Raw genomic sequence first — 72089 nt, forward strand, 5'->3', positions numbered from 1 at the left:
ACTTGAGGTGCTCAAGTTTTCAAAGGTCAAGAAATACAAGTCCTTCTAAAAGGTAAGTTATCTAACTAGTTGTATTGTTTAATTGTTCAATTGTATGCTAGTTAGGGATAATGCTTTGGAAAAAATGAAAATGCATGTATAATTAGAGAAACCATAGATCCAAAGCATTTAGGGTTGCATGTGCACTTAGAAAGTGTCATAGTGCTCAAAACCCAACAGTGGTATCAGACCCTAGGGTTGTTTTCTATTATATTTGATGCTTACTTGTTTTTCAAAGCTGGAAAAGTCGAATTTTTTGCATCTGACCGCTGGACTCGCCGAGTTCACTGGCTGACTCTCCGAGTCCACTCAGAAACAGCCCAACTCGGCGAGTCCAGTTCATGTACTCGACGAGTTGGTGCCCCTGTGTGCAGAATTTCGAGTTTTTGGCCTGTTTTGGATTAGGAACATTACCACAAACTGTTTTGGTTCATAAAAAAATGTTTTTAATGATATGGTAATGTTAATCCCCATCCAATAACATCATATTTGTCAAATTCTAAGATAACTACTTGTTTTATGCAATACTAGTTATTTGTATAATTTGAAGTTATCATAAGATATGAATCAAGTTAGGTCAAATTGGTAAATGATCATCCTATCATAATTGGATTAGTTAATTTGATTTATGATTGTTTCTTGAATAAGTTCCATAACTTGTCCTCAAGTTATGGAATGTGAAAAGTCACACCATTCATGGAACATTAGTTTTCATAAGTTATAAAATACCAAGAGTCATGAAAAGTTCATAACTTGTCCTCAAGTTATGGAACTGGAAGGGTCTCATTTATGCAACTTTAAATTCATAGGTTATGAATGTGAAGAGTTTTGACAAGTTTTAAAACTATCCCTCAAATTTTAGAATTTGCAAAGTATCATTAAATGAAACTTTAATTTCAATCCCTAGAGTTTTAAAAGTTAAAATTGAACCCTTATACTTTATAATATTATAAGTTTAATATATATATATATATATATATATATATATATATATATATGTATAAGATAAAGTCGGTCTTACCGTTAGTAGGCCTCATTCACGAAGCCGGTCTATAAGGGGGGTATAAGGTTATTGCCTATAAAATGGTAGTTTAATGGTTGTCCACTCTCACCCACCGCTTCCTTGACTGGTGGAGGTTCGTTAGCCGAACGGGTAGGATAGGACATTAATTCTCCCTCATTAAAAGTATAATAATAAAAATATAAAGTAACTAAACTTTTATTAAAATTGCCAATCTTAGTTACTTTAGGAAAATGTTAAATGGTGCTAATCCATGAAATTACACTTTGCACCTTGTTAAGTCATTAGTAGAGCGTGTTTGGTTAACCGGAACACTAATTTGGGACTGACAATGTGTGGCAAAGGGTAACTTGGTGTTAATCATAGATCAATGGAGTGTGTGTGGTTAACCGGCACATTGATTAGGTGATTTGTAACATTGGGTGTACCAAGCTAATTTGCATGGTTTTTCACTCCTAGTTTGTGATCCTCGGCATCCCAGTCACAAACATGAAGGGCATAATCAAGATTTAAACATGTCATTGAAAAGTTCAATGAATCTCAAAGATCTAGTAATTTCAATCCAGTTAAAACTTAATAATCTATTTCGTTTTTCATGGTGGAAATTGGTAAATCATCATTTACCTACCTTCAAATATTTTACAATTGGATTACGGCATCCCTCTTCGCAATTGTAAAATATTGTTTTGGGTCCTAGCCTTAATATTTCGTTTTGGGTGTTATATTAAGGACTTAAATCAACTAACTTGAATTTCTCCCTTGTAGATGTCTAGTTCAGACAACTACGGTCTTCCCGAATCCTTTGGAAAAAGCTTTCCACATGAAGATGATATTCCACAATATCATACTTCACTTCCTCCACCTCCTCTAATTATTCTCCCTGGCCCACAAGTTAGAAGACTTGAAAAGTTCAAGGTCACTCAAGCCCTACTTGAAATGAAACATCAAGATGGAAGGTCTATATGTGCTCATGTCTTGGACATGAAGCTGCATATTGACAGGCTGGGAATGTTGGGTGTCATGTTTCCAAGGAAGTTGGCTATTGACTTGGTTCTTCAGTCACTTCCCAAGTCATATAGTGAGTTCATTAAAGATTACTACATGACAGATCGCGACATGACCCTCAATGATCTTACCTATTTGCTAATTGTTGCTGAATCAGCAATGATTTAGCGCAATGGTAAAGCAAATTTGATTGGAAGATCTACCACCCAAGCTGACATGGGTAATTACATTGACATCCCGGAAATGATTCCTTCTCCTATAGGAAAGGAATTGGCCATGGTTAAAAGTCTTGATCATAAGAGAAAGGCCAGTTCTGGGATTATCTCATGTGTCAATGCAAAATAAGCCATTTGTTTCTACTGCCATTTGAAGGGACATTGGAAGCGAAGCTGCCCCGAATACCTGAAAGATCTAAGAGAAGGTAAAGTAAAAAATGTTTGACTCTACTTCAGGTAAGTCCACTATCTAACTCTATTAAGTTCCTATATGTAGATTCTTAATACATGATGTGATAAGATTACATTTTGACGTTTTGTAGGATCGAAGAAAAGAAAGGAAGCTTAAAAGTAAGAGCATGCTGAATCTGATTGCGAAGAGATGGATTTCGATCGCATGGTTCGATGATCGGATTTTTGAGCTACTGCTTAAGAGTTATAATAGATTGCTTAGAAATATGTAGTAACATAGTTTTCATTTGTAATTGCATTGTAATGAAAGGTTTTTCCGCACCTTTTATAAATAAATAAAATTTTGAAATTTTTATCTTATTTTATATTTCCTTGCAATGGCATATGTGAAAATTGATGTTTGTATTTTTAGCAATATGGATTTGATTCTTTCATTTGTGGTAGTGTCAAAATTTACCAAATAAGGAAAGATTCTCATCACCAAGTTTCAAATGGACAGAAACTTGGAATCATGCAACTTGTATTGTATGATGAATGAGAATTTTCATCTATGAGAAATTAAGACTAATTGCTTGTTCACATGTATATGTGAGTCAAGAGAAGGACAAGGGGATCAGCTACACTTGGTTGTACACTGGTCCAGGTCCACCACAAAGAACGATAAGACTATTCGTCATGATTTGATAAAGTTTAGCAAATATGGTTATGCTTACAAGATTAAGTGTAATTCTGAATCATTGAAAAAGTCTCAATATATAGCAGAACGAATAAGAAGAATCAAAATCGGCAGAAAAATAAAAGCTTCTCCGGTCTGAAAGATGGGAGAGTACTTGAGTATCGTGTTTTATGATCCTCTTAATGATTATGAAAGCCATAACAAAATTTGATCCTCTAAGGACATCTTAGTGCATTTGTTTGGCTAATAAGAGGAATCGGGAATTGTTGAAAATGGTTAAATCAATTAAGATGAATCATACTTCGTTCCAAAATCAAATCTTAGAGTCATACTCCAAATTGTATATTGAGTGACATATCAGCAAATGTAGAGTAAAATGTTTTCTACTCTTGTACATTTGAAATTGGTAAGTTTTAATGTTTTGGATAAAACAAAGATCAACTAAGACCAATTGTCAATAGTGCTTGTCTTGATAAGAAACCGCACTAACTCTTGAATATTTGTTTGTCAATTAATGTTTCTTGACAAAGAGAATCTTATATGTCAAGAGATTAGTGGGAGTCTTAAAGGTGTTAAAAAGTTTCAAGAACTAATCAAGAGTAAACTTATTGTTAATCGCTAGCACACGACTTGAGGTTTGTAACCTATCGTGTTGACATATTCTAGTTTCTGTGGCCATTCCAGTTAAAGTTGACTATGCATGTGAGTTCTATGAGTTCTCAATTGTTTGGATTTGTCACCAACCCTATCTTGTGATTATGGTTTTGATAAATTCAAATGGATAGGAACACATACACCATAAAATCTAAGTGTCATAAGGTTTCTTTCCGCTTCATGAAAATGATTGTGAGGAAACGCTTTCACTAAGTAGATTTTAAGGAGATAGCATTTGTGATATTTGCATTCTCAAATTCGATTATGACTACGGCATCCCTCTTCATAGTTCAAATTGTGAAAAATGGCAAAAAGTCTGAACATTTGAGACTTATTGCTATAAGTTCTAAAATTGCTTGGACACACATATGAGTTATCTAAGGAAAGGTGTATGAGTTTGAGAAACCTAGATAAAAGTCTTATCGAAGCATCTTGTATCAGAAATTTGAACTTTGGTAAGAAAGTCAATAAGTATTGATTTCTAGAAGTTCAGCTGATTTTGGATACATGTCAAAGCTAGTGGGAGCATAAGTGTTATGCCAGTAAGATAATAATTATTATGCTAGTGGGAGCATAATTTTTATGGTAAGTGTTGCAAGTTAGCAATGTTAATTAAAGAAAACAAAGTTTTCAATTCGCAAAGTTGCAGGGTTTGAAAAAAAATTGTTTTGCTATAATTAAGGGAGAGGAACTTATACTTCATTTTTCAATTCTAAAAGCTTAGATTGAGATTTTTAATCAAATTTAGTCAAAGACATATATGAATGTTATGTTTAAAAGATTCGACATAAGGAAATTCTATATGGAAATGCCAATTGCATTCTCAAAATTCGATTATGATTACGTCATCCCTCTTCATAGTTCAAATTGTGAGAACATGGCGAATAGAAATATTATAGCAAAAGACTAATCAAGTATCATGTCTTTATGCAAGACATTATGAATCGTGTCCTATATGCTTCGGATATAGGGTTGATTGCATATGCTATGATATTCATGTGTTCTAATTTTCCAAATGCCTAGGCCATTAAGAGAGAAAAGGGACTAGAACTAAATCAGACTAAAGTGGTTAAATAACTGTCAAGGACAATCTAAGGTTCGCTAAAGATTGGTTGCTTATGGATAGTTGGAAGTATAGTAATGGATGGACCATATTGACATTATTATGAATAAACAGGATTCTATTAACAATGAGTTGTCATATGGAAAATATGGAAATGGTTCCATAATGGGAGTTGGATATCAAGAATCTATGAGAAAGTTAGAAACTTTTATGTAAGAAGGATGTTCAAAAGAATGTGCTTTGAATATGAGACTTCGGATCTATGGAATTGTCTTGCAACAATCTCAAATGGAAAGTTTTGTAATTGACAAAGTCTCTGTGACTTGTGTACATAGTCATTACAAAATAATCATTGCATATAAGTTTAGAATCTAACAAATTACAGTAAGTGGCAAGAACTTGGTATTCTTACTCTTGCGATAAAGATTTGGAATTGTGAAATAAGTATCATTGGAAATGTTTACAATTGATCTATTTCACAAAGTAAGGAACATAGTTAAACATAGTGTGCATGCTTGGAGCATGGGATAACTATTGTTTTAATTCAAGTATTAGTTGATAAATCAAAACATTATACAATAAATAATGAGTAATCAATATGGTGATTAAATAAAAGGTGTTTTATTTACACTCACAAGTTTTGGGGCCATATAGGATTAGTATTATCATTGTGTTTCACTTTGCATGTTTTGACTTCCCGAATAATAAGATTATTCAAACTATCCACAGTCGATCATACTTTAGAAGTAGGTAGACTGTCATGAGTTGGCTTGTAGATTTGTCTAAGGAGTTAGGCATAGAAATAGGTTTGCTACACCATTGATGAGTACTTCTGAATAAGATTAGAGTATTGGATCAACCCGCGCTCACTTGAATCACTTCATGGAATTTATCACGAGTGATTGTGAGATGATAATATCATATAAGTCTTCAAACCTAGATATATGAGTTGTTGACTATGAATTAGTTGTGCATTGATGATACGAAAACGCATCAGTAACCTGATGTTATAAAATGTATTGTTGTGCATGATTTAATGAGTATTTAGTACAAGCATATAATGTCAAAGTTTATCTGTTCCCTTTTATCCTAAGAGGATTAAAAGCTATATCTTGGACCCCTCGATGATTCTGTTTTGACTAATGTGTCGGGCCTGGTCAGAACTAAATTGATGTGTTCAGTTATGTTCTATGTCATACGAATCGGAAATCGGGAAACAAACTGCTGGACAATAAGTATGACATTGTTCCATGTATTTTTCCAGTTGATATCTTGAGAACAGAGGATTATATGATCTCTTATCTGAAAGACGCGTCACTGACTAGGTCAGAGTTCGACAACGACTTTTGAAAGCTTACGATTGCTAAGTCAGATCCTGAATTACATTAGCAGTAATAGTTATTAGACTTATCCAAGTAGGAGACTGTTGGATTTGGTGTCTAAGCCCATAACTATAACTGGTATGTACTTGACCCGATTGTAGCATGGTCCTTTTGGGTTGCCTTCACCAGTGCAATTTGATAGGATGAATTTTGAGAATAAGGTTATTTATGGTTGTTAATATATTACAAGTTTAATATATTAATACGAAATTATTTAATTAGTATTGATCAATAATTAATTTATTAATTTTGTGATCAAAAGAGACTAATTAAATATATGGTGATTGATTATGTAAATCAATCATTCTTGTAGTGTGGGCTAATGATCCATTATTATGGGCTAAACTAATTCATGGATAGTCCATGGAGGTTAAACCCATGGAACATGAGAATGTGGAAATTCATGGGTTATTAGGGTTTACCAAGTGCAACCCTAACATGTCCAACACTATAAATAGGGCCCTTCATAGACCAAAATCGGTTGCCTCTTCTCTTTGAGATAAATAGATTATTCTCTTAAATCATCGTCTTGCATATTGGTGTTTGTGAACCATTAGAGGCATCACACTTGAGGTGCTCAAGCTTTTAAAGGTCAAGAACTACAAGTCCTTCTAAAAGATAAGTTATGTAACTAGTTGTATTGTTCAATTGTTCAGTTGTATGCTAGTTAGGGATAATGCCTTGGAAAAAATGAAAATTCATGTATAATTAGAGAAAACATAGATCCAAAGCATTTAGGGTTGCATGTGTACTTAGAAAGTGTCATAGTGCCCAAAACCCAACACAAAGTCTTAAAGTTCGAGACTTTATGGTTATGGGGTTCGTTTAGTGAATGGATATGGAGTTTGGGCTTAAGTGCTTAAGCCATTAAGCACTTATTAGAGTTTTGGTAAAAGTCGCATATGCCCCGCATAAGTTTTATACGCCCAGCATACTGAGTCAACCACCCTGATGGTGGTCAACGCAAGGCGGAGTATGCCCAGCGTACCAGAGGAGTACGCCCAACGTACGCCCTCTATTGGGCTTTTGCGATTTGGGTTTTGGATTGGGCCACCTTTGGGTCTTTATGGTTTGGGCCTTTGCTGGACTTTCTGAATAAATGTATTTGGGCCTATTATGGAAATGGACCTTAGGGTGAGACCTAATTATAGAGTTAGGCCCAATTGGGAAAATTGGGCCCATGATGGGCCTTGTATATGTGGACTTTTGGATCATGAATTTGGTATTGGGACTTGGCCCAAATTAGAGAAATGGCAAAATGGACTATTACCCAATGTGAGACCCTTGGTCAATATTGATATACCAATTGTTGACTTAGCATTCGTTATTTTGGATAGTTCAGGATTTTCGGTGAGACAACGGTTGGAGACTTTCAGTCCAATTCATCACTACTTGTGAGGTGAGTTCTTCTCACTATATCAACAGGGTCTAAGGCACCAATGCCGACCCTTTATGATTTGTATCCTGGTTATAGGATGATGATATGTTAGTGATCTGTTAGATTGTATCCTGGTTATAGGATGATGCTATGTTTAGTGATTTGTTAGATCGGTATCCTGGTATATAGGATGGTGCTATGATTAGTGATATGTTAGATCTATATGATTACCTGTACATGCTAGCTAGCGTATGATATTTATGTGTTGATTGTGTGATTGGGGGTGGGTTGAGGTGGTTCTGCTTTGTGCTCTAGGCCAACATACCTAGGGCGGCTCGGATAGACTGCAGACCCGGTAGGGCATACAAGTCAGGCCGAAGGCCCGGAGAACGGTCCAGACATGCTGAAGGCCCCGAAGGGCAGACCAGACATGCTGAAGGTTCTGAGAGTGGGCCAGATATATTGAAGGCCCGGTGAGGGCGGTCCAGTCATACTAAAGACTCTGAGAGTGGACCAGGTAGATTGAAGGCCCGGTGAGGACGGACCAGTTGTACTGTAGACTCTATATATGCATACTATTTGTATGATATTGTTATGGTTTGTATGGCGTTGGTATTTCGGGGGAACTCACTAAGCTTCGGGCTTACAGTTGTTGATTTTGTTTCAGGTACTTCAGATGATCACGAGAAGGCGAAGGTGTGATCGTGCACCTCCTCGTATTTTATGATTTTGATTTCTAGGATACTCTGACATGAAACTATTTTGAAAACACTTTTTAATAATTAATGTATTTTGAATGGTTGAAAAAGTTTTAAAGTGGCTTGATCTTTATGGATGTTACATCAATGATAAGATAGACATTCAAAGAGATGTATGTACCATAAGGCCTTTATCATACAAGAATGGGAAAATAAGATGAATCAAGAATTCTAAGGCTATCTAGTCCAAATTACATACAACTTTAAAGCATTCACTCAACATTTTTTTAATATTAGCATAACCTTAACAAGCACATAACATGAATATGAAGGCATCTCTCCTGATCAGGCATTCTATCATGCAATCCTGAGTAGATCCTTAGTCTAACTTAGAGAATTCATATCATATTATAGCATAACCAACATATCAAACAAGTATAGATATTATGGGAATTAGTTACTTAATCTTCGTCTGATTTCACATATCGTATCCCTTTTCTTTTTTATATAAACTTTTTAGAAAACATTTTTCCAAAAATCTCCAAGTCCTCATGTTGAGTTTAGATGCACCCAATGTTAGTCTTAATCTCTCAAACCAAGGCTATGATACCAACTTGTAACGTCCTCGATTCCAAACCATATTTTATTTTTAATTCAAAGATAGTCATTCAAATTTCATTCTCGAGATAGAAAAACAATCACTTGTTCAAGTTTGACAAACCATAATAAAAACCATAGTCGTGAAATAATAAAATCAAATATACGGAAGCCTCTAAAAAATATAGCAATTGATGCAATGCAATTGAGTCGCGCCCTTTTCTTTGTCGCCAGAACAACATGAAACATTTTAAACTTAAACCAATAAGCACACAGCTAAGCGAGTTTCCAAAAATACCACATACCCATGTGAATGTTATGATACCATCATAGTCTTACACACACTTCCGTTGCTATAGTACCACTGCAATCTTTCCTACCATGACCCCATAATAGTCTTTCATGCAATTGCTATGGTTCCACCATAATATTTCATACAAGTGCTATGGTACCACCATAGTCTTTTATATAAGTGTTATGGTACCATCATAGTCTTTCATATAAGTGTTATGATACCACCATAGTCTTTCATGTAAAAGTCACAAAGACAATCTAGCATACTATGAAACCTAGTGTCCTATATAGTATATATAGTGAGAAGATTCATCCTGACAAAAAATCCGGATAATCACAACCACACATGAATATTTGCAAGGTCTGTCTCATGAACCAACTAGACACCAAATAAGGTTCAAACCGCAGTCTCTAACCCTAAACCCTAAAGTTTGACACAAGTTCAAACTTAGTCTAAGTCAAAAAGTCAACATGCTGGTCAAAAGGCACCCAACGCCCCCTTCTGTGTGCCCCATGTCCACTAAAGACAAAATAGTCGACTTGCCAGATAAATCCAACGTGAATCAGAAAAACTCGGAGGCACACCACCCCCTCCAGAAGGCGCGTCACACCCTAACAGATCTCATGTTTATTTTCGACTAAAACCATCAAGTCAAAGGCTCTAACTCTCAGATCTAATTCCTATTAGTGTCTTAATGGATAAAGTTTTCAACTTTACCATCTGAGACACTCTAAACAACTAAGATCTAAAACCCTAAATTATAAAATGTCCAAAAACTCACTATTCTCAATGTATGGAGTAAATAGAGTTCTTGTATGCACTCTTTACTCCACCAAATGATTAGGTCTAAGCTTAAACAATGAATCAAAGCTCATGGAGTTCTTTAAGCTCCATGGAACAAGCCACAAGGGACTAAAACCCATCGAAATGGACCAATAATACCACTAACTCCTAGAACCATGGATGAAATACAATAAAGCTTGGATCGTTATGACTTACTAAGGTCCAAAAATGATAAGAAGGTTGATCACTTCAAATGCAAAGCTTCCTTGAACAATCTTTCTTGATTCCTTCACTTGATCACCAAAGGATTACCAAAAGAGTATTAAATTGGATTTAGGAGAGAGGATGAGCTCTAAACACTTCAATGAATGCTAGGGTTTCATTAGAGGTGTTCTTGGGGAGGTGAGGCTGAAAATGGCAAAACCCTAGGGGTTCATGCTCTTAAATAGGCCCAAATCACAAGAAAATGACACCAGCCCATGGGCATGGGCGCCCCACATCCATATACGACAAAATGGTTGTGCCTAAATAAACAGAGGCGCCCCGCGTCTCCAGGCTAAATCCTGAAAAATTTGCGATTATTTCATCCGTGCCACCTACTTTGTTCATTGCTTCTACTTTTCCTTAGACTTTAAAACCACCAATCAAATAATGGAAAAACACAATCAGAGCCCTGGTGTCATAGATTAGAAAGTAGGTTGAGGGAGTGTTTTGACACAATTGTGGTTTGCTTGCCATTAACAGCCGATTAAAAGGTAGGTAGTAGGGATCGAGTTGTTTGAGGTAGGTGGCTCTGATACCATAAAAAGGTGAATAAAACAATAATTTTAATTTGTCATGTGTGTTTTTACATAGAGATACATGAGGCTCAAATAACTAAGAACTATATAAGGTAAGGAGAAATACTAAGAGCTACATAAGGAATTATCTTAAGAAGTTACAACAACCTTTAACTAACAATAATATTCTAAAAAACTAATTTAATTAAATATTGTTTTGGGTTTGGTCGTTATAGTTCCACCATCGGGATATGGTCTACATCCATGGGGAGAAACAAACGACTTGTATTATTAATTAAGCATTCAAAAAAGGAAAAAATGTAGGTTATAAATCACTTACAAGTGACCAAAATTGAGTAACATAAGCTTTGTCTTCAAATAAATAGCTATACCAAGTGGACATTTCAGTGAAAATTTGCAACTTCAAGTCGCAAATTTGGTTTGATTCACAAAACTCAAATAATAGATACATAAAGTAGCCGAAAAATGTCTAGCATTTGGTGATTTTAAGCTGTCCAGAAGATTTTCCAAATATTCGAACGGTTATGTGCTTAGGTTGGATGTATTTTTACCATGTTTTATACATATTAGCATCACATTATGTATATATTCACTACATGTTCATGCATTTCACAACATCTTGGAATTTTGCTCAAAATTGTGGTGTGGGTTATTATTCAAAAGTGGGAGTGTCACGCTGTCACGCTATCAATAATATATATATATATATATATATATATATATATATATATATATATATATATATTATAACAGCAAGAATTTATTAAAAAACAGCAAGAAGGTGGAATTACAAGCTACAATAGATAGGGTTATCAACCCATGAGTCCCAAGACAAAGATCTCCCCCACTTAGCTCTATTTTTAAGCCACAAAAACCCTAAAGCTTTGACATCAAAAACAAGAAGAGAAGGATTTTTCACTTTGCTATTAAAGATCAAACCGTTCCTGTACGTCCAAATAACCCATAAGAAGGCCTTAGAGATCGCGTCCATGGTATCTTTCTTTCTGTTGCCTTTTTTGTGGATTGAGTTTACACCAATGAGGTTGTCCAAAGAGTCATTTTCTTGGCTCTTAGATGAGGGTCTTGATGAAGTGGTTAAAGATTCCTGGTTTGCCCCGTCTACCGGTTTGATGGTTTTCTCAAAAATTGAAAGATTATCGAGGAAGTTGAGAGCTCTTAAAAATAATATAAAATCTTGGCGGCTTTTCATCAACAATAAGAAGAATGAAGAACTTCAGACTCTTCAAACTAAAGTTGTGGCTTTAAATGTGATTGCTGAAGCCATTGGTTTAGACGACATATCCCTCAAAGAAAGATCAGATACCTTGTTAAAAATTCAAGAGTTACAAACGCATAAGATGCTTGACATTAGACAGAAGGCTAGGTGCAAGTGGGTTTTAGAGGGGGACGAGAACTCAAGGTTTTTCCATGGTATCGTCAACATGAACATGAAGAGAGCTCGAATAAATGGCTTAAACATCAACGGGGTGTGGACTACCAATCCGAAAAGCATAAAAAATGAGGTTTTTAATTTCTTCAAGAACAAGTTCAAAGAAAATCTTCCCTGTAGACCGACCTTCATAAGTTCCAAATTCAGAATCCTTACAGACCTAGATCGGAACTACCTGGAATCGACGTTCACGACTGATGAAATTAAAGATGCCGTGTGGAATTGTGGTAATGATAAATGCCCAGGTCCAGATGGTTTCAACTTTAAGTTCATAAAGAATTATTGGGATATTATTGGGGGTGATGTGGTGGAGGCGGTGAAACATTTTGAACTTATAAGGTCTTAAACCCACGTAGTAATGTGTCATTCATTTCTCTGGTTCCCAAAACAAATGACCCTGTCAACCTTATGGAGTATAGGTCGATTAATCTTATTGGGTGCATCACGAAAATTATCTCAAAAACTTTGGCTTGTCGCCTTAAAAAGGTTATCGGGTCTATTGTTAGTATCGCGCAATCATCCTATGTTAGCGGAAGGAATATCATGGACGGACCGTTAGTGGTGAATGAGATTATATCGTGGGCAAAGAGGAAAAAGAAAAAAGTTCTTTTGTTTAAAGTTGATTTCGACAAAGCTTTTGACTCTTTAAGTTGGAATTATTTGGAGGATGTCATGAGGCAAATGGGGTTTGGAAACACATGGCGAAGCTGGGTCCGGGCTATTCTTTCATCCTCGAAGGTCTCGGTTCTGGTCAATGGATCCCCTACCAAAGAATTCTTTTTAGAAAAAGGGGTGAGACAGGGAGATCCACTCTCCCCTTTTCTATACATTATTGCAGCAGAGGGTCTCAAAGTCGTTTTGGAAGAGGCTATACAAAAAAGGATCTTTGAAGGAATTGAGATGACTAATGAAGGGCCAAATATCTCCCTTTTTCAATATGCCGATGACGCCATTTTCTTGGGGAAATGGTCTAAGGACAATGCTAGAAATCTTCAAAGAATCTTTACTTGCTTTCACCTTGCGTCTGGTCTAAAGGTGAACCTTCGGAAGAGCAAGATTTTAGGTATTGGAGTTTCTAGAGGAGAGGTATCATCTATGGCTCGATTGTTGAAGTGTCATGAAGGCGAACTTCCATTCTATTATCTTGGTATGCCGGTGGGTGGAAAGTCTTCTAATGTGTCTACTTGGGTTCCTCTTATTGACAAGTTCCAAAAAAAACTTTCAATGTGGAAAGCAGGAACTCTTTCCATAGGAGGGAGACTAACGTTGATAAGGTCCGTTCTTGATAGCCTTGGAACATTTCTCTTTTTGCTTTATAAGGTCCCTAAAAAGGTAATTTCAAAGCTCGAAAGTATCCGTAACGGATTCTTATGGGGTGCGTCCTTGAATCAAAAAAAGATCACCTGGATTACGTGACAGAAAACCATGAACTCCAAAGCTTTATCAATAATATTATTGATTTAACATTTCCGGACAAATGCAATGTAATTCAATTTGTATATAATATAGTAAAGTGTAGTATGTCTCATTCTTTATTGTTGTTAATTTTCAATGCAGGTAAATTCATTGTTTCTTTATTGTTGTTAATTTTCAATGGGAGTAAATGTATGTTTGTTATGTAAAATCTCTTATCACTTTTATGCTTTAATATGCTGTAGCTAAAAGTGTATAATCTTATCTTAAGTCTTAGAATAACCTTTTGGATGGATATAGAAGTTTAATTATTTTAGTGAAATACTGAAATCACAAATTACGAAGTTAATAGTTGATGATTTGAGACAAATATGTACTAGATAAGATAAATTTTTTATAAAAATACAATTACTAAAAGATTAAATACTTAACCCATAAAATAATATAAATTTATTGTAGTTCTTTATAATTTTTTTCCTTCAATTTCTACACACAAATTTAACGAATACAAGGGTATTTTGATTTTTTTTAAGGAGTATCTAATGTAAAATGGATAAAGTTGTTGCACCCAGAAAACAATTATTGGTGCCGTTGTTCAAAACAAATACGAGGGTATTTTAGTCTTTTAGAATACGCCTCGATTATTTCCAATCACAATAATTAAAAATGGAAAATGAATTGAAAATCAAGAATAGGGGGAAAGGGGGCAGAACCTCCAAATTAGGGTTCATATCACGACCGATAGGAAAAAAGCAAACGTAAACCCTAACCCCAGAAGACCAGAGATTCAACACGCGAAATCCATCTCGATTTGCGTTTCACAGACGCAGACAAGAAATCGACAAGAACATAAGGGGGAATCTAGAGATTAGAGGCTCAATCAACTGTTTGTTGGTAATCTTCATCCATCGTCAACCCCTTTTGTTTGTTTTTTTTCATTTCCAAGAATTTGATCGGTCATGCGAGGCGGCAAAGGAGGAGCTGCGGCGTCTAAGGCGGCACTTCCGGTGACCGTCGGATCGGGATCGGGAACAGAAATTAGGTTTAGAGGGGTGAGAAAGAGACCATGGGGTCGATTCGTTGCAGAAATTAGAGATCCATTGAAGAAGGCCAGGGTTTGGCTTGGTACCTTCGATTCGGCGGAGGATGCTGCTCGTGCTTACGACGCCGCAGCTCGGACCCTCCGTGGAGTTAAAGCGAAGACGAATTTCCCCTTAACGATTCCGTCAACGGCTCAACATCAACAAAACCTTAACGATCGCCATCCTTTCTTTGACTCTCCGGAGCACGAAATTATCGTACCTCAGAGGCCGACGTGTAGCGGTATGAGTAGCACCGTGGAGTCTTTCAGTGGCCCAAGACCGCTGACGACGGCGGATGTTGTATTACCTCGTGTACATCACCCTCAGAAGCAACCAGCGGCCACCGATAGTTGTTGCGATTACTGCGATTCTTCTTCATCTGTGGTGGTTGATGAAGAAGATGCCGGGGATATTGCTTCTTCTTCGTTTCAGAAAACCATGCTGCCCTTCGATTTAAACATGCCACCTCCGGTTGATGACGTCCCCTTTGATTCTCCCATAGGCGATGACCTTCACTGCACAGAGCTTCGTCTTTGAGGATGAACATCTATTTGATGTCTCAATTTTTTTATATTTTTCTGCAGAAAAATGTCTTCTCTTACATTTGACATGGTTAAGCCTTCATTAAGATATATAAGTGAGCCTTATCTGATGAATGAATATGATGTTGTGAGCAAGCTGTTCTTGATTTCATAAGTAAGCTTATAAAATCTGATAACTCTCTTGATGTCAAATGTTTCTTCTTGTCATTCTGCTTAATCTAAAAATGGAGGATTGATTTCTCAAAGTAACTATGGATTTGTTTCCTTTGACTTTGCTCTATACTTATATACTTGATTTAATCTATGTTCTTGGTTAGAAACTGTAGTTATCTCCATGCTATATGCTCTATCTATTGGGTTTACATTCTATATATTTGTTCATTCTTCTTGTTTGCCTTGGTGGTGAGCTAGTTGGTGATATATGAAATATTTTGTTGATGAAGCAATGTTATATATATAAGATTTGTTATCATTTTATTTTCATGATACTTGCTTGATGCACAATGTTATAAGGTCTACACTCTTGTGTCTTCTTGGTGTATTATTCTATGATATACGGTTTTTGGAGATTTTTCTATGAGTATTCCAAAATGATTCTTTTTTTTGTGAATTTGGAAGTTTTTACTAGGGCTTTTATTTCCTTTTCCGAGTTAATTTTGTTTGTATTTGTTTGGGAGTATCGACCATACTTTGGTTATCTTTCCACCCTCAATTTGGTGCGAAAGACATGGGTGCAATGCCAGAAAGTGGAAGACCTTGTGGAGTTGTGTGACAATGAGAATTAGAGATCCAAATCGAGCATCTTTTGGGCAACAAGGAAGAAGTCTTTCCTTTTGCAAGGAAACAAAAGAGAAAGGAATTAAGTTGGAAAAGAGAAAACGACAATTTTTTATTTTTTTTTTTCAATTTTGCTTGGTTTCTTTTTGGTGAAAAGTGAATAGTAGGATGGTAGTGTTGTTTGTTTTCCCACTTGATCGGCTTGAAATTGGGTGGATGGTTTTGAAGAAGAGAAATTTGAAATGGCAAACCTTTCGTTTTCATTATTTAAAAGACTCAAGAACAAGGTGTTTGAGGGATCTTGTGGAACGTAGACTAAGTCTGAATCGAGTGTTTGGGATGAGGATTCATGTTTATGAAACTTAAATGCATCTTGTTTGTGACATCAATGTTGTTTATGACACCCATGGGAGGAGAAGACCGAGGTGATTACCATATATGACATCAATGGGGATTACAAAGACTCGAGGATGAGTCTTTTTGTATAGGAGGTGGTTATGTCCGAAACTGCCATCAAGCAAGACAAGCAAAGTGTAATGAAATGTCCTAAATGTGTTGTCACCCCTCACCTCTTTTGCGAATATAGGAGGTATATTAGGGCTATTATTTCCTTTTTAAGCCATTTTTTTCTTATTTTTGAAGAAGTTTATGGTATTCATTAAATATATTTAGAGTTGATTATCAACTTTGACTGTTAATTTTGAAGATGGAACTTTATTTTGGGTTGATTTTGGTTGTGTATTTTCCATGATTGTAAAGTTGATCTAATGTAGCTAGAACTTAGAATTTATTCTATGACAATATTTGTTCTACTTTAAAATTTATCATTTATTAATATCCAATATAATTTTGTTTAATAGAGGAAACTCCACTTAAAAACTAAAATAATATATGTGAATTGTGTTAAATAAAGCATGTTTGATAAAAGTTTTAATCATAACCCCGTTAAGGCATTGACCATATAAAAAAATCTCAGATCACATAATAACTATATTTTTTAAAAATAATAAAATATGATCATGAATTTTGAAAAAAAATGAAAATGTTTTATAATTTTTGAAGGTGCTATCTTGGATGTTAATGTTGAAACTGGAATTTTCCAAAATACATTATTATTTTCAAAATGGTACCTTCTATTTAAGGTGATGTTTTCATTCTCAAACACGACTTCAACAATTTCCTTCGACAATCCTATGGATAAGTTTAATCACATGTTGATTTTCTTTAGCAAAAACAAAAGTATGTTTTCTCTGTTTTTTATAGTATGAAAACTTTTTTTTTTGAAAATCATGAACATATTAATCTTAGAAGTTAGTTGAAAAACTTTGAAACATAAAATCATGCTATATTTTCATGTTTGATGTTGATGAACTTTTTGGAAAATGATGAACATGTTCGAAATAGAAACATGTTTAAATTGTTTTACAGTCAAGCATTCACATTCACATAAGACTATTTGTTTTGAAAAAAAGAATGTGACAAATATGACTTATTAGCATGTTACTTCCAAGACCCAATTAGATAGTCCCAACAAATGTCTTAGCCATCAACGTTGTTACGACCATTCATTTAAGTATGAAGTGTTTTTAAAATTTAATATTTTGGGTTTTGGCGGTTACCCGATGGGTAACGACTCCTAAAAAAGGGAAATCGGAACAGAAACCGGTCCTTGGTGGTTCCTACTTTTAGGAACTAGACCTGGAACCAGTGACTTCGATTCTGATTTCGGAACCAACAGTTCCAATGCGATTCCTGTTCCAAAAGCGGGTACCCGCTATCCGTGGTCACCCCTAGTCTTCGTATTGTAACACCCGTTTTTCTTAGAATATATTTTGAATGGTTTAAAGTTTTGAATTTATCAGATTCCGGTATTTGGAGCTGGAGGTGTGACAGGTTCGTTTAGATCGTGGTGCGCCTGCCATGTGTCTAGGTGCGGGGTGTCATAAGTAAGGCGTGACGCGCCTGGCCTGTTGGGCCATAAACCTAAGCCTCGAGATTTGGGCCTATTTAATGACATTAATCCCTAAGGTTTTGTCATTCCTTTAGCCTCCAACTCCAGAGAGCCTCCATTGAAACCCTAATCTGTAACGTCCTAAACTCCCAGGTTAAAATTTTCATTTATAAAATAATAAAAACATCCATTATTCAGAAATCAGAGTTAAAGGAGACAATGTGGAAGAATCATAAATCTGCTGATGTGTGTACAGTCCCGCCTTCGCAATCCGATAAGTACCTGCAAAATATTTAATCCACAACTATAAGAACAAAGCTTAGAGAGTTCCCCAAAAATATCTCATGCATCACAACATAACAATCAACTATGGGTTATCAGCAATCCTAGGGACTATCAGCAGTCCCAGTGGGCTAACAGCACGCCATGTAGATTAACAGCACACCACCCGGGTTATCAGGAACCCTGGGGACTATCAGCAGTCCCATGGACTTTCATCAGTCCAGGAGTTATCAGCAACTCAATTCACATATAGCAAAAATCAATAGATAAGACCCAGCTGGTTAACATGTACATACTACCACACATGGAAGTATATTGAGAGGACTCACCTCGCAAGAAGCAGCTAAACACCACAACTCTCACCCAACAAGGACTGATCCTACATGGCACCTAACAGCAATAAAGAGTACCCGCTCAGCCTACACTCCAAAACCCTTGGTTTAACCAAAAGTCAATGGTCAAAGTCAAAGTCAACAACCAACAATGTCAACCATCGAGCCTCACATCGTGAACAACCCTTGGTCATGTCATGAGGGCACATTCGACCCGATTCCAACTCGACTGGCTCCAACTCAGCCAACTCGGTTACAGACAACCCATTGGAAAAACCTCACGACGTAAACATTCCTCTGTCACGTTATGAGTACAAAAGACACAACAAATGCGGGTTCTTTCATGGTCACGTCGTGACACCCTTAGTGTCACGTTATGACTATAGTCTGAATCAACGTTTTAATGATTTGAGTCCTTAGTACATTAAGTCATCAACTCCAACTTTCCAAAAGGCTTTACCCATTCCAAAGCACCATAAAAATCATTGTTTTTTTAGACATGTATGTCCAATGCACGTCTTAAATACAAGCTAGGTCAAAATGACCATAATAAGATCCTAACTTCAAGCATGGTGCCCACAAGATCATGAAATATCAAATCCATGGACCGAAAATACTCTTGTGACAAAGTAGAATGATAAAATTGCAAACATTATCACATCCCACAATGCAATCTTCATTAAATGGACCAAAAACAAGCTTAGAATCCAGATCTAGCAACTTATAAGCGTAAAGGTGGAAACTTGAATCATACCCAAGGTCCATAAGATAGTTGTAAGCTGAGATCTTCTTAAGTAAGGCTCCAAAACTCCATCTTAAAAGATCTTTTTTCCAAAATCCACCAAGAACTCCAAAAATGGATGAAAGAGGAGAGGGGAGGCTCAAAGTGGTAAAAAGGATGCTAAGGTTTCTCTCAAGGGGTTCTAGATATGATGGAGGGTAAAAAAATACCCCTAAACATGAATCCTTACCTTTAAATACATTGAAAACCCTAAAAATTTTATGGGCTTAGGCTTCACAGTTTTCACCTCATGACATCCTGCTTGTCAGCTCTTGAGGGCTCTCACGTCGTGACAACATTCCTCTCACCTCGTGAGAACGGTTATTCCCCAAATACCACTCCAACTTCAAATAATCATAACTTCTTCGTTTGAACTCCGTTTTGACGGTCTTTATATGCACGTAAAGGTATTAACGAACCCCACAACCATATATAATCACTTTTGGCTTAATACATGTCGAACTAAAACCATAATTCATGCAAGAAGCCTAATATATAACTTTTCCCATTTTACCTCAAAGCACAATTCGATGGCTTTAATCACTTAACCCAACATTATCAACATCCAGTAGGGTCTAAGCTCTATTACCTTGAATCCTAAGACCTTTAATCAATCCATTTATGGGCTACTATCCCGATAATAGAAACATCTAAAAACTAGGTGTTACATAATTTCTCTCTCTTTTTCTCTCTTGTGTTCTTGAACCTTTTCCTCTTTGTTTGGTGAAGCTTGAGGATGAGGTAGATCATTGTGGTGTTTTGGTGTTTGGTTTAGAAGAAGATCCAACACCCACTTATGCTTTTAGACATTTTTTAAGTCAGAAAGTCTCTTCCTTTATGCATTTTTCCTATAGATCTAGGATGTGGGAGCTTGTATGGTCATTTTTTTGTCCCTTTTAACATTGTTATTGGAGTTTTGGGGAACTCCAAGACCTCTAATTGTTATTTAGAAGTTTTGGACCTTTAAAAGTGTTAAAGATCCAACCTTTTTCATGATCCATCCATGGATCTATGAGTTTGATAGATTTTGGTCACTTTTATGTAGTTTTAATTGGTCCCTTTGATGTCACTTTTTAGAGTTTGAAGAGCTCTAGAGCTTAGGACTAATGTTTAGGATCAGATCTAGACATTTAGTGGAGTAAAGAATGCATGCATGAGCTCTCTTTGATCCATGCATGAAGAAATGACCATTTTGTTCACTTTTACAACTTAGGGTTTGAGATCTCGATTGTTTAAGCCATAAATATGGATAAAGTTGAAAATTTTGTCCATTAAGACATTGAGAAGTTCCATATATGAGAATTATGTAACACCGTAAATTTCCAAACAAAATTTTCATTTAAAAATCACATTAATTTCATTATCACAATCACAAAAAATCCAAACTATTTAGTTATCAAAACACATGCTCATAAATTGTTCAAAACACAATCCAGGATCCTCCAAATCATATCTCCACTCGTGTGTGTACAATCAAGCTGGTGCCTTCCCGTGATCCTGAGAAGTACCTGAAACACATAACACATAACACGGTAAGCACAAAGCTTAGTGAGTTCCCTAAAATATCACACACATCTCATTAGCCTCTCGTGGCTATACTCAATAATACCCTCCGGTCAATGTATCTCAGTGGAACCCTTCGGTCCCACAACTCGGGTGGACCCTCCGGTCCTAACTCAGTAAGCTTAGAATAACACACAACATAAATCACAAAGACATAATGCAAGATATCACAATACTCAATATAAGCACATAAGGCCCTCCGGTCACACAAAGGTTACCACTCTAAGTAAGTATAGTGAGAAGACTCGCCTCGTAAGCAAGCAAGGAAACCGAATACCCCTCGAACAGTCTAACCCCCACCTACATGTAGTAAGCATCTCCAATTAACACTTAAAGATCACAACTCTAAATAAACTCATGATAGTCCCTCTTTAACTCTTGGGATGGGTAAAAGACCATTTTACCCCTCCATGACCTCTATCTCTCAAGTATGACCAAACCCTAAAGTCAACAGAAGTCAACACTCTAGTCAACAATCCGTGTTGACCCAACTCGTCGAGTGCATCTATGCGACTCGTCGAGTCCCTTCGGTTCCTTAGAACCCTCATGAAAGTCCAACTCAACTCACCGAGTTGACCCGTCAACTCGTCGAGTTACCGCATGTTCAGTCTCATCAGGAAAACCCTAGCCGACTCGTCGAGTCAGCTCATTGACTCGGCGAGTCCATTCAGTCTGTATTCTCATTCAGACGTTTTAAGGTAGATCTACCACTCCAAACCCTAGATCTAGCCTCCCAAGGCTCAAATGTCACGTAAAGCTTCGATATTTACGTTCATGCATGACATATTTGCTCCATAATGCCAATACAAGCTCCCACAAGGGTTTGGTGCTCAAAGGCTTGCCTCTAGCCCCATAAAGCTTGGGTCTTTTGACTCACAAGACCTCCTACAATTCAGATCTGAGGTTTCAACCTCAAGATATGCTCAAGGGACTCAATAACACAAGATGGATGGGGAAAAGCCCTAGAACTCCCCAAACTAAGATCTCATAAGAAAAATGATCAAGATAACATATTTTTACCTCAAACAGAAGCTATCCTCTAAGATCCTCTAGATCCAAACGTCCCTCCTTGCTCCAAGCCTTGATACTTTCCTCTTCTTCTCTCAAGGTGCACCAAAATGCTCAAGATAGCCTCTCCTTCTCACACAACAAGCTAAAACTCGTTTAGGGTTCTTCACAGTGCTCAAGGGTGATGAGGGAGGCGGAAATGATGGCGTAAGGCCCTTTAAATAGGACACAAACCTGAAGATTTAGGGTTTCCTCGCACAGCGCCAACTCGGCGAGTCGGCTCTCTGACTCGTCGAGTTGGTCATCAAACCCACGTGACCAATCCGATTCTACTCGACGAGTCGGGCATACAACTCGTCGAGTCACTCATTCAATCCCAAAAATAAATATATAAATATTATACATGAGATTTGGGTGCTCAATGCGCCTTTTTAAGGCATTTCCCAAGTAATTTTTTGTTTTTTTGGGTGTGGCGTGCCTGTTTGACTTTCTAGATGTTGACTTTGACTTTTGACGTTGGCCAGTGACTTTTTGACAAGTTTGACTTTTGGTCAAACTTTGAGCTTAAGACTGAGGTTTGACATGACTGTAATCAAGTGGTTCGTGTTGCTGATCCCTTCGAGTTATGAGTGTGTGTTGGTTCATTTTTTATTCAGGTGAATTTACTCATTATACTTTGTGTGACATTGTATGTCCAGTGTGGTAGATTGGTTTAGCACTGTTAGAGTATGGTTAAGTGTTATGTTGGTTAGTCTATTTATCTGGTATGCTTTGATTATAGGGGATGATGGTTATGTGCCTACAAGCCCACCAGAATGGAAGTTGTAAGTTCAACGGGTCTTTGGGATAATGACTATGTGCCTATAGGTCCACTGAGGTGTTGACTATGAGCTGATTATGGCTGGAAGTTCTACAAGTCTTTGGGATGATTGTTTTATGCGTATAGGCCCTCTGAGGTGTAGACTATGAGCCTTGTTTGTATGCATTGTGTATGTAATGTTGATTTGTAATATTTTGGGGAACACACTAAACGGATTGAATATTTTTCAAGTCGTTATATTGTCGGAATGAAGGACCCTGTTTGACTGTACCGCACGCGCATCACTACGATTTTGTTACATACTTTCGATGATTTTACGTTACTACCCTATTTTGGAAACTACGACTTTACAATGTTGAACAAATAAGTTTTTATGTTACTTTTGGAATGAAGTTTGATTTTATACTTTATTCTGAAAATAAAAAAAATTTGGTTTGAAATTTTTGACGTCATACATACAGTCGCACACCAACTCATTTTAAGATGTGTTGACAATGAGTTATTTCCAGAGTTATGTCATGCTAATGGAGCCATTGTTTGCATCAATGGAATACTTTCTACACTGCTCGACCAGAAGGGTTTGGTGCCGGCATTGTTCTACACCCGGTAACAAAATACTTTGGTATTTGGTGGTCACAATGATATTTCAGGTCCTTTGTTGGTTGGATTAACGAGTACTCTACTAAAACAATTTCTCGAGTTTGTAATTTGCTTCATGTTTTAGGTAGTGCCTTCAGTGTTGCAAGTGCCTTATGGTTATCATACTGTTGTTTCAACATGCTTTGAATAGGTTTTATATTTGAAATATGGTTATACAATATCTTTGACTTGTTGGATTTATGACTGTCTTAATGATGTAATATTAGTTTTGACGTTATAATATTACATCATCACATGTTTAATCATTCATAGTATAAAAACTCTACGTATTTCGTTGGAAATAACATCTTTAAACCCTTTGTGCATTCAGAAAACTCAAACAAATGTGATGGGTTTTTAACGGAAAAAAAACTTGTGTGTATCATCGGAAGTTTACCTACAAGCCGGATAAATAAGCCAAATAAAAAAAAAAGTTGGAATAATTTTTTTTTTCTGAAAAATAAATAAATTTAAATAACATTAAACTTATGGATCCTTTGCATAATTAACCTTATGCTAAAAGCCGAATAACAAAAATCACCAAATTAGTGAATTACCACTCCATCATGTTAATACCTATTAAGTTGGAAGATCAATATCGTAACTACGGGGGACTAATATGTGTGGTCCTCCCTATGATGTTTGACTGTTTGTGAACACATATATCGTATATGTTCAATATAGTAAGCCGCAGATTGAGGTGATATTTAGTTTATAGTTAAAAGTCATTATGAATATGAATAATGATTGTCATAATATAATGGAACAAAAATATATCTGATTATCTGAAAATTATAGTAATGTTTATGCAATATGCTTCGATGCATAGTGTTTGAATATTATTCCCAAAATTGCTGTTTAGTTTGCTGTTATTTGATATGAGAATGCAATCTACTTTTTATATAAAGTTTAAAAAAACACTATTTTCATCATACTTAATTTCAATAAACATTACTGTTTATCTTTGTCTAATTTTAGCAAGATTGGGTGTATCATGTATGAATACTTCTCATTTTTCTTTATTATTTACTCAAACCAAACACCCTGCCTAATTTTCGGCCCAATTTTCTGGTTCTATTACTATGGTGGAAGTTTTTTTAGAGAAGTTGATTTTGTATTCTAAATATATGCATAATAAAGCCACGTAGATGAAAATATCAATTTATTAACTTAAGAATAAAATTATGTGAGTTACACTATAACCAGTCAAATAGATAGAATAAAAAATACCTATGTTTATTGAATAAATTAAAGTGACTCAACCCAAAGCATATATATTAAAAAGGTTAAAAAGCTGAATCACATAAATTAAATAATGATAGCAAATATATAAATGTATAATATAGATTAATAAGCTACTATTATGAGTTGAACAGCTGGTGCATCATAAAAAATGTTCGACAATTGACGCTGTTTTTGTACACGTCTCGTTTTATGTATGGGTTTGTGAGGAGTTAGCAACGGACTATGGACTTGTTTGTCCATTTTTTTATAAGTTTGAAATAAATTAATTTTAAAACATATCGATCGAGTCATAGTAGACAAAATTTTATAAAATCTTGAAATAGGTTGGGTACATTTCTTCATTCGTTATTGCAAGTTTCGTATAAAATGATGTAGTAATTATGATTATAAAATGATTTATAAAAATAATAATCAAAATTTAAGAGCTATATGCATATTTATGTAATCACTTTTTACCAATTTACATATATTTTTTTCTTCCAACTTATGCAATTAAGATTCAAAGTTATTACTAAAATTTACCAATTTATTGGTAAGCTTTTAATAATAACTTGAAACTTAATTGGTAGTAAAAAATTTAACCAATAATGTATACATTACTAAGAAGACTAATTCAACGGTTTTTTATTTTCGTTTCGAAAGATTATATAATTTGCAAGGTTTAAGTAATTAAACAAATTACTTTGAATTTTTTTTGTTATTTGTTTCTAATAAAAGTTTAATTTTTTAATATTGCATTCAAACCTTTTTCTACAATCGTATTAAGTTATACACACTCCTCACAGTTATAATTCAACTTGCTATGTCTCATGAGTTATAAAGTAAACCATCATTGTCACCTGTTATTATGGATTTTTCAAATGGGATAATGTCATAAAAAGCCTTAAGTTTGACATAAAATGTCGGTTTTACCCTTCGACAGATTTTTGGTTTGTTTATGCCGCAAACTTGTCATTTTTTTTTATCGGTTTTACCCTTTTTACCTGTAATAGTAGGTTTCTAGGTTACCATGAATTATTTTTTTCAAAAAAACCCTTCAGTTTACAAATATTTTGCAAAAAAACCCTTAAGATTATAAACATATAAAATATAAATATATATTCAAAATTTGCTAAAACTAAATAGTTTTTAAAATATAAATGTCAAAAGTTTATATCAAACTAATAAAAGTTTTATTGTATTTTTATTATGAAACCAAAACTGAAACATATTTTTAGCTATATGTACGGTAAATTTTATATTGTTTCGATATAAACTATTTATATTTAAATTTTAAAAAAGTTACCTAGTTTTATAAAAAAATAAATATATTCCTTAATTAATACTTAAACTTTCAAAGCAAAATTAAAAAATGTTTATTAGTTAATAATTAATTATGCTAGAATAGTTAAACATATGAATAATATGACATTAATTACATTCAATTAATTTTTTTAAAAGGAAAATAAAAATATTTTATATGTTTAAAAGATTTGTATTTCAAAAATAATAGTGTATCATATTTTTTATAAAAATAAATATATTTATATAATAAATTAGACAAATATATTTATATTTTATATGTTTAAAATGTTTATGTTATTTTTGATGTTTAAAATGTTTATGATATTTAAATTATGATAATATTATTATTTTATTAAACATATAAAAAATATGATACATTATTATTTCTAAAATATTACACAAATGGTTAAAAACACAATGTGTAACATATACATCCTAAATACAATTTACGTCCATGTTCAAAAAAAGGGCAAAAAAGGGAAGAAATGACATTATTTAAAAAAAAAGAATGTTTATACTAATTGTTTAATTATTTTTAAATTTTGGTATACAGATAGAATAGTTAATGTCAATATTTTTAACAACTTAAAGTTGGATTGCTAAACGATTTCATGGGACACCATAGACAATCATAAGGGTCGTTATTGATATCTAACAATATTATAACATGGTACTTGCATTTAGTGTTACGTAATTAGGAGACGTTACACAACTTCAAGAAAATCAAAGACCGAAGCAATTCTACTTGAGCGGGAAAACAAATGAGCAGGTTAACAAAAAAAGGACACGTGGCAAAGATGACTTTTAAAAAAATGACAAGTGACAATTTTATGAGTCTTTTATTAGAAGAGAAGATTATATCGAATCAATATAAAATTTACCATACGTAAAGCCAAAAATATATTTCAGTAAAACTTATATTAGTTTGATATAAACTTTTGATATTTTATTTTTAAAAAACTATTTAATTTTCTCAAATTTTGAATATGTATTTATATTTTATATGTTTATAATCTTAAAGGTTTTTTTGCAAAATATTTGTAAATTTAAGGGCTTTTTCGCAAAAAATAATTAATGGTAACCTGAAAACCTGCTATTACAGGTAAAAATGGCAAAATCGACAAAAAAATGACAAGTTTGCGGTATAAACGAACCAAAAATCTGTCGAAGGGTAAAACCGACATTTTCTGCAAAACTTAAGGCTTTTTATGACATTATCCCTTTTCAAATAGATGTACTTTATATTGAAATTAAGGTGTGTTTGTTTATCGCCTTAGCTTTTAGATATCACTGTTATTATGGAAGACTCTAGCTTTAAATCTACTTATTTATCTAATATTGGAATATATATGATGCTTGCAATTTATTTGAATTGTTTTTTATGAAGCTGTGAAGTTGAAAACGTTTCAGCCTATGGTTCCTGAATTCATGTTCAACTAATGAAAAAAATGAAGAGTCAAGATATGACTCTATGGGCGTATTCGACACGGAGCGTTTAGGAACGTTTGAGAGCTTCTAGCTTCTAGCGTTTGACAAAACGCTTCGTTTCAAACAGAAAGTCTCGTTTGGCACAACAGGCTTCTAGCGTTTACTTTAAGCAAAACGCTCCAAATTCAAATGTTACTTTACGTAGCGTTTAACAAAACGCTACCAGCAAGAAGCTACCCGCTACTAGCTATTTTTGCTGAACACGCCTTATTTGTTTGGAGTGGCTGATACACTTAAAAAAAATACGAAAATACCAAATTAAAAGATAACAGTCAAACGGGAAAAAAGGCAAAAATATAGTGATTTTTATGTAGTCAGTCTAATTTTAAAATTGCAAAACATGCATCCTAAATAAGAATTATAAAATGAAAAATAAAATATTTATATAAAGCATAAACAAAAATGAAATATTTATATATAGAATAAATGTTACTATCCTGCATTGCCTCGATGATCAGACATATAAATGGCAAAAAAAACTAATATGACACAACTCGATATGAAATAAAGGAGTTTATGTATGGATTTTCAAGCTGTGTAACGAAGAGGATTGGCATGACACGACATGAGAATTAAACGAGTAATGTTAGGGTGTATAGAAAAACTGTCTCTCCCCAAATGGTTGTGGATTCAAGCTTCGTGGTGGACAAAAGATGTGGATTAGGAATAGGATTAGTGTGTATGTGTTTTCCGTTCTAAGAAAACTAGAAAATGACAAATTCATTTATATGTATTTTTTAAAAACTCTTTAGATAAATTGAACCGGTCCAAATTCAAGACAAAATATAAAAGAAATTTGCTTTGCACTGTGGAAACAACTTAACCACACATTATATTACAACATATACCAATGAACCTTTTTTCTTCACTCCCTCATTGTGAAAATTGATTATAAATAAAAAGTTAGCAAAATGCTAACAAAAGAGATTACAGAGGAATAGTCAAAGTTGGGTTTAGAAACCACGACATCTTATTTATGCTTATTTTTATATTCATATACACTAACCAATTATAAGAATATTTAACCAAACTATTGATTAACATATTTCGTCTGGAACTTTGAACACCAAAAATGATATAATTTTCGAAAGTGCCAAATGAGCCACCACGTAGTCGTAGCAATCGATTTAGCGTCACTCATTCATTTTGAACATACAAACTAAATCTAACCAGCGAATCACATCTTCCACTACATTGAAATTCAAGATATGGATATCACACCACCTCCCACGAGCTTCCAAAGTTCCACCGCCATTTCACAAGAAATCAAAACATGACCAATATCTTCAATATCTGAGTTTCAAATACAATATATCACTATGTTGATATCATGTAACACCCGTTTTTCATAGTGGATCAATTAATTAAAGTGATCAAATATAAGGTTTTTGGGGAAAATCTTATGTCACGATGTGGTGTGTTGATGACCACGACATGACATGACACTTAAATGTAAGGCGTGTCCGGATGGACACCACGACGTGGCAAGACGGAGGCCACAACGTGGTGGTTGCTGCAACCCAAACCCAAGATTTTTAGGGTTTCTTCCATATTTAAGGACCTTAACTCTTGGATTAGGTCATCTCCTTCAGCCTCCATCTCCCCATTTCGAAAACCTAGACTCCCTTCCATGGTTGTGAGCTTATCTCCTTGATATTGTGAAGCTTGTAGAGGAAGGAACTTCTTCTTGGTGCAAGGAAGCAAAGAGCGGGCCTAGATCTATCATTTTCTTCAAGTTTCTGGGTCATTTGAGATATAAAGCTTTCACCTTGACCTTGTTCCTTTGAGATCCATTTTTATGCTCCTTTTTTCGTTGGTTTTGGTCCCATTCATGGATGCTCTTGGAGTTTGAGGAATTTTAGAGCTTATTGTGACACTCTTGAGGTCATGGACTTTTGTTAAGTGAGAAAAAGGTCATTGTTTGTGTGTTCTTGATCCTATGCATAAGATTTAGCCTTGAAAGAGCTTATTTGGACTTAGGGTTTAAGATCTTGCTTCATGATGAGGTCTTAATGGATAAAGTTGGAAACTTTATCCATTAAGTCAATAGGAAGAACCAAATCTGAAGTTTTGAGCCTTGATCTGTAAAGATTAAGCTCTTAATGAGAAAATGGCTTTTTAGCAGCAACCACGATGTGGCCAAGGAGGGCCCACGACTTTGTGGTATTCTGTATGTCGACTGTTTTGTCTTGATATGCCCATGACGTGGCCAAGACATCTCTACATCGTGGTGACCTTTGATTTGGTTGATCGTTGACATTTGACCAGTTTGATCTTGGTTTAAACTTTAAGTATTTGAGTTGTTGTTTGAGGATTTATCCTTTTTGGTGTTAGTCTGTTCGCATGATTAATCAATGTAAGGAGTGAGAGTGTTGATGTGCTTCTCTGGTTCTGCGATTCAGGTGAGTCTTCTCGTTATGCCACATATAACATCGTATATCTGTTGTATGTTAGGCTAGTGGTACCGTTAGAGTACAAGTATGCTAGTTGACTAGGATAACTCTTTGTTATGTATGTGCAGTATAGGACACTTGGTGTCATGGTATGCTAGACTGGTAGGGTCTTGCCTGTTGATTATATAATATTGTTAGGTGTCATGATTAGTTAGGGTAATGTTAGTATTGGTTGTATGTGGTTAAGTTAGATAACATGAGAACTCTTCGTCTGAAGCCTTATTGCATGGTTCTTATTTGATTTATTGCTTTCGGATGGACCAACTGTTCAACTGTCTATCTGATCTTTGACTACATATGACTATATGTATTGTATAAAAGACCAGGATTTGGCCCTTGGAACCTGTATGTAAGACCATGATTTAGCCCTTGGAATTGTAGGGGAAGACCATGGCAGTAACCATGACAACCGTATAAAAGACCATGGCGGGAACCATGACAACCATATGAAAAACCATGGCGGGAACTATGGAAACCGTATGAAAGAACATGGTGGGACACATGACAAGAAATATTGCGATGGAGGGGCATAGCAATGATAATGATTATAAGACTGTGGTAGGACCACAACATTTACCTGATATGTATTAACATGTATGGTTATTATGTATGTTGATAGGAAATATAGCGGCACGATGCTAGATCTGAGGATTTTGCTTGTATCCATTGTCTGTATGGTGGAATATGTGGTATACTTGGGAAATTAGTAAGCGTTATGCTTACAGTTATGGATAAAATATTTTACAAGTCGTTCGTGAGAAGAGCTCGATGGGACTGTACACACGCATCAAAGATATAGTTCCCACTATTTTTTTTTTAAATTCAACTATGTCAACATAATGGTTTTTAACAAATGAATGCAAGTTAATGTATTTAAGTTAAAGGTTTAAATAGGTTAATATATTTTAAAAACAAAACAAATCTCTTTGTAATTTTCGGGACGCTACATATCAATTCCTTTCGCCTCCAAATTCAAACGAATTAGAAGCCTATTTAGATGACATCGCCGATAAAACATGTTAACTTTCATTGAAAGAAACTTGTTCCATCTAGTAACCAGCCCACCACTAGGAAGACAACTATCATCAATTATTTTTTGAGTCATGGACACCATGAACTTATCCCAACCCCATATATCTATATACATTAAGGGATAAAAGCAATTGAGCACCTCTAACAACTGAGTAAGGAACAAAAAAACCATCTCTTTTGAAACATATCTATCTATATATATATATATATATATATATATATATATATATATATATTTATTTTGTCAACACCTTTCCAAATACTTATTGACAACACCTAGCATTCAAAAACACCGACATGTAATAAATGTACATGGCTCCTAACACAAACTTCAACAATTACACACGGCCACTAATCAAAAGCATTCTAATCTTCCAATACAAAAGTTTCTTTTGAAACATCTCTATACATACTTATTTTGTCGATGTTTGGTTGGGAATATTAATGAGATTGATATGTTTCATAAATTCTATTAATTGATTTATTTGATTTTTGATGTGTGTTAATTATGCACTAAAAGCTTTAAATTTATAATCCTATCTAGTTTTACCTGCTAAAACACAATTAGGCAGTGTACCTAGGTGCGTAGTAGTACAGTAAAGTAAGTAAGGAATCGAACATAGGAATCGAAATTTTTAAACAGAAAATAATTGGTGTTAATTAAACTAAAATAAATAACTTTAAGTAAGGGATTTTTTTTACTGATTTTGCAAGACAAGTAACTTAAATCAAGCAATTAGCAATTAAACTACTAAAACTTAAGACCTTAAGCAAACAAATAGAAAATGAATTTAATTCAAGATTAAAGAGTAACTTTGTTTAGTTCTCAATTCCCTGTTTTTCCTATGATTGATTTATAATGGATTAAATATGTTGGTTACCAAATTATTGACTTACTAGTTATTATGTTCCAATTCCTAGTAATTACCAATTAATGAACTACTATGCAATGATATAGCACAAGTGGACACTTAATTGATTTTAAATATTATTTGGACTATGAATGATAAATATGATGATTACCCATTTAAGATCAAGACAAGAAAATCAAACACATATTATGAATTAACAATGATCTTTAACACAAGAAAAGAAACTAACTTTTACTACCTAACTCTCGGATTTATCAATCATTGGATCTAGCAATTTAATGGTCATGAATAACTAGATATCATGTTTATGCAATAAAAATTATCATCTAACTACACCAAACTTGCAGGAAAAGCAATAAAGATTAGAACTTTAACATGCTAGGATTATCGATCTATAAAACACAAGTTAAACCAACATAATTAAATCCATAAATAAGGAAATCAACTCATGGTGTTAGGGTTCATCATCACCAAACGAAAGTAAAGGGTTATTAGCCCATATTCATAGCAGAAACACACATAATCAAAGAGTAAACTGAGTTAAAAATGGTGAAAACTAAGAAAATCGAAGGATTAATGATGTTCTTCACGTAGATCTCTCTATCCCTTGTTCTCCAATCAAAATATGATCTTCTTAGGGTTTCTAGGAAGTATTTAGTCGCTTTAGGGTTTATTACAGACATGACCTTGTATAAGAGAAAGTAGAGATGAAGTATTAGAGTAGTGAAATAGTAAAGAAGTAGTAAAAACTAGATTCATTTGGTGTGCACTTACCATTAAGTCCACCGTCATACTTTGTTCTTTTCTTATTGATAACTTATACTGTTTGGATGTATGTTTTTTTTTGTCTAGTATATGCTCTTTATTCTATCTATGCAATATTTACATGACTTGTCTTTTCATCCAACTTTATTTCATCCATTTTCACATTTAGATACATACTATTATGTATTTTTTATCTTATTCTCTATATTTTGCTAACATTTTCATATTGCATAACATTTTTGAGGTGTAGACATGTGAATAAGTCAAATTTATTTTTTAATCTTACTCTTTTCATGTATGTATTCTCTTTCTTGGGTTAATGTTTCAAATTGCAAGAGATTATTCGATATGGACGCTCGAACATGACAAACTCTTTTTTTTTCTTTTTATGCCGGAGGTAATCGTTGAAAGTTGTCACCCTACCAACAGTCGGGGCTGCCTTTTTCTTACCTTCTATCTTCCTTATTTTTATGGGATTAGGGTATTGTTTGAAAAAACTTATGCTTTGTAAACTTATTTTCATTCAATACGTCAAGACGTCATTCACATGCATATGTCTTGGGTATTCCGAGGAGTGGATGTAGTAAGGGGAGTTGATGTCGATGACTCCTCCTTCTCCATCTTTTGATGACTTTGGTTTATCTCTTGCCATCCCCGGTTACTGCAGGTTCACGACCAGCTCTGATACCATGAAAAAACTGATACTTTGTAAACTTATTTTCATTCAATACGTCAAGTTCTTAAATACAAGAAGAATCTCAATAAACTAGGAAACCAAAAACAGAAAATATGATAAACACCAAACTATTCTGATAACGTATCTAATAAGATAAGGACTATCTACTAAAAACGTGATTTCCTTTACTCCCCCTCAAGCGGGAGCATGTAATTTTCGAATGCCCAGCTTGACAAGTAAGACTGAAGTCGTTGTGCACCCAAAGCTTTGGTGAATAAATCAGCCATTTGATGCGATGTATGAATGAAAAGCAGTAATAGTTCTTTAGATACTACCCATTCACGAACGAAATAACAGTCCATTTCGACATGTTTTGTACGTTCGTGAAACACTGGATTATTTGAAATATGCCGAGCAACTTGATTATCACAGAACAATGGCGTGGGTCCTTTGGGATGTGCATCAAGCTCCTTGAGAAGCCATCGCATCCCTAAGATCTCACTAACTGTCGTTGCCATAACCCGATATTCTGCCTCAGCCGAGGATCGTGAAACAACATATTGTTTATTGGCCTTCCAAGAAATGGGAGCACCACCAAGAAGTAAAAGATACGCGGTTCGTGAGCGCCTAGTAAATGAGCACCCAAGCCAGTCAGCATCACAATATGTGAAAAGACCCATTCCACCTGTCTTCGGAAGGAGAATACCTTGTCCAAGTGTACTTTTTAAATAACATAATATGTAAGTACCGACATCCATGTGCTTTTGTCGAGGAACAGACACAAATTGACTGAGTATGTTTACCGAATAAGCTATATATGTCCTGGTGGCTTGAAGATAAATAAGTTGTCCTATAAGCCGCTGATATTGACCAGAAGTCCAGAATCAATGCATGGACTATCTTTACCTTCATCAATCTTCAAATTCTGCTCCATGGGGAATGTACTAGGTCGACAACCTTGCATGCCACTATCATCTAAAATATCCAGAAGGAAGGCATTGTCAACATCGAATTGATGAATAATCCAGTTTTTCTTTACTGCAACAGCAAGAAAACTACGCACAGTGACAAGTTTTGCTACTGGAGCAAAGGTGTCATGGAAATCGATCCCTTCCAGTTATGTAAACCCCTTCGCGACTAACTGTGCCTTGTATCTCTCTATTTCTCCATTGGGTTTGTACTTGATCTTGTAAACCTATTTTGAATCTATTGCACGTTTACCAGTGGGCAATTCTTCAAGTGTCCAAGTTCCATTTGCTTCAAGTGCTCTAACCTCCCTTTGCATGGCTTCTCTCTACTTAACATCCTACATGGTCTGCTTAAAATGATTGGGCTCTTAATTGGAGCTAATAGCTGCTAAGAAGGCTTTGTGTAAATTAGTAAATTTTTCATAAGAACGAAGTTATGAAGAGTGTGTACCATCGAGGATCGTTGATCGGGCGTTGGTGATGCATTGTCTACCGATGGAGGCAAATTTACTACAAAATCACTTAGATATTTGGGATGAGTTCTATTTCTCTTCTCTCTCGGTCCTTCAGTGGGTTGTGAGTCAGGAATAAAAGATTCCCCATTGTCTTATATTGGTTCACCTTCTGAACCTATGTTTTCATTTGGTGTTGTTTCGTCACAGGCTCCAGTAATGTTTGGTACGAAATCTTCCAAACTTGTAAATGTTTATATTTCTCTATCGTCATTTTTCTTTTGCACTAAGTCATCACTCTCTATGCAGTTCCTGTTTAGGAAATCAATGTTACTAGGTTGTGACTCCTTCTCCAAGGCGTTGGATATGAAAGGAAACACATTCTCAACAAATTTCACATCTCGAGATACAATAAATTTCTTGTCATCGATATCAAAGATGTGATACCCATTCTTTCCTTGTGGATATCCAACAAAGATACCAGGTCCCCCCCATCCTCACTTCAAACTTACCTCCCTTAGTTTCGGTGTTTCTTGCATAAACCAAACATCCAAATACTCTCATATGATCGTAGTCAGGTTTCTTCCTAAAACAATTTTGTAGGGTGTTTTTTGTTCTATAGCTTTCGAAGGAAGTCTGTTGATGATGTATGTGGCAATCAGGACACACTCACCCTAAAACTTGACGGTATATTAGCCTCAAACTTTAGTGCACGTGCTATCTCAAGAATATGTCTATGTTTGCGCTCTACCATACCGTTTTGTTGAGGGGTATGTGAGCAAGTAGTTTCTAAAATTATTCCTTCTTTTGCATAGTAACTTTGCATTGTTGATGAGATGAACTCTCCACCGTTATCAATCCTTATCCTTTTGATCCTTTTGTTAAATTGAGTTTTTACCATGTTATAAAAATCAACTAGGTATGTACCTGCTTCATTTTTGTGTTTGAGCAAATAAATCCACACAACCCTACTGAAATCATCCACTATACTTAGAAAATAGCTAGCACCTGTAAAAGCAGGTGTTCAATATTTCCCCCAAACATTACAATGTAATAAGTCAAAACAATCATTTGTCTTTATTGAACTTTTTGGAAACGAAAGTCTAGTGTGTTTTGCTTTTACACAAGAATCATAAATTTTATTCTTTAATTTGCTAGAAAATTTTCCTAAAAAATCAACTTGGTTAGGCTTAGACTCAAAAGCATGTCCCAACCTCTTATGCCAAAGATCCACATCTTCAGTAGTCATCAAAACTCTTCTTTTCCCTGTCACCATGCCTATTCGGTACAGACCTTGCTTGCATTCACCCGCGCCAATCAGGTTCCTCGAGAGTAAGTCTTGCATATAACATAGATCAGGAAGAAAAGTTATGACACACTGCAAGCCTTTAGTTAATCGACTTACTGATAACAAGTTACAACTAAAACTTGGAATATGCAAGACTTTATCAATTTTGATCCCATCTTGCAAGATAAAACTACCCTTTCCTTCAACATGTATTTGATCACCATTGGGTATAGTGACAAGTGTTTCAAGAGTATTTCTTGTAATGTTTTCAAGCAACTCTTGATTGCAAGTTATGTGCTCGGGGGCACCAGAATCAACCACCTGATCACTATTATTATCAACCTTACCAACCATGTTGACCATTGGTGTAGTGTTAGTTTCCTCATCTTTCGAGAAATGCTTGAGAAGCTTCTGGTACTGAATTGTTGTTAATCCAGGTATTGGAATCGTATCTGAGTTTGCATAAGCAGCTCTAGCCTTGCCTTTCTTTTGCGTTCCTTTGCCTGGCCACCAATCGGGTACCCAATTTTCTTGAAACAACCATCCTTGTTATGCCCTTTTCTTCCACATAAGTTGCATTGATCGGTTTTCTCGTTTCCTCCTCGCTTTCCATCCTTTTGCATTGGTTTCTTGTTAGGCGGTTTATCGTTAATAGTCGTACGATTTTGGACGGAGATCTGGAATGTTGTAGCTTCAACAGTTGGCCTTTTAACAGCCGAGATGGCTCTCTGTTGTTCATCTTCAGCAACAAGATGACAAGCAACTCCCAAATTGGGTGTTGGTTTCATGGCAAGAATTTGGGTTTTGATGGTTGAGTATTCACTATCCAAACCCATCAGAAAACTCATATAGCCTCTCTTTGTCCTTCGCCTCGTTCAATCTTCTCCCAATGTCACACTTGCAATTGGTACAAGTGCAACGAGGTGTAGATGATGCCGATTGGATTTCATCCTAAATAACACGTAGTTTGGTGTAGTAACTCGATACGGATGCCCCATCTTGACGAGTTGTTGTGAGCGATTGTTTCAACTCATAGGCGGGCGTGCAGTGCACTTTCCTTTCCGAACCTCTCCTCAAGATCATTCCAGATGTTCATAGTTGTGTTGGCATACTTAACGCTGGATCTAATATCCTCCTCCATTGCGGTTGTTAGCCAACCCTTTATCATAGCGTCACAACGCATCCACATCATGTGGTTTGGTGATTTCACTTCAGTTTTTTCCATGGTTCCATCGATGAAGCCGATCTTATTCTTTGCGAACAGGAAATTCTTCATCTCCCATGCCCAATCATTGTAATTTTCATCAATTAAGACGTCATTCACATGCATCTTTCTTGGGTATTCCGAGGAATGGATGTAGTAAGGGGAGTTGGTGCCGATGACTCCTCATTCTCCATCTTTTGATGACATTGGTTTATCTCCTGCCATCTTCGGTTACTAAAGGTTCACGACCAGCTCTGATACCATGAAAAAACTGATGCTTTGTAAACTTATTTTCATTCAACACATAAAGTTCTTAAATACAAGAAGAATCCCAATAAACTAGGAAACCAAAAACAGAAAAGATGATAAACACCAAACTAATCTAATAACGTATCCAATAAGATAAAGACTATCTGCTAAAAACAAAAACGTGATTTCCTTTATTGTTACTGTAATTTTTAGTTAGTTGTAAAAAGTATCCATTTATCTGATTGGACACCACATACAATGTTGTAGATCAACCAGGGGTGGATCTTAGTGGGAGACCGGGGTAGACTGTTCTATCCCCCAAATTTTTAATCACAGTAGAAATTATTTAATAAAATTTTCCGCGTAGTGTAATATTCTTGATGTACTTCCTCAAAAATTTACCTGTGTTACCTCTGATATTTTGCTGTGTTTCCCCAAAAATTTACGCGTGTTACCCCTGATATTTTGCTCTGGATTCTTGAATCGCGATGAGATCAACCTGTTTGTTTTTTTTGGGGGGCGATTAAGTCGATTTTACCATCTATCAACAACTTGTATACCTATTTCAATGAACCAAATGAGTTTCTCTTATTTCTAAAGACAAGGTGACCAAATCACAGTAAATCCTATATCAAATCCAAATATTTTCATGCATAATATGTTGGATCCAACTGATTAGAACACAATATGCATGATGAATCCTTGATCCAGATCAACATGAATTCGACAATTCCAACTCCACAAACCTAGTTTTGAGCCATGGATACGAGTTTTTGTTAATCTTACAATTTTAACCATGTTTGGTTCCTATTTTGGTTTACTTTACGGATATGAGGCCCAATCATTCGGGTGTTTTGTCAAAACCCCCAAAGACTTGTTCATTTGGATTTCTGCATCATTGAAGACTCTTGTTAGATGAAGATTTATATTTGATTTTTATTTTTTTCCTAATGAAACCCAAAGTTTTATTGGATTAACTTAATCTTCTTTGAGAAATCAATAATTGACTCGAGTATATAATATCATTTGGATCTTGACAAATGACAAGTAACTTTAAACTTATTAAATAATAAATCAATGATTGTCGTTTTTCTCAAAACAAAAACAATGAAACATATACAATAACCGTTGACAAATACTTTTGTTTTGAAAAAGAATATATAAATAAAAAATACACCGCAGCTTAAGTTGGCAAGTGGCAACTTAACCCAGACAGCTGTATATATGTTTCATCACAAATTGCGAGCTACGACCTCAGAGGAACCTAATCCATACAAAATGGAAACTTTGCTCCTTCCCTTCCACGAGATTCAAGCATTATATCACATGTCGCCCCTTTGCCACAACTCCCTATCTTACATGTGTCCTCGCACTTTATATTTTTTTCCTTTCCTGAAAACACTTGCTTTAAATCAACCTAGTAGGTATTTTCCCCATAAATTAATATAAAGTAAAAACAAAATTATAGATTGCTTCCTTCAATCTACAAAATATCCCAACAACTATTACAAATGTTATATGGCTGGTCCGTATGGTTTTAAAATTTAATATGATTGGTTAAATCATAGTGAAATGACTAATTTATCCCTTTTTATTTTTTTGTCTTATGTCTAACACTATTAGATTTCCTGCAATCAACAATGTTTTAGGTTTCCTTTGGAAATTTAGAAAATTATCTTTTCTATTTGAGTTTTCTACCAGAAAAAAGATGGTAGCCGAGAAAAATGAGATGGCTGCCGGAAACAATATTGGTGAAGATGATGAAGTTTAAAGAATAATAAAATAAAATAAACATTATAGTGAAACCCTTCGAAAGTGTAATTAAGACGGTCATTGAGACATATTGTATTTTGCATATTTGACTAAACTGCAAATTTGGTCCCTGTGGTTATCAAAAAAATATGGATAGAGTCCAAAATCTTTTCAACTTGCACCATCGGTCCAAAATCGGATATTTTTTGTGGATATGGTCCTGTCAAACTTAAAATGAAGATTATACCCTTTTATTTTGTTTTTTTTTATGTTTTCCTAATATCAGAATAATTAAAAATAATAAACATCTCCCTCTCTCTCTCTCTCTCTCTCTCCCTCTCTCTCTCTCTCTCTCTCTCTCTCTCTCTCTCTCCATGGATGAACCTTCCACCACTCCCTTTACAGCTTCATCCCTTCTTCAAATCCAAACTCAAAAACCACCCATCACTACCACATTCCAAATAAGCCACCAGTCACCACCGGAGACACCCAAGAACACGACCATTGACCTTCGCCTCTTTCACCCATCTTCAACCTTAACTATAATCCCACCATTACATCCTAAACTTAACTACAACAACCCACCCTTACGCCTCCTTTTTATCGCCAATATAACGTACCTCTGTTAACCACCAGAAATCAATTTGATCGAACCAAGGAGGGAAAAAGAAAAAATCTGGTGATTAATCGATCTAGAGAAGAAGGAAGGTTGTTAATCAATTTTTGAGTAGGGAAAAGGAACGCCAGGAGAGGTTGCATTTGTTTTTGTGTAATCGATTTTTAGACAAAAAGGAACGAACCTAGTGCAAAACAGCGATCAATTTTGAGGAAGAAAAAGGGGGTTGCGTTTCTTGGAGGGGTACTGATTGAGTGTGAACCGATTTTCAGAAGAAATGAACGAGAGCAAGAAGGTCGATTTCTGTTGCTGGACGAGAGACATGTGTTATGTCCAGGCGTGAACTCGGTCGTCACCCTCTTCTCCGGCCACTATTGCCTCCTTCAGTGGCATCCTCGTTGCCTTCGTTCCTCTGCATCTCCGGCAGCAACAGCATAGCTGCTGCCTTCCATCATTTTCCCTCGCTTGATCTCTATCTCTTGCCTCATTCAATCGTTTGTCACTCTTTTCTTTCAATCTTCGATCCATCAGCAAAAAGGAGGGGAGAAAGAAGGGTTTGGAGGTGGGTCACGATGCATGAGAGATTGAGAGTTGAGGGAAGGAAAGATGTACCTAGGTTTAGTGTGCATTATAGGGGACGTTTCCAACAGGAGGGAAAACAGGGGGTGTGGGTTTGGAGAAGACGATGAATAGGAGTTGTGTGTGTATGTGTGTGTGTGTGTGTGAGAGAGAGAGAGAGAGAGGTGTGGGAGAGAGGGGACGCGGGTTCGGTGAAATAGGGGTAGGATAGGTTTTTCTTATTTTTTTTAATTATCAAAATATTAAAATAAAGGCCGAAACATAAAAAAAAAGTGTAAAAAACAAATTAAAAGGGTATTATCGTCATTTTAAGTTTGACAGGACCAGATCCACAAAAAATATCCGATTTTGGACCGATGGTGCAAGTTGAAAAGATTTTGGACTCTATCCACATTTTTTTTATAACCACAGGGACCAAATTTGCAGTTTAGTCTTTGCATATTTGGTCCAAAAATTATATTGGTGATTTAAAATTGAAAAAAAAAACACTGCTCAAAGTTTATATTTAAAGACTAAACGTTTTGTATAGTTATCCTTAACATGATAAATTTTGCAAACGACAATGATCAATAGTGTAGTTTTATCAATTTTAAATTATTTTTTATTAGGTGTGAGACTCGTGTACTACACGGGTTGATTAAAAAAACTATATAATAAAAATACAATTTTTTTTAAGAAAAAATTAAATATCAAGGTGAAATATAAAGAAAATTTCTTCTATAGAAAAGAAATATCTACTATATTTTCAATTAAAATAACACAATTATAATTTGAGGAAATTGTCAAATATTTGATTAGTATACCTACTTTTATTATGTGCAATTTTAAAGAATATTGGTAGCTCTAATTTAAAAGAAAAAAAATCGTCTAAACCCGACACCCTCTAAGCTTGGCCCAAGACCGTTATTTTCATTAGCTTCTATCTACAACCTTAAAACATTGATAATGAAATTCAGATTGAGAAAAAGAATTAAAAAAAACATACCTTCTAACTCTCTTATTATTAAACGCCTAGAACTTTTAATGTAGAAAACACATTTTGGTGGTGTTGCGGTGCGTCCGATAAGGTTGGGTTCAAGTTATCCGCTCTGCAAAATTTTCATCAAAGATATGCGTGATTTGCATGCATATATATCAAAATGAATATGCGAAATTTGATGAGTATAGAAGGAAATAGATGAAATACATGAATAGTCAAACTGGAATTTTTGAATATAAAAATAATTGTAAATGTTAATTGGAGCTTTGTTTTAACCGCACGCACTATTAGCAACATTTCACATAGAAATAGATTAAAAATCTTGTTTCCATTGATTGGATAATTGAATTGCTATACAAAATTAATAATTCTCGAAGTAAATTAAAAAAATTCATAAATTCAATGAAAATGAAAACGAATTGAGCAACTAATATCAATTGGGCTTCCTACTAACTGAAATATATAAGATCAATCAATAACATATCCAAAATTGAATATGAATTAAAAATTGAATAAATCTTTAACACAGAAAAATTGGAAATCGAGTTTGAATTCCAAAGATCCTAAAATAGAAAATGTATTATAAAATGAATGTGATTGTAAAATCGAGTTTGAATTCTTAGAAATTAATTAACTAATTTTAAATTATATACATGAAAACATATTAAAATTTAAAAACATAAGGAAACAAATTAATAAGACATTAATTACTTTCTATAACATGTAAATTAGAATAGTTAATTAAGAAGATAAAAAATTACCACAAAATAATAAGTGAAAATTGATTTTTAGGAATTAACTAGAAAACATGTTTCAAAATGCATGAGAATATGACAAATAACAAAAATGATTTTTATTTATTAGAATAGATGTGTCTGTAAAGAAATTCAATTTATAATTACTTATATAATGTATATAATAAAATCATTAAGGTACTTAACAATTTTAAACTGATTACTATAATTTTATAAATGAAAATTAAATGATTTTAATATTTTTTCATTATTATTATATACGTAATCTCAAATTGTCGATGTTTTTTTATTTATGCCCATATTGAAATAAAAAACTAAAGAGAAATAATAATTTGTCATATGAAACATTTAAAATTCTATGAAATAAAATTAGAGATACCAATGTTTTGACCTGTCGCTAAAAGTGGATAAATACAAATAATGATAATCAAGTGTCATTTTGTTATTCTTTCTAAAAAGCCGTCATTTAATTTGTTTTTGCTGATTAAGTGGTAGAAAGCTCTTTAATTTTTAAAAAGAATATGATCCATCTTAATTGTAGAATATAATCTATTTTTTTATAAAGAATAAAGTAACTTGGGCCATAATACCATATTATTCTAAAATAATAATTTGATAAATATCTGGTGATTTATATTAATTTTCATGTTTTAGTGATTAGATTAAATTTATAATAAATTTCGCTGCCATACAAAACTTGATTTTCAAGTTTCAGGGGGGCTAAATGCAATTAAAAAATTATTAAAGCATAAACTGAGAACATTTAAAAATTAAGGGTTATCTCGTTAAAATGTTTCCCGTCACCTGTATAAAATTATAGATATCAATTCAATCATCCACAGTCCCACGCGACTGTCTCCGACATCTTCGTTTCTTCGATCACGATGGCCATGGATGACGGAAGGGTAGCTCTTCTCGCAGCAAAAAGGAGAGGATTCACTCGCAGCGCCTCGCACGCTTCCGATGAACTCCAGAGTTTCCGATCATGGCTCCGGTGGATGTGTGTCGATCAGTCTAATGGTTGGACTGCTTCGCTCTCGTGGTTCGTCTTCATCATCTTCACCTTCGTCGTCCCTAGCTTTTCTCATTTCTACCTCGCGTGCAGCGATTGTGATAATCGGCATGCCAGGCCCTATGATAGCCTTGTTCAATTGTCTCTGAGTGGTATCGCTACGCTGTCGTTTATTTCTCTCTCGCAATTCGTGAGGATCTATGGACTTCGTAGGTTTCTGTTCTTTGATAAGCTTTGTGATGAAAGCGAGATCGTTCGAAAGGGGTATACAGAACATCTCCATGTAAGCACTCTGTTTCTCATTGGTTTTATGTCGTTTTGTTCGATTAAGTTTTGGATCTCTGTTTATGACTTGATTTGAATGTATATCTACATTAACTTGAATTAATCTATGAAATGCGAATGAAAATGATTAGTGATGAGTTATTGATTGTTGTTTTATTATTTTTCTTCTTCAGCGTCATCGCGTTTTAGGATCATTCTGGTGCGATTAGTTAAATTTTGCATATCTGGTTAGGGCTTGATTAGAACAGATTTCAGCTTTTACTTGAATTACCGAATGAATTAAACGAAAAGGATGATCGGCGTTCAGAAATTCATTGCCATTTTATTATTTTCAAGTTCATTGTCATGGCATAAGTTTTATGATTCATTGATTTCATTCCACTGTACAAATCATACTAGTCTCCTAGCGGATTATGATTTATGAAGATCTTAATCCTTGTTTATTGGGAGCTCCTGATACAAAATGGAAGTTGGATCCTGTTACATTTGTTAATTCTTCCATGATTGATTAAATTTGGATCTTTGGCTATGACTTGATTCAAATCAAATTCTGCTTTAAAGTGAAACGGTGAATGAATGAAACAATTGGTATTGAGAAACCGCTTGCCATTTTGTCATTCCTATTCACAATCATCACGAATTAGGATCATTCTACTGCCATTCATTTCATTCTGATTTACATATAGTTATGAAGATCAAATCCTATATCTAACAAGCATCCTTTACATCTAAATGCAGAGATCTCTCAAAATCCTCTCCAGCTTCGTTGTCCCATGTTTTGCAGCCGAGAGTGCATACAAGATCTGGTGGTATACTTCAGGTGCAACAGCCATTCCCTTTTTGGGGAATGTTATAGTGAGCGACTCTGTAGCATGCATCATGGAACTCTGCTCATGGCTCTACAGAACAGTGGTGTTTTTCCTAGTCTGTGTTCTCTTTCGCCTCATCTGTTGTCTTCAAATCCTTCGTCTACAAGACTTTGCACAAGTCTTCCAAGTTGATTCAGATGTCGAATCTGTATTAAGAGAACATTTGAGGATCAGAAGGCACTTGAAAATCATAAGCCATCGTTATCGTGCTTTCATAACGTTTGCCCTCATCATCGTCACAGTCAGTCAGTTTGCTGCACTTCTTGATACCACCCGCAAGAAGGCTGACCTCAGCATTTTCAAATCCGGTGAACTTGGGGTAATAATCTTTTTTTTTTTTTTTTTTTTTTTTAAATCTGAATACTTGATCTTTAAACTTTAAATCATGTCTTTTTATGGTTTTTGTTTGTTATATTATTGTAGTTGGTGTCTGTAAGCTTGCTTGCGGGGTTAATGATATTGCTAAGGAGTGCAGCAAGGATCACCCACAAGGCACAAGGGGTGACGTGTCTAGCTGCAAAATGGCACGTGTGTGCAACAATTGACATCTTTGAGTCACCGGAGGCGGATACAGAAACCCCAACTGCGGGTGGTGTTTTTGGGAACAATGGTAATGGGCTCCCTTTTGAACCACCGTCTTCCGACTTTGATGATGTTGGTAGTGAAGAAGATGAGTTGGACAACACAAAAATCATACCTGCCTATGCTTATAGCACAATCTCTTTCCAAAAAAGGCAAGCCTTAGGTAGGCTTCTAAAACCATATATCTCCATACATAATCATGTCACATCATCAATATATTAAACCATTGATAAGTTGAAAGTTTGTGAATGGGTAAAATGAAGAGATTTATTTATTAATATTTTTTTGGCATATATGCAGTGACGTATTTTGAGAACAACACAGCAGGGATAACCGTTTTTGGGTTTATGCTGGATAGGAGTTCGCTACATACCATAGCCATGATAGAAATGTCCCTCGTCTTGTGGTTGCTTGGAAAAACCATTAATGAAATTTCTTGAAAATTAAAGCATATCATATATATATCCGCCACAAAAAGAATAACAAATGCTTTCGGAAAACTTGTTATCTTCTAGTTTTGCCAAACAGACTGAACCAGTCTGGTTCAGCCTCAGTTTCATCCAATCTTGTCATGTGCACCAAACGCTACTTGAATGTGTAGAAGGGGTAGAGAAACTCCAAAAAAAAGGGAAGGTGTATGGAGAGCCATTTATATGCATTGTTAATTATTTGTGTTGTTTCTTCTTTCTTTCATTCTTTTGTTATTTATTTCATTGCTGCGTTTGGTCACAGAGTAAACTAGTATGTAACATAAATGCAGTTGGTGATATACATGTCATATCCAATTGCTCAGCTCTATGTATGGCTTTGTTGAAATCGGACAAAATATATCATGATATATTTATTACGGATTTCTGTTTATTTCTTCTTGCTGAGTATATAACTTAGTCGTAGGCATGCAAATGTTTCATGTCTGAATTCTGATCCCATTTCTCAAATTCCTTGTCATCATTGGCACCAAATACTTTTGATTTCGTCCTTATTAAAGAAGTATACTAAAGTCTAAAACTGAAGAGAGAAGAATAAATATTACTTACCTTTTATAACTCTATATTAAAATAACCAAGTAATTGACCTATTTATAAGAAAACTAACAGGGTAGAAATCTGTATGAGTTTTAATCAATTTTAATGTTACAAATTTGTTATGAATTCTAACATCAAACCTTGCTTTGTGTGAGTTTTAATGCTAGAAATTTGTATTGAGTCGCCGATAAGTCACCATTTCACAATCGAAGTTGGTTGATTCCATCTGATGGAATTGAGGATTTGGGACCTTATATTGTCGACAAGAGAGTAGAACTTGTACACGGTTCTTGTTTTGAGATTTTGAAAGTAATTATATAATGGGAGATATTGTACACAACAATTTTTCTCCATATACAACAATTGGTGTTTTAAAATGTTGTACTGTACAACTCTATAATGCATAAATTGTTATGTATGACAAAAAATCGTTGTGTACGAATCACTTCCACTTTCCAAGGTTAAAAAGAGATTAATGTTGTTTTTATGATTTGCTTGTTATATGATCTCTATGGGTCTTATGGAAATATGAGCTTTAAATGATTATTCCAATGGAACCCATCATTAGAATGGAATGAAAGGATTTCCAAATTAAGTTATGTCTCAAATGTGTTTTATTCAATAAAATGATTCATGAAAATGAAACTATAAGTGTTTGGAAAATATGGAAATGGATGAAACAACAATTAAGCTTACAATCACCATACAATTGGATCTAGGCATCTTGATACCATTATTGAGATTTGATCATGTAAGGAGGAATGGAATTATGTTAATGTGAGTTGGAATTAAAATTTATTACATGTTTAAAAATAATGTAAGAGAATCATGGATGATCACTTATCTATAAGAAAGCAAGCTAGAGATAACCATAGTCATTGAAGACTTAGTCTTAATGTGAATTGAGTAATGTCTTGGTGAGTTCACTCTTGAACTCGTGAAACCATTAAGTCAAGTAATGGTTAAAACTTGAATGAAATGTGATTTAATAATTATAAAATAAGTTTTTAAAACTTAATACATCCCTTAGAGTCTTTTGGAAAAGTTATAGGAGGTTTCAGGTGCATTAGGACAATGTAGAATGCTTAAGTTAGATCTTAAGGACGATTTTGTCTCACTAGGCAACACACATGCCCTGTGTCCACCAAGGCAAAATCCACAAGGTGAGTAAATCCGAGTACATGTCCATATCAAATATTTTGATGAAAATTTTGGTATTATTTATGCAATATAAATATATTGTTTGCTATATGGCCTCTATGACATGCTTTTGCATTGAATGAAAATCTTATTGTAGCACCCGATTTCTGGTACACATTTAATTCAAGCATTTTTATGTTTTTCTCTAGGACTCGACGAGTCGGAGGACCCACTCGTCGAGTAGAGTCGAGATCCGCAGACATCTTAAGTGACCTACTCGACGAGTCGGAAGACGGACTCGGCGAGTAGGCGCTGTGCGAGTAAAACCCTAAACCTGAGGGTTTGCACCCTATATAAACACCTTAACTCAGCCTCCCTTGTCCCTAACACTCCCTTAGAGCTGGATATCGAAACCCTAGCCGTTTGTGTGTGTGTTAAGGCCATTTTGGTGTTCTTGGTTGGTTTGTGAAGCTTGGAAGGAAAGAGGAAGCTTGGGATTTCGAGTTGGGACTGGTAGATTCAGAGACCTTACTTCATCTTCAGCTCAAGCAAGGTAAATGCCCCCTGTTTTGGTCTTCCTTTTTGATTGTTCACCTTTAGGGCTTAGATTCATGGTGCAATTAGGGCTTCTTAAGCCATTTTCGGATTTGTAAGGTGATTCATGGGGTTCTACTTCCAGATCTGAGTCATTGGAGGGGTCTCATGGCATAAAGGTGCCAACTCTATGGCCATGAGAGCCCCATGCACATTGTAGAGCACCTTCTATGGACTTTTGAGCTAAAAACCCCATGCATGTGCATCAAGTTTGGAACTTTACGTATAAAATGGACATTAGGAGGCCAGATCTATGGTTTTGGTGTGTTAAATCCCATTTAGATCGACTGTATAGAAATGGTCAAGGTTGGACTCGGCGAGTCGTTCTTGGGACTCGGCGAGTCGGTGCGCTTTCAGCCATCTTAAACCCTTATGCGATGGTCAGTTGTTAGAAGAGGGAGTCCCATAGTTGTTTAGACGTGTTGGGAGACCTGGAGTTCATAGGACTCGACGAGTGCTAGAACAAACTCGGCGAGTCCAAGGCAATCTCCTTATAGTTGAAGATGAACTCGACGAGTTGTTCATACAACTCGGCGAGTCGAGGACAGGGCTTGTTCATAGGATGAAGATGAACTCGACGGGTTGTTCATACAACTCGGCGAGTCGGATGAAGGTTCATTCGACGTTCGTATAGAAGGAGAACTCGTCGAGTCATTCCTAAACTCGACGAGTAGAGTCGTAGATGAAGCCAGTTAAAAGGATTGAGACTCGACGAGTTGGCGGCCCAACTCGGCGAGTCAGGTCAACTGGAAGTTGACTTTGACTTGGACTTGGTCAGGGGTAAAACAGTCATTTTACCCTAAAAGTAGATATCAGATTCTGACTGAGTGTTTTGTGGGGATTATAGTCGGAGGATTTCCGGAGCAGCCGCAGACGGAGATTTCCCAAGCAAGTTATCAGCAGCTACTCGTACGAGGTGAGTTACCTTCCAGTAGCGGTGGGTCTACGGCCACAATGCCGGCCCACCAGTAGGAGTAGTTGTAGATGATTGTCTTTGTGATAATTGTCTATGTTTGCTATGTTTGCTACTACCTGATATGTTACGTGCTAGTATGATATGATGTTAGCAGTAGGGGAGATAGTCCCCAAGATTTTCGGTCAATAGGGCCGAAGGAGGGTAGTCATACCCAGTCATGCTAGATAGAATATGATTATGTGTTACATGTTATGTGGTAGTAGTAGTGGGGTGAAATAGTCCCCAGTATCCGGTCGAGAGGACCGAAGGGGAGGCCAGCACCCATATATGCTAGGCAGTATCCGGTCGAGAGGACCGAAGGGGAGGCCAGCACCCAGATATGCTAGGCAGTATCCGGTCGAGAGGACCGAAGAGGAGGCTAGCACCCAGATATGTTAGGCAGTATCCGGTCGAGAGGACCGAAGGGGTAGGTCGGGCACCCAGATATGCCTGACAGTATATGTATGTTATGTGATTGTATGGTATGCGGAACGATGGGGGAACTCACTAAGCTTCGTGCTTACAGTTTATAGTTTTGGTTTCAGGTACCTCTTCAGCGAAGGGGAAGGAGTTGGCGCGGTAGCAGCACATCATATACACTCGCATTGATTTTCCGCACTTGTGATATTCTGGGATTGTACTCTGACATGATACTATTTTATGACTTGGGTTTTCAGACATGATATATTGATTACGGAATGAAATCTTTTATGTGGTTTTCTTATGAATGCTTTTATAATCAATTAATTAAAATGAAATTTTTGGACTCGAAATTTTGGGATGTTACAAGTTGGTATCAGAGCCCTGGTTTGAGGGATTCGGACACACCCTCGGGGGTGTCTGGACTCAAATCGAGGGATTAAAAGTTTTTTTTTACAAGAAAATGGTTTTCTAAAAGATAAGTTAAAGGAGTTGTGAGAAAGAACGAAGTGTGTGATGTGCGCGACCAGCCGAGCTCAAGTAAGTTTTTCCCCAAAGTACCCATACAAGTTTATATTATGATTATCAGTTCAGTTTCAGTAGAACAACATGCTAGAATAGGACTAAGGATCTAGGAGGATGCCTTATGTGCCTGCTATATGTGTTTCAGCTTTATTAGAATTGCATGCTAGTATTGAGTAGACAGTAGTAGGATAGCCTGTTTAGGTTATGCCTGATAGTATGAGCTTAGCATTGTATGCTAGTACAGTTTCTTGTTATGAGGATAGATATGCTTGAGTAGTTTCCTGTGTTTGAATGCTGCTTGCTTTGTGCTTTGTGGGACTCTGAGTGATGGGAGTTAGCCATTAGGTGAATACGTCACATCACATGTGATCAGGATTGAATAATCTCAGAGTGCTGGATTTGGCCCTATTGCACAGCTCTCGTTTAAGTCTAACCGTTGTGGGGATGAGTCTTTTACTCGAAGGATTATCCGAGCCTCGTCACATGTGATGGTATCCAGGTAATGGCTAATTGGCATTACAAGGAGGCCTTCAGCAGTTGAGGACTGGATTGGGTGGAGTCAGGGATTTCCCTAGGGTAAGCCTAGGATGAGAGTAGCAGAGATCAATAGCAGTAGAAGTGACTTGGTGGAGTCGAGACAGTACTCGAGGAAGGTACGGATAGATGTGGAAGGTAGTATGGGCCCGTACTACTGAAAGCAGAGGATCCGTACTTGAGTCGAGGAAGGCTGAGGCAAGACCGGGGAACTTGTGATGAGTGTGATCCCTCTAGAGGTATTAGTATCACTGACGGTTGTCATTATATATTGCAGAATGGTGGTACTACGTCCGAGGCCAGCAGTTGGCAGTTCAGGAGAGGGATCGGGTTCGGGCACAGGTTCCGAACCAGTGGATGAGAGGCTGCGCGAGTTTATCGCGTCCGAGATCACTAGAGGCATCCTTGATGCGACCCCGATCATCTTTGGGTCGATCAAGGAAGGGATTGTCGAGCTGATGGAGGATCGCCTCCGGGCATTCAGGAGCGACATGGCGATCAACCAGTCGGGATCACGCACACTGTCCTTTAAGGACTTCAGGGGTAGTGGTGCACCGGATTTCCATGGGGAAAAGGACCCCATTATGGCCAGACGGCGGATTGCAGACATTGAGTATGCACAGTTGACCAGCTTCTGCCCTGAGGGGTCGAAGGTGAGATATGCAGCAGGATGCTTGAGAGATAGGGCCATGGATTGGTGGGAGTCGGTTGGTGACTCTCTGGGAGCCTCAGCTGTTGAGGCTATGACATGGCCGGACTTTGTGACCCGGTTCAAGAGTGAGTTCGCGCCAGCTGTGGAGCTTCAGCAACTGGCCAGGGAGTTTTTGGATATGAGACAGACTACGGAGACCGTGGCGGAGATCACCGCCAAGTTCCGGGTGAGGGCGTTGTTGGTGCCCCAGTATGCGGGAGATGAGGATATGAGGAGGACCCGCTACCATGACATGCTACGAGCTGACATTCAGGAGCATGTTAATTTTTCAGCTTGCCCTACCCTGGATTCCATGATTGCAAGGGCAAGGGAGAGGGAGATTGATCTGGAGCATATCCGGAAGAGGAAGGTAGAGGAGGGACAGACTACTGGGGCTTCGGGGAAGAAGCCCAAGGGATCAGACGCTGGGCCAAAAGGCCAGCAGGGCCGAGGCCGCTGCAGGAAATGCGGAAAATCACATGAGGGAGCATGCAGGTTGGGATCGTCGGGCTGCTACAAGTGCGGCAAGACGGGGCACTTCAGCAGGGATTGTACCGCCCCTGCACCCACTATTCATACATCTGAGTTGATGTGTTTCCACTGCAACCAGATGGGCCACAAAAAGGCCAATTGCCCCCAGTTGACAGCAGCAGCGCCAGTGAAGGCGCCAGCTCTAGCGACCCTGCGGATTACTGATGGCCGGCAGGGCAAGGCAGAGGCTCCAGTGGTGAGGAGCCGAGCGTTCCAGTTGACTACCGAGGAGGCACACGCCGCACCCGATGTGGTGACGGGTAGGATTCTTTGCCTCTGATTTATCTATATGATGTTTTATGATATTGATATGCGCTCTGTTTAGGATCGTTCAATGTGAACGGTATCCCAGTTCAGGTATTGTTTGATTCGGGTGCTACCCGATCGTTTGTTTCTCTTGCGCTCAGCAAGAGGTTTCCCGAGTCTTCGGGCATGTTGGATTGCCCTTTAGAGGTAGAGATTGCCGATGATCGATCGGTGCGAGCATCAGCAGTATTCCGAGATTGTGTGCTGAGATTTTTTGAGGAGCGCTACCTGGTAGATTTGGTTCCTATACCTTTGCGGGGGAACAAGGTTATTATCGGCATGGATTGGCTGAGCCCCAATGGGGCGATGATCTACTGCGCGCATCAGTTGGTGCGGATCAAGACCCAAAGTGGGGGAGAGCTGGTGATTCAGGGCGAGAGACCGCAGCGAGGACTAGCTTCATGTTCGGCAGTGAGGGCTAGGCGTTACCTACAGCAGGGTTGCGCAGGATATGTCACCAATGTCATGCATACCCGGGAGGCGGGTAAGGTGACGGTGAGTGATGTTCCGGTGGTGCGAGACTACGCAGATGTGTTCCCAGAGGAGCTTCCTGGGATACCTCCAGAGCGACAGGTGGAGTTCAGGATTGAGCTAGTCCCTGGTGCGGCTCCGATAGCCAAGGCACGGTATCGGTTGGCTCCTTCCGAGATGCAGGAGTTGTCTACGCAGCTGCAGGAGTTGCTAGACAAAGAATTTATCAGGCCGAGTAGTTCGCCTTGGGGAGCCCCGATTCTGTTTGTCAAGAAGAAAGACGGGTCACATCGCATGTGCATAGACTACCGGGAGCTGAACAAGGTAACGGTGAAGAACCGTTACCCACTCCCGAGGATTGACGACCTCTTTGACCAGCTACAGGGAGCATCTTGGTTCTCCAAGATTGATCTGCGATCAGGATATGATCAGATGAGGGTCAGAGAGGAGGATGTACAGAAGACTGTGTTCCAGACGCGCTATGGCCACTACGAGTTCATGGTGATGCCCTTCGGGCTCACCAATGCTCCTGCCGCGTTCATGGACCTCATGAACCGCGTGTGTAGACCGATGCTAGATCGGTCCGTGATAGTTTTCATTGACGACATCTTGGTCTATTCCAAGACGCAGGAGCAGCATGAGGAGCATCTGCGAGAGGTTTTGGATACTCTGAGGAGAGAGAGCGTGTACGCCAAGTTCTCCAAGTGTGAGTTCTGGTTGCGCGAGGTGCAGTTTCTTGGGCACCTTGTCAACCAGAACGGTATTATGGTCGACCCGGCCAATGTGGAGGCCGTGATGAGATGGGAGGTTCCGAAGTCTCCATCTGAGATTCGGAGTTTCCTGGGATTAGCCGGTTACTATCGGAGATTCATCCAAAATTTCTCCAAGATAGTCGTACCCTTGACGCGGCTGACGAAGAAGGTCGTAGTCTTTCGTCGGGGGCCTGAGCAGCAGGCAGCGTTTGAGACACTGAGACAGAGATTGTGCGAGGCGCCGATCTTAGCCCTGCCAGAGGGCGTAGAGGATTTTGTTGTGTACTGCGACGCGTCTATTTCGGGTTTGGGCGCGGTGTTGATGCAGAGGGGGCATGTCATCGCCTACGCTTCGAGGCAGCTGAAGCCTCACGAGGCGAACTATCCGACGCATGATTTGGAGTTGGGGGCTGTTGTGTTCGCCCTCAAGATTTGGCGTCATTACCTATATGGGGTCCGTTGTACCATTTACACGGACCACAAGAGTTTGAGGTACCTCATGGATCAGCCGAATCTAAACATGAGGCAGCGACGGTGGTTGGACGTGGTGAAGGATTATGATTGCGAGATCCTTTACCACCCGGGGAAGGCCAATGTGGTGGCAGACGCGCTTAGCCGCAAGGCAGCGCCAATCAGGGATATTTGCATACAGATGACCATGGTGACTCCGCTGGTGGAGCAGATCCGAGAAGCCCAGCAGGAGGCTATGAAGGAGGAACATAGGAAGAGTGAGCGTATTGTGGGTCAGGTTTCCTCCTTCGACTATGATAGCCGGGGATTGTTGACCCTTCACCATAGGGTGTGGGTCCCCTATCATGGAGGAGTACGTCAGACATTGATGGAGGAGGCGCACAAGTCCAGGTTTTCTATCCATCCCGGCGGCGACGAAGATGTATAGGGATCTTCGTCTCGACTATTGGTGGCCCTGCATGAAGCGGGATGTGGCATGGTACGTGGAGCGGTGCTTGACCTGCAGGAAGGTCAAGGCCGAGAATCAGAGACCACACGGCAAGATGCAGCCGTTGGATATTCCAATATGGAAGTGGGAAGATATTACCATGGATTTCATCACCAAACTTCCCAGGACCGCGTGGGGAGTAGATTCTATATGGGTCATCGTGGATCGATTGACCAAGAGTGCTCATTTCATACCGATCCAGGAGAGTATATCGGCCGAGAAGCTGTCGACATCTACATTCGGGAGGTGGTGGCTCGGCATGGAGTGCCAGTCTCCGTGATTTCTGACAGGGATGTACGGTTTACTTCCAGATTTTGGAAGAAATTCCATGACGAGCTGGGTACTCGTCTGCACTTTAGCACTGCCTTTCACCCGCAGATGGATGGTCAGAGCGAGCGGACCATCCAGACACTAGAGGATATGCTGCGGGCATGTGTTTTAGACTTCGGAGGTAGCTGGGATACCTACCTTCCGTTGGCGGAGTTCTCGTATAATAATAGCTATCATGCGAGTATCGACCGTCCTCCTTTCGAGATGTTATACGGGAGGAAGTGCAGAACCCCGATATGTTGGGGTGAGGTTGGCCAGAGGGTCATGGGGAGCACCGAAGTGGTGCTCAAGACGACGGAGAGGATTCAGCAGGTCCGGAGCAGGCTTCAGACTGCTCAGAGTCGGCAGAAAAGTTATGCCGACAAGCGCCGATTGGACCTAGAGTTCCAGGTCGGGGATATGGTTCTCCTGAAGGTGTCGCCATGGAAAGGCGTCATCCGATTCAGGAAACGGGGCAAGTTAGGCCCCAGGTACATTGGACCGTTCAGGGTTTTAGTCCGGGTGGGCAAGGTGGCGTACAGGTTGGATCTGCCAGCCGAACTCAGCCAGATCCACAACACTTTCCACGTCTCCCAGTTGCGGAAGTGCCTGGTGGACGACTCAGCAGTGATACCCTTAGAGGATATTCAGGTTGATGACAGCCTGAATTACATCGAGCGACCTGTAGCAATCCTCGACCGGAAGTCGGAGGACCCACTCGTCGAGTAGAGTCGAGATCCGCAGACATCTTAAGTGACCTACTCGACGAGTCGGAAGACGGACTCGACGAGTAGGCGCTGTGCGAGTAAAACCCTAAACCTGAGGGTTTGCACCCTATATAAACACCTTAACTCAGCCTCCCTTGTCCCTAACACTCCCTTAGAGCTGGATATCGAAACCCTAGCCGTTTGTGTGTGTGTTAAGGCCATTTTGGTGTTCTTGGTTGGTTTGTGAAGCTTGGAAGGAAAGAGGAAGCTTGGGATTTCGAGTTGGGACTGGTAGATTCAGAGACCTTACTTCATCTTCAGCTTAAGCAAGGTAAATGCCCCCTGTTTTGGTCTTCCTTTTTGATTGTTCACCTTTAGGGCTTAGATTCATGGTGCAATTAGGGCTTCTTAAGCCATTTTCGGATTTGTAAGGTGATTCATGGGGTTCTACTTCCAGATCTGAGTCATTGGAGGGGTCTCATGGCATAAAGGTGCCAACTCTATGGCCATGAGAGCCCCATGCACATTGTAGAGCACCTTCTATGGACTTTTGAGCTAAAAACCCCATGCATATGCATCAAGTTTGAAACTTTACGTATAAAATGGACATTAGGAGGCCATATCTATGGTTTTGGTGTGTTAAATCCCATTTAGATCGACTGTATAGAAATGGTCAAGGTTGGACTCGACAAGTCGTTCTTGGGACTCGGCGAGTCGGTGCGCTTTCAGCCATCTTAAACCCTTCTGCGATGGTCAGTTGTTAGAAGAGGGAGTCCCATAGCTGTTTAGACGTGTTGGGAGACCTGGAGTTCATAGGACTCGGCGAGTGCTAGAACAGACTCGGCGAGTCCAAGGCAATCTCCTTATAGTTGAAGATGAACTCGACGAGTTGTTCATACAACTCGGCGAGTCGAGGACAGGGCTTGTTCATAGGATGAAGATGAACTCGACGAGTTGTTTATACAACTCGGCGAGTCGGATGAAGGTTCATTCGAGGTTCGTATAGAAGGAGAATTCGTCGAGTCATTCCTAAACTCGACGAGTAGAGTCGTAGATGAATCAAGTTAAAAGGATTGAGACTCGACGAGTTGGCGGCCCAACTCGGCGAGTCAGGTCAACTGGAAGTTGACTTTGACTTTGACTTTGACTTGGACTTGGTCAGGGGTAAAACAGTTATTTTACCCTAAAAGTAGATATCAGATTCTGACTGAGTGTTTTGTGGGGATTATAGTCGGAGGATTTCCGGAGCAGCCGCATACGGAGATTTCCCGAGCAAGTTATCAGCAGCTACTCGTGTGAGGTGAGTTACCTTCCAGTAGCGGTGGGTCTACGGCCACAATGCCGGCCCACCAGTAGGAGTAGTTGTAGATGATTGTCTTTGTGATAATTGTCTATGTTTGCTATGTTTGCTACTACCTGATATGTTACGTGCTAGTATGATATGATGTTAGCAGTAGGGGAGATAATCCCCAAGATTTTCGGTCGATAGGGCCGAAGGGGGGTAGTCATACCCAGTCATGCTAGATAGAATATGATTATGTGTTACATGTTATGTGGTAGTAGTAGTGGGGTGAAATAGTCCCCAGTATCCGGTCGAGATGACCGAAGGGGAGGCCAACACCCAGATATGCTAGGCAATATCCGGTCGAGAGGACCGAAGGGGAGGCCAGCACCTAGATATGCTAGGCAGTATCCGGTCGAGAGGACCGAAGGGGAGGCTAGCACCCAGATATGTTAGGCAGTATCCGATCGAGAGGACCGAAGGGGTAGGTCGGGCACCCAGATATGCCTGACAGTATATGTATGTTATGTGATTGTATGGTATGCGGAACGATGGGGGAACTCACTAAGCTTCGTGCTTACATTTTATAGTTTTGGTTTCAGGTACCTCTTCAGCGAAGGGGAAGGAGCTGGCACAGTAGCAACACATCATACACACTCGCATTGATTTTCCGCACTTGAGATATTCTGGGATTGTACTCTGACATGATACTATTTTATGACTTGGGTTTTCAGACATGATATATTGATTACGGAATGAAATCTTTTATGTGGTTTTCTTATGAATGCTTTTATAATCAGTTAATTAAAATGAAATTTTTGGACTCGAAATTTTGGGATGTTACACTTATTTTGGAAATGTTTTGCTTAAAATGCAAATATTAGTTTATGTCTTGTTTGGGCATCTTACTTGTGTATATCGTGTTGGGATGCGTTTGTGCACTTTGAATGATTAATTTCCTAAAGTGTGAAGGTTATAATACCCTGGAGCAACCTACCAGGTGGTCATGAAGGAAGAAATTCTTGGCATTTTAAGCATAATGCTTATGGATGGAATCTGCAACTCCATTCCATGAGAAACATGTTGATTGTTACATGTTTTTCCTAAATGTTATGTTTAGGATTTGTTCCTTAGTTGTGACCTTTGTGGTGTTGACTTCACGTATTAAGTCAACGGTAACATGTTGAAGCAAATAACTTCTACCCGGGAATAACCTTATACCACTTGGACCCTAGTATATAAGAGACCTTATTTAAGAGTATAGAACTTGGGTTGAGAATTTGATGCATGTGCATGTGCATTGTTTTTTTATTATACATTTCCTTCTAACCCTTAAATATATATTATGTTGAGAAATGACATGGAATGATCTTGAGACTTTTGAGAAATGTTTTGAATTGGCTTTGATGAAGAGGAAAGTGTTGGAGGCGTTTTTTGACTATGACTTGGGCACCGTGGAGATATTAGAATGATGTAATATATCATATCGTCAATTTTCTAAGAAGCACTATATTTTGACAAAATTGTTCAACTTCTTTTGAAGGTTTGTCAATAGGTACAATAAAATGAAAATTGAATGGATTTTGTGGTTACAAAATTGATTCTTAATATCCCATGTAGTTTTGTTCCTTTCTAGCTCCTTACTAGTTATTTCTAACAAAAAGTTAGTTGATAAGTTTTTTTCACTCTTAAGTAATTGTTTAATAAAACAATAAGACAACAATTTCATGTTTGTTACAAAAAAACATATGTGATTGACATTATACGTGATATACACGCACCATAACACTCTATAAATTATAAACATATCTCAAAAAAGTGAAAAGAAAACTAAAAATGATAATATTCAAAACCTTTGAGAAAAACATACAAGTCAATTATTGTAACTTTGAATATAAATGAATAAGCATTCACAAACATAAAAGATCTATATTTCTTTTGTTAATTGAATTATGTGAACATAGAAACTTGTATATGATTGGTGGTTTAATAAATACTAGGTTACAACCTGTGTAAACCACGGGTAAAAAAGAAAAAACAATATTGATAATTAAAAATAGTAAAGAAAAATCCAAGATTCAAAAAATTCTATTAAATTAATAAGATATAAGTTATGTTTAGACTTTTGATAATTAACAATTTTAATTTTTATATACTTTGAACTCTAGATAAAGCAACATATAATCGTCAATGTGAAAAAACATGATCCTTGAGATACAAACTAAAATTCGATAACGTCTGCCATTGACTCTTATTAATTACCATTTCATCAAACTGAGCATGAACAAACTCGAATGTATTTGTAAGTCTACAATCTTTATATAAAACTAACAATTTTAATCATTCTTTACTTTGAATAGTTAGTCTCTAATAATTTCATCTTGGCAATTAGTTTCATTCATGTGTGCATTGAACAGTTTTATTTTAGTTAGTCTTTGACATATAATTTCATCTCAACAATTAGTTCTTTCATGTGTGCATTGAAAAGTTTTATTTCGGCGAGAAGTTTTCCTTTAAACGAATAAAGGTAAGGGATTAGCAAGATTTTAAGGATCGGCGACACCAAGGGAAGAAGGGTAAAAGAGGAATTTCAATTAGATGGAAAATGAATTGTAAAAGAAGACACGTGGCAGAAGGATTCTTTTATTAGAGAGGTAGATATGAATTATTTCCAAAGAATTTCTATATGGTAGATGAATGTTTGGTTCATTTTAAAAATCTCTCATGCGGATATCCATATGAATAAGGAACTCAATAATTAGATGCACAATTTGTCCTAAAACTAAATATAACTACTAGTGGAAGTTATGCCATAGAGAGTCAATCAATTGGGAAGGTCAAACAAGATATGTTTGGTATGAATTACATGTAGGGTCGATGGTGTTTAATCGGAGAAAACCAGAAATTGGGCGTTCAATATTTCAGTTGGCATGTTGGGAGAATTTCTCAGGTCTTATGTCTTGGTTCAATTATTAGTTTGGTCCAGCATGGCCTTAAATGTGAATTGAACAATTTTTAAATAAAGTTATTATTATTATTTTTTTTAAAATTATGATACTGTTTATAGTATTTATATCTTTTAAATAATAATAAAAAAAATCTGTAAATTCAAGATCACTCAAAGGTTTGGCGCCTCGCACGACAAGCAAGGGGCAAAAGGGCAAAAAAAATATCTTGACTGCAGTTTTCAACTTAGCAACGTCGGCGAGATCTGGAAATTTGGGGATTTTGGTAGATTCTTAAGTGCTGTATTTAAGAACCCTGATCTGGAGTCTATTAGAGAATCTGTAATCTGTGTATTCATAACTTTTGATTAAAATGGAGATTGATTCAGCATCGATTAGTCGGTGCTCTGCAGAACACCAGAAGATCTACAAAGACTGGTTCAGTGTCGCCGATTCAGGTTTCATTTCTCGTTCTCTATCTTCTTCGTTTGGTTTAACTGTTTTTTATGCTTTTTGATCTTAATTTGTACTATTTTTAATTCCAGACGGCGATGGACGCCTCACTGGTGGTGATGCCACGAATTTCTTTGTCATGTCCAATTTATCTCGACCAGATCTCAAGCAGGTTTTGATCTTCATCGCTATTATGCTCTAACTTTTTTTTTTTTCGTTCAATGGAACTGTGGATTATTATAAACCCTAGGTTCTACATAAACCCCTCTTTTATCCGAGCTTGAAAAGAACAGTGGGCTGAGTTCATTTAGCTATCTCGCCATGTCTAAGGGTTTTACGTCCTCAAGTTTTGATCATTAATTTGATTGCTAAGTGTGCTCATAAGGGCACCGATATTAGCTTGTAGTTCTCTTTCTGCTTTTCTATCTTTGAATCTCGATTTGTTCTAACTATTTCTCTTCGCCTGTTCATACTACTTCTTAAGGTATGGGCAATTGCAGATTCTAGACGACAAGGCTTTCTTGGTTTCAAAGAGTTTATTACTGCAATGCAGGTAGTTTTTTTTTTAGCTTTGTCTTCTTTCTCTTCTATCCACCATTTCTGTATACATGACTGATGACCCTTTTCGGTGTGTGTGGTGATTGTAGTTGATTTCTATGGCACAAGCAGGACACACATTAAGTGGCGACCTCTTAAATTCTGATGGTAAGCTGTGTAACCACATCTTCTTTTCTTTACACTTTTAACACGTAAATATGTAATATTCATACCTTTGATTACCTTTTTTGTGTACATGTTATCTTACAATGCAGTTGATTATGAAAATTTGAAACCACCTGTGATGGATGGTCTGGATGTCTTACTAGCTGTATGTATACCTTTCTCTCACCTCAGCTGTATGCATACCACTATGAGCCTTAAAACTAAATATTTTTCTTGAAAATTAACTTGTTTGTTAATGTATGCAGAAGAAAAAGCGTCCAAAAAGTGATCCTGAAACTAATGGTAATGATTATTTATCCTAATTTTAATCACAACAATAGAAATCACAATTATACATTTATGCCTGTACTTTTTGATGTTCATCCTTAACATTAATTTAGGTAATCCTGAGGTGCAGACTTCATCATCATCTAGTTGGTTTACATCTTCAAAATCTGCAAAGAAGGTATGCTTTTCTGTTCTTCTTCTCATTTTATTTACTTTCTACTTCTTAAACAAACAAGTCACCATTAAAGTATATATATTATCAGCCATGTTTTAAATATTATGTTTTCATCTCATATTATTTATGCATTATCAGGTTCCTTTAACTGCTGTTACATCAATCATCGATGGCTTGAAGAAGCTGTACATTCAGAAGCTGAAACCTTTAGAAGTCACATATCAATTTAATGATTTTGTTTCTCCTTTATTGGTAATTAATACCAACCCATAATCCCATATATTATAAACCATCATGTGAACTATCAACCTTTTCCATATTTCCTTTTTATATAGTTTTTTCAGAAACTTACCATGTTCATATGTTTTGTAGACAAACAGTGATTTTGATGCCAAACCAATGGTGATGCTTTTAGGTCAATACTCAACAGGGAAAACAACCTTCATCAAGCATTTGCTTAGAAGTAGCTATCCAGGTAAGTCTACCCCCCCCCCCCCCCCCCCCCCCCCCTTTTTTTTTTTCCCCTCTCTCTCTTTGTTATATGACTAAGTTTTTACTATCTTTTTAACAGGAGCTCATATTGGACCTGAGCCTACTACAGATAGATTTGTTGTTGTTATGGTATGCTTTATATCTTCATTTTACTTTTTTTTGATATGATTCTTAATTCCAGTTTGATATGGAAAATTCAAAAAGGGTCCCACTTCCAGAGTCATACACCATTTATTAAAAATGTCATTTTTCTTTTTCCACAGAATGGACCAGATGAAAGAAGTATTCCAGGAAACACTGTTGCTGTTCAAGCAGACATGCCATACAGTGGTTTAACAAATTTTGGAACTGCTTTTTTGTCAAAATTCGAGTGTTCTCAAATGCCACATCCTGTTAGTTTTCAATTTCATCACAGAAAAAGATTTTATTTTTATTTATTTATCATTTAAGTTTTTGACTGACATGTGTTATGTATTTTGTGTGAATAAAAAGCTTCTGGAGCATATTACATTTGTGGACACACCTGGAGTTTTATCAGGCGAAAAGCAACGCACACAGAGAAGCTATGACTTTACAGGTGTCACGTCGTGGTTCGCTTCAAAATGTGATCTAATCTTGCTTCTGTTTGATCCTCATAAACTTGATATCAGTGATGAATTCAAACGTGTCATTTCATCTCTTAGAGGAAATGATGATAAGATACGTGTGGTGTTAAATAAGGCCGATCAAGTCGATACCCAACAAGTATGAAATCCTTTGAAAAAAAAAATCTAAATATTATACTTGGTGTTTAATTTATTTATTTATTTATTGTAGCTTATGAGGGTGTATGGAGCTCTTATGTGGTCCCTTGGTAAAGTTCTAAATACTCCAGAGGTTATGCGTGTATACATTGGGTAATCTTTCTACATATAAAAACAAGCTGAGCCTGAGAGTAAATTGACCATTTTACCCTTTTGTGTGAATGATATATATATATATTTTTTTTGTTAGTTCCTTCAATGACAAACCTATAAATCGAGTGACTGCTGGCCCGATTGGAACAGAACTATTTGAGAAAGAGCAAGATGATCTTTTAGCCGACTTAAAAGACATACCAAAGAAGGCTTGTGATCGCAGGGTGAGTGAGATTAATAAACTTTTTTAGTTTTTTGATCTAAAAATTGGACCATAACAGAATTATAATTCTATATATTTTCTATTTTTTTTTTATTATTATCTTGTTTACATACAGATCAATGAGTTTGTGAAACGTGCTAGAGCAGCAAAGATTCATGCGTTCATTATTAGCCATCTTAAAAAAGAAATGCCTGCCATGATGGGAAAGGCAAAAACTCAACAAAAACTCATTGATAACCTTGAAGACGTTTTTGCAAAGGTTCTTTCTTATCCACACTTACGTTCACTTTGAGACTGTGTGCTGTGTGCTGTGTACTGTGTACTGATGGGGTTTTGTGAACAGGTACAAAGGGAGCATCATTTACCAGCGGGAGATTTCCCATATGTAGAAAGTTTCAGGGAGAGATTGAGTGGGTACAATTTGGACAAATTTGAGAAATTGAAGCCTAAAATGATCCAGACCGTTGATGATATGTTGGGATATGATATTCCTGACCTATTGAAGAATTTTAGGAATCCCTATGATTAAGATTTGTGAATGTTTTATAAATTATGTAACTTAGTGTGTGATTTCAACTTGTTTATGTATTAATGGATATAATTGAGTTTTGTTTTGTGATTAATGAGTAAAATGATTGGTGATATCAACAAAAAGGGTTTGTAAAAGAATATACGGGTTGAAGTTGAACGGGTTGAAATAATTGAAATATATTTTATGGAAAGGCAGAAGTTATATTAGATGACTAGAAAGAGCTAGACAATTAAATGGAAAAACTAGCAAACCCAAGTGAGATTACAATTGGTGTGTCTATTACTAATCCACAAGAAACAATATCATCAAAGATAGCTAAATTAATGATATATTGATCTATGAGGTTAAACTCGGAGGATGGAAAACCAACAAGTTATTGTTCTTGTTTCGTATTTCAGATATACGAGTATCACAATGCAAATTCAGTGATTTACAAATAGTAAGATTTTTTAGAACATCAACCGACTTTTAATAGAACAATGACTAGCAAGATGCTAGCGAATAAAACAAGACATTACAATGAGATGGAACAAGCTAACAACACTAATCATGCCAATGCAAGCTAGCAATCTTTGCTTTAATAAAGAGGTTAACTAGTCTCATCGTCATCTCTATGGGACTCTTCTTCAAGTTCTTGAATCCCAAATTGTTTCTAGTTTCAAAACGAGCAATACATCACCGCTTGAGCAAAAGCTCTATTATTTATTTATTTACTTTTGTGAGTCCAAAGGGATATCAAAAGAGAAATTGTTGAAACAAACTCAAATGGGAAAAATCAACACCAAAACGTGTAGCATAGATTTTGAGAAGCTGCAAAAGAACGAATATAACAATTAGACAATGTAAATACCAGATGAATGAGTTTCAGATGAGTTCCAAATCTGAAAAAAGAAAAATTAAATGCATAGTGGGGGTGAACAAGCACAAAACTATTGTTTCAATCATGATACAATTATTATTACCTATCAAAAAATGTAATAGTTATAAGATATCGTTTTATGCCCACTATATAATAGTAAGTGTCAAATCTGTAATAATTGTGTAGTGTGCATGACATGATGAATAATTGCATCAACTACATGTCTTAGGGGTGTTTGGGAGTGTTTTTTGAACTCTAAAAGTGCTTACTGGCTTATAGTGGTGGTCAAATGAGTTTTTTAAAAAATGTTTGGATTAGCTTTTATGGTGAAAAAACCAATAAATCGATAAGTTAAAAAGTGTTTGGCTTAAAAAATGTTTTTTGAAGTTATTTTGGTTAAAAAGCCATAAACAATTTAAAAAAACCAAATTTTACATGCTTATTAAAAAATATTTTTTGAAGCTAATTAAAAAACCATTCTAAAAAGTGTTTTTGAGTTTGACAAACAATTTTTTTGATTTATTAGTTTTTCAAAAAGCCAATAAACCAATAAGTTGTTTTGAAAAGCAATCCCAAACACCCCCTTATATGTAATAATATACAATTAGGTATATGTCTAGTATAAGTATTTGACTGACAATAGTTAGTCCATTGTTTGTCATTTGTATATAAGGATCATTGATCATATGAAATAAAATAGAACGAAAATTTGTGAAATGAGTTTACTCTTTTATTTGTCTGTTGAAGTTTTCAACTTTTGAATAACAGATCATATATCCCAAAAATATCATCCAATAACTCGACAAGCAGACGAATATCATACAACTCAAAGATCACATCATTAGTAGGGGTGACACGAAAAATTTAAGGATATATGTTACGCTATTCAGAAGTTAAAAACTTTAACAAACAAATAAGAGTAAAAAAAGAAAGGAGGGGGGGGGGGGACACATGATTTTATAACAGTGGTGACACGAGAAATTTAAGTAATGACACAGTAGTAAAAAAATATTTAAAAAAAAAGCCCCTACTAACGACTATAATTTGATCTAAACTTATTTTGGCTTGTTACTTAACATGTCCGGCTAATATACTTTACAACATCGAAACGATATGGAAGATTCCAATAAAATTAATTACGATTTATTTATCTAGAATGAAAAAGTAAAAATTGTAAAATATGTGTTACGAGACAAACTGGGGCATATGTACCAAGATGAAAGATAAATCCACAATAACTTTTCATATTGTAAAAGAAAATTGTTTTGAGTCTGATGTGAAATTCGTACAAAGTTTAGTGGCTATTTTGAAAATTAAACATACATGATTTAAATAAGCCTATAGCGACCACCAGCAGTTGCTCTCTTCTTCAACAGGCGGACTGCAAAAGATCTTACAAGTTACAAACCCACCGGCGACGAGTTATCTCTGCGAAGAACCAACCTCCCTAATCCCAACAGACCTCATTTGGTTTGGTTGCTTTATAGGCGTAAAATCTCTGGTATGATCCCGTAAATTCATATACTTAAACGTTGCAGCTGCCCAATTCGTTTAGATGTTGTAAAATTCACTTTTAGTTCGTATAAATTTCATACACATTTTATTTGATAATCATATGAGCACGAAAATCGTCTACTGTGGGTTATTCAATGGTTGTTCTTTCATGCTTTGTACCATTCGGCAGATGGAAACAGAAAAACCCCAAATGAACACCAGGTGTTCGATGAAATTCCCAAGAGAAACATCTTTCATTTTTTTAATCCATGTTAACAAATGTTCATTTTAAAGGAGGAAGTCGTTCTGTTTTTTGGTTTATTCACTGCATTTCTTTAAATTGCTGTAAAATCATATGTTCATCTTAAACAGTTACAATGTTACCACAACGGATGAAGAAGGGTATCATGGATAACCCAAAGAAACTTGCAACCTTGATTGATCTTGTTAACTTGCCTTCGACACTAAGAGAATTTGTTGGACAATCTCAAAGTTCTAGATTAGGTTGTTTTCGGCGTGTTTGGTCCTACATAAAAGACAACAATCTCCAGGTACTACTTACTAATCTTCTTAATTTCCAACACTTTCTTTTGTCTTTTCCTTTTAATTTCATAAATAGTTAATATGTCAAATATGATTACAAAAACTATTACTAGATTAATGTTACTACTGTTGTTTCATGCTATTAAAGATTGGAATTTTTTATTTGTGTGGTTTGTTTGGTAATCATTAACCAAATTGTTGAGTTAAAAAAATTGCTTATGATGGTATTTTTGTAATTTAGGATCCAAAGAACAAGAACATAGTCCATTGTGACGAAAAACTGAAGAGTATTCTATTGGGAAAAACTCAGGTGGAGCTAGAGGAACTTCCTATGTTGATCAAGCTGCATTTTCCTAAGAACCAAAAATGATTATTGTACTGAATATGATTAAAAAAATTATACTATTAAAATAATAGTAACCAAGTTTTATATTTGTTTACATCAAAACCTTTTTTAAGAAATTTTGCTACTAAAGTTTCATTTCTGCTCGATTTATGTGAAATCGTGTTAACGTGGCAATGATATTATAATGATGTGAAAATATAGTTTGAATATAATTTAATCAGGTAGATATACAATGCAATTCTTCTACCATTTGGCGATTTGAAAAGCATATCTCAAATTATTGTAATAACCCTTTTGAATAAATTCTACAAAATCATTGAACTCCATTCCAAAATCATGTGGGATCTCCATTTCATAATAAAAACATTTTCCATTGGGCTTTACCTATACATTCCAACTCGACAAACTAAGCTGTTCTTTTTAGTTTAGGCTATGTTTGGCGTACTAGCTGAAAAACTAGTTGTTAACTGAAAAGCTAACTGTTAAATAAAAAATTAGCTGATAACTAAAAAGCTAACTGATAAAAAATGATGTTTGCTAAAAGTAACTGAAATATATAAAATTACATAAAAGGACATTTAAAGTATTTGTTTTTATAATTAATTAAGGGGTATATTTGGAAAATTTTAAAAAAACTCCTAAAAAGCTAGTCTAAGTAGTTTTTTAAAAAGCTAGCTTATAAACTACTTTTTGGTTTTGCCAAACACGTCAACATAAAAAAGCTTGAAAAATAAGCTAGATTATCAGCTAGCTTTGGCGCGGCGAACACAGTCTTAAAAAAAAATGCTATTTTGGCACATTTAACAAGTGAGTTTAAAATGGTAAAAACGCCATAATTTTTTTTGGGCAAAACTGAATAGCAGCCGTGTAAAACTATGTGATTTCTTACAATCAATAAAGTTTCATAAAGATTAAAGATTGAACAAAAACAAAGGGTTCTAGCAAATTGGAATAAAAAAAATAAAAATTAGGTAAAATGCTATATCTTACATTAAATAAAAATAACAAGTTCATTGTTCAATTATCATCATCCTCTTCACTTTTCCTCTCAGAGCTCACACTTCTAAGACTCTTTCTATACTGAGGAGATGTTAACCTCCTTTCTAATGGTGTTTTCCTCTTACTTACAACAAACCGATTCACCCCTTTTCTCATTGGCATAATCGATGGAAAATCTTCATCAGGAATTTGACTTAATTCAGAAATATCCTTAATCTGTGCAACACGTCTGAACCACCTTTCTGCCTTAGCCTCTTCAGACATATCCAATGGATCAGATTCAATCACTGCTGACCCTTCCAGACTTCTTAACTTGTTACCTGATGAACCAGTATTCTTCATATCTTCTTCACTTACTAGGGTTTTGTTCCCAATTGATGACCTGGAATCCACGTCATCAGTTCCTGTTTCTTTCACAAGTGTGTTACTGTTATCATCTTTCTTGGCAAAATAGTTTGGTGGAAATGGGACGAAAGGAACATAGGTGCTAGAACTTGGTTGGTGTCGTTTAGGAGAAAAGGGTATTTCTGTCTTTTTGTTTTCTTCATGAGAAACAGAAGTTTTTGGGTCTGTGACATTGTGCAAATCTTTCATCTTCTTGAACCATGTTTCTACTTTTTCTTCTTTATCAGGACCTTGAGTCTGCTTGCTCTGAAGATAATTGGAATTGTTGCTGTCTATGGTGACAGGGGAGGGGGCATTTCTGTCATTTTGTCCTCTTTCGATTGTCTTAGTATATCTTGAATTGTCAACTGGTCTCAGCTCCTCACATTCTAGGCATTTAGTATTTCTTGCAAAGTTCATGAAGTTGCATCTGCTCAAAAAGAAAAACTCTATCTGTTTGACTGTTCACATGTGTAAATCAAGAATTCCTGTATAATGAATCAAAACATGAAGTGTAACTTACTTTGGGCATATCCAATCACCTTTCTTCATGGTAATATTTGGTCCGAGATTTCTTGGAATTTGTTCTTGATTCTGCTCTGATGATCCAACTTTACAGCTTACATTAGCTATTTCTTGTAACAAGTTTCTGACAAATGATACAGTAGCTTCCTTAATGTTTCTTTCAGGATAAATGATAGGATTGCTTGCATAACTTACTATGCACTTCATCAAGTCTACTGGTCTTGCTTGGAATGATCCCCCTGCCTTCAATTTAATATAACAAATAAGATCACAAGCAATTTGTTATGGTTGAATGACGAACACGACAAATACTATCAGGAGGGAACCTGTAAGAAAGACCTAATTCTTCTCTCAGTTTCATGGGCATCTTTGAACAGAAATGGATAGCAATTATTGATAAGCAGCTCGATGTCCTCTCTTCGAAGCCACCTGAAAGAAAATTCGAATGAACAATTAGATGTCGAAATTGTTCTCGATTTCATTTTTGCAATTTGCATGGGAGCAAACGAAGTAGAAATCTAGGGTTTATAATTCCATGAGATTGGTAATATATAATGTATAAGGATATGATATTTAAAAAAATAGAAAGAAGTTCGAATTCCAAACCCTAAGATTAAAGGTCTATCACGAGCAAAGGCCAAACAGGAATTCGCAGCAGCGACAAACTCCATTGATAATTTCTCATCCGCAACAATTTCATCCTCGATGTTACTGCTCCAGTTAGAGTAACCTAAATTGGATAGAGATTCAAGTAGGCGGTGCCACTCCGGCCATGGATGAGACAGTGAGACCTGGTAGTCATTACCGGGAATATGATTGTAATCTTGCCAGGTATTATCAGTCGCTCTGGAGTAAAAACTATGCGAGAAATTGATCGGAATAAGTGAATTGGTGCGAGATAAATGGAGGAGGTGGTTGGGGGCAGCGTACAGGGTTGCAACCGGGAAGGCCGGAGAATGACGGCGAGCCACGCCGAAGATAGCGAAAGGGCGGTGATGAAGGAGAGATTTCGGATTGGTTAAGTGATAGAGCAGTCTTGACGAAGCTCTAACCATTTTTTCGGCGGACTGGGAACAGCCGAGGACTACCGTCGATGGAAATGATCGCCGGAGGAGAGTATCTGGTAGTTAACCTAACACAGGTCACAGACTCACAGGGTATCCACCCGGAGTACCGGGAAACCCGATCTTTATTCTTTACCACCGGGTGAGAGGCCTAATTTGCTTAGACAAAAGCCCAATATAAGTTGTTCTTAGCTCTAATTCTATATTTATAATTATATTAGGTTATAACCGTAGAAACCACGGTAGGTATGTTTAAATATTTTATTATATAGACAAAAATAAAATTAAATGTCAAGATAATAAAAAGCAATGTATTTCAGAATGTAAGAAAGGCCGGATGAATATGATAAATAAAAAAGAAAATCTTTTAAATTATATTTTAAAACACTTCTTTGTATATATCATTTGACGTTTTATTTGTTAAATTACAATTTTTGTCTAAAATCAATAACTTCAATAATTATATGCTCATTTTTCTGGATAAAACAACATATAACTGACCGTGTGAGAAATTTGGTTCTTGTAAAAAAAATCAACATTTGACATCGATTGACATTGACTTTTATTTATGGACATATCAAAACAAACAGCCAACGAAAATTGTCTCATTTTCAATTTGAATGAAGTTTTGATGTCAAATGTATTAAAGACAATTTATTAAAGGAATATGTACTGTATAAAAGTGTATAGATAAATATATGATAAAGTCATTGTTATTGTATATTATTACTAAGCACTTTGTATGTATAAATTTTTTTAAAAATTAAACGTGAATGACGAAACATTAATTTTGTTAACTAAAATTTAACAATAATAATTTATTGTGTTAAAAGAAAGTTGTAAACATATTTGTGATTGAAAGTAAACTAATATAATTTTTTATAATTATTTAAAGATAAAAAAAGTAATTACATGTGTAAAAAGTTACTGGAAAAAAAAGTTACACAGACTTATACAGGTACACTAACAAAGTATAGGGACTAAATTCAAACTTTAAATAAGAAGCATTAAACACGAGGTATAAGAATTTTTAAATCAAAGATGGTTTACCAGTTAAAAAAAACGAAAAAATTGAAAATTCCTTATAAATACTTAGTTTTTCGAATATTTATTTTATTAGCACAAGATGTTTTTTAAAATTTTAAATGAAAGATTTTTACAATTACCAAAAAAAATGGAAACTTGAATTTTGAATTCCTTATAAATACTTTCCGGAAAATAAGGAAATACCAAAACAAAAATCGAAAATTAGGAATTTCTAAAAAATTGACACGTGTCAATTAGTCTACTTAGAAATTGGACATGTGACATTTAAAGGTTTTGTTTATTAAAAGAAGTAGATCCGAAGTAAATTGGGTTAATGCTATTTTAGCCCAATGAACTATCTTGATTTAATTTTTTTTCCCTAAAAGTATAAACTTCACGAGCTATTAAAAAAAGTCTCATAACATGTGATAACCTGTTTTCGTTAAATATTTAAACCAAGACAAAATTTCATAAATGGTCCTAATTCAATTTCCTTTATTTTTAATATATTCTTTATAAAACAATTTTCGCATGGATAGGTTTTTTGGAGCAAATTTTGCAGAAAATGATATGATTAACTTTGTTAACAGACTAGGTGTGAGACTCGAATAATATACGAGTTTATATATATATATATATATATATATATATATATATATATATATATATATATATATATATATATATATATATATATATATATATATAAGTGTTGTAAATATCGGCCTAGGCGGCCGCCTAGGCGGCGCCTAGGCGCTTGACAGTATGCAACTGATTACGATTAGGGGTGTTTGGCGGAAATTGGTCAATATCGGTCAAACTTGGGCTAGGCGGTCCTTGGCGGTCCTCGGCGGTCCTAGGCGGTCCTTGGCGAGAAGATTTTAAAAAATTCAAAAATTCAAATTTCAAATATTACACCAAAATTTACAAAACTTCAAAATTTTAAATTTTTAAATATTCAAATTTTCAAATATTATACCAAATATTTCAAAATTTCAAATTTTAAAAATTTTAAATTTTCAAATACTATTTTTTTCTTAGGATATATTAAGTTTTAAAATAGTTTTATTAGTAATTTATGGTCCCCGATTAATCCTCCGATTAATCCCCGCCAAACCGATTAATCGCTTGACCCCAGTCGACCGCCGAGCTACCGTCGAACGATTTTTACAACCTTGATATATATATATATATATATATATATATATATATATATATATATATAGTTTTTTAAAGAAAATATTAAATATCCAGGTGAAATGCCCCTATAAAGAAACTTATCAATTCTTCCACAAAAAAGAAATCTTCTAGATTTTCAATTAAAATAACACAATTAGAATTTGAGGAAACTGTTAAAAAATTTGATTAGTGTACTTACTTCGATTATGTGCAATTCTAAAGAACATTGGTAGCTCTAATTTAAAAGAAAAAAAATCGTCCAAACCCGACACCCTCTTGGCTCAAGACCTTATTTTCATTAGCTTTTATCTACAACCTAGGCATGGAAATCGGTTGGGTTCGGGTTGGCAGGTTAGAAAACATAAAAACTCAACCCAATCCATGTAATATATGGGTTAGTGGGTTGGCGGGTTGGAAACCTTAACCCGACCCTATATAACCCGTTTAAGTATATGAGTTTGTGGGTTTACATGTTAGTGTGTCGAACCCAACCCACATAACTCATTTAATAAATAAGCAATACATTTTCAAAATGAGTTTTTTTAACATAAAGTCATAAAGGGATTAAACTCATTTACATCAAAAAAAGATGTTTTCAACATAAAGTCATAAAGCGGTAGATGTAGGGTCGGAGCAGAGCACATGGGTGAGTGAGCGAGAGTGGTCAATATGTGTGTTTTCTGACTTTTCTACCGTCGGTTGGTGGTGTGTGAGATGAGTTGCCGATGAGTCGATGACAGGTGGGATAGTAGGCGAATGGTGAATCGGCAATGTGCGGGTGGCAGGGTAAGGACGTGAGGAGCGGCTGACGGCTAGTGGTGTTCTGTTGGATGCGTTCTTCGTTCGTGACTCATGCGTATGTGTTTTTTCTTTTTTGATTAGGGAACCGCAAAAAACTAGCCACACAATTATACGAATACG

General features: G+C 36.2%; 5 protein-coding genes across 5 annotated transcripts; 4 read left to right on the forward strand and 1 right to left on the reverse strand.

The window, feature by feature from the left end:
* The first annotated feature begins 14323 nt into the window (after window positions 1–14323).
* Window positions 14324–15420, forward strand: LOC145137955 (ethylene-responsive transcription factor 3-like). The gene has a single exon (XM_079072097.1). It carries the CDS (start codon window positions 14621–14623, stop codon window positions 15278–15280), a length of 660 nt encoding a protein of 219 aa, XP_078928223.1. The 5' UTR covers window positions 14324–14620; the 3' UTR covers window positions 15281–15420.
* Window positions 15421–42932: 27512 nt separating this feature from the next.
* LOC145138375 (uncharacterized) lies at window positions 42933–45690 on the forward strand. The gene is made up of 4 exons (XM_079072469.1): window positions 42933–43390; window positions 44131–44580; window positions 44685–45006; window positions 45144–45690. Exons 1-4 carry the CDS (start codon window positions 42980–42982, stop codon window positions 45281–45283), a joined length of 1323 nt encoding a protein of 440 aa, XP_078928595.1. The 5' UTR covers window positions 42933–42979; the 3' UTR covers window positions 45284–45690.
* Window positions 45691–59141: 13451 nt separating this feature from the next.
* On the forward strand, window positions 59142–62871 carry LOC145138254 (EH domain-containing protein 1-like). The gene is made up of 16 exons (XM_079072359.1): window positions 59142–59446; window positions 59534–59613; window positions 59926–59994; window positions 60089–60146; window positions 60254–60309; window positions 60410–60446; window positions 60545–60609; window positions 60745–60858; window positions 60979–61081; window positions 61178–61227; window positions 61362–61490; window positions 61591–61842; window positions 61915–61994; window positions 62092–62218; window positions 62333–62476; window positions 62561–62871. Exons 1-16 carry the CDS (start codon window positions 59362–59364, stop codon window positions 62744–62746), a joined length of 1635 nt encoding a protein of 544 aa, XP_078928485.1. The 5' UTR covers window positions 59142–59361; the 3' UTR covers window positions 62747–62871.
* A 2083-nt stretch (window positions 62872–64954) lies between these two features.
* On the forward strand, window positions 64955–66165 carry LOC145138410 (SWIB/MDM2 domain superfamily protein). The gene is made up of 3 exons (XM_079072502.1): window positions 64955–65109; window positions 65475–65653; window positions 65887–66165. The coding sequence occupies exons 2-3, from the start codon at window positions 65480–65482 to the stop codon at window positions 66013–66015; spliced, it is 303 nt and encodes a 100-aa protein (XP_078928628.1). The 5' UTR covers window positions 64955–65109; window positions 65475–65479; the 3' UTR covers window positions 66016–66165.
* A 793-nt stretch (window positions 66166–66958) lies between these two features.
* On the reverse strand, window positions 66959–69117 carry LOC145138783 (zinc finger protein VAR3, chloroplastic-like). Its single transcript, XM_079072807.1, has 4 exons — window positions 68506–69117; window positions 68226–68328; window positions 67898–68142; window positions 66959–67804 (listed from the first exon to the last, which is right to left on the reverse strand). Exons 1-4 carry the CDS (start codon window positions 68952–68954, stop codon window positions 67009–67011), a joined length of 1593 nt encoding a protein of 530 aa, XP_078928933.1. The 5' UTR covers window positions 68955–69117; the 3' UTR covers window positions 66959–67008.
* Between the last annotated feature and the right edge of the window lie 2972 nt (window positions 69118–72089).

This window comes from Lactuca virosa, chromosome 9 (assembly GCF_052849685.1).
Source record: "Lactuca virosa cultivar CGN04683 chromosome 9, Lactuca_virosa_CGN04683_v6, whole genome shotgun sequence".
Taxonomy (NCBI): domain Eukaryota; kingdom Viridiplantae; phylum Streptophyta; class Magnoliopsida; order Asterales; family Asteraceae; genus Lactuca; species Lactuca virosa.

What these genes read in the sequence shown, in the direction of transcription:
- LOC145137955 (XM_079072097.1), top strand. Translation starts at nt 14,621, where the DNA reads ATGCGAGGCGGCAAAGGAGGAGCTGCGGCGTCTAAGGCGGCACTTCCG.
- LOC145138410 (XM_079072502.1), top strand. Translation starts at nt 65,480, where the DNA reads ATGTTACCACAACGGATGAAGAAGGGTATCATGGATAACCCAAAGAAA. An exon ending in TAAAAGACAACAATCTCCAG is followed by an intron (nt 65,654 to 65,886) that starts GTACTACTTACT and finishes TTTGTAATTTAG; the next exon opens with GATCCAAAGAACAAGAACAT.
- LOC145138254 (XM_079072359.1), top strand. Translation starts at nt 59,362, where the DNA reads ATGGAGATTGATTCAGCATCGATTAGTCGGTGCTCTGCAGAACACCAG. An exon ending in GTCTGGATGTCTTACTAGCT is followed by an intron (nt 60,310 to 60,409) that starts GTATGTATACCT and finishes TAATGTATGCAG; the next exon opens with AAGAAAAAGCGTCCAAAAAG. An exon ending in GTTATGCGTGTATACATTGG is followed by an intron (nt 61,995 to 62,091) that starts GTAATCTTTCTA and finishes TTTTTTTGTTAG; the next exon opens with TTCCTTCAATGACAAACCTA.
- LOC145138375 (XM_079072469.1), top strand. Translation starts at nt 42,980, where the DNA reads ATGGCCATGGATGACGGAAGGGTAGCTCTTCTCGCAGCAAAAAGGAGA. An exon ending in GGTATACAGAACATCTCCAT is followed by an intron (nt 43,391 to 44,130) that starts GTAAGCACTCTG and finishes ATCTAAATGCAG; the next exon opens with AGATCTCTCAAAATCCTCTC. An exon ending in CCAAAAAAGGCAAGCCTTAG is followed by an intron (nt 45,007 to 45,143) that starts GTAGGCTTCTAA and finishes GCATATATGCAG; the next exon opens with TGACGTATTTTGAGAACAAC.
- LOC145138783 (XM_079072807.1), bottom strand. Translation starts at nt 68,954, where the DNA reads ATGGTTAGAGCTTCGTCAAGACTGCTCTATCACTTAACCAATCCGAAA. An exon ending in GAATTAGGTCTTTCTTACAG is followed by an intron (nt 68,143 to 68,225) that starts GTTCCCTCCTGA and finishes ATTAAATTGAAG; the next exon opens with GCAGGGGGATCATTCCAAGC. An exon ending in GGTGATTGGATATGCCCAAA is followed by an intron (nt 67,805 to 67,897) that starts GTAAGTTACACT and finishes CTTTTTGAGCAG; the next exon opens with ATGCAACTTCATGAACTTTG.